General features: G+C 33.6%; 2 long non-coding RNA genes across 2 annotated transcripts; both read right to left on the bottom strand.

Annotated features, from left to right (window-relative positions):
- Positions 1-19,527: 19,527 nt before the first annotated feature.
- On the bottom strand, positions 19,528-59,519 carry LOC127843233 (uncharacterized). The gene is made up of 3 exons (XR_008032151.1): positions 59,438-59,519; positions 24,736-24,798; positions 19,528-21,632 (listed from the first exon to the last, which is right to left on the bottom strand). It is a non-coding gene; the product is annotated as an uncharacterized LOC127843233 (long non-coding RNA).
- LOC127843227 (uncharacterized) lies at positions 32,890-56,066 on the bottom strand. The gene is made up of 2 exons (XR_008032144.1): positions 55,841-56,066; positions 32,890-33,659 (listed from the first exon to the last, which is right to left on the bottom strand). It is a non-coding gene; the product is annotated as an uncharacterized LOC127843227 (long non-coding RNA).
- Positions 59,520-72,089: the final 12,570 nt, after the last annotated feature.

Here is a 72,089-nt window from a genome sequence, read left to right as displayed (position 1 = left end):
GTAAAATAAGACTGTTTAAACCAAAACAATCACCAACAGAAATAGTAGCAAACTTATTTTCAGAGGCTTGTTTGCACATATTACCACAAAACATTTATCCGCAAAATCATCCTAAGCGCAAAAAGAATCCTAAACATTCCGTTTTAAAGATAATTGTAAATGTATCTTTTGCCACCTCCTTTCCAGTGTGGGGCGTATTTTAGATGGTAGCTGATGAGCTCCTTGATTTTGTGTTCTGTGACATTCTCTGTGTTACTTTTCATGGCACTAGCTGAAATAAGAATTTTTTAACATGTATTCATTTGTCCAATGTTAAAGCTGCCTTTATTCATTATAATATATAATTTACTTATATCATAAATGTTGTCCTGGGAATGTAATATAACTTTCATTTTTATTTTACTTACAGTTCGCGCTTCAACAAAAAGGTATATTCTATGCATATCTTTATGCTTCTATATTATGCCTCAGTCACACACGCAGATATGCCACGGGATTATACTACGCCGCGGATTCGATCCGGTGTCATTCGTGGCAATCTTAGTGGTCTGTAGCTGTCAGTATTGTCTCTGTAGATATCGATAGTCATACGAAGTAGCACTTGCCTGTCCATGACAAATTTTGAATATGTTCAAAAATGAACTACCAATTAAACAGATGTAGCTCATCCCTACTTACTGTACCAGGAAGTACTGATTCGTTTAAGTCTGTGTTTAAAAGTTAAATTGTACGCATTTGTTAGACTTAATCTGCGTCAGCTCAGTATCTAATCGTGTCGTACCATAATAAATTAATTCAAAACAATATCATTAGAAGTTATGTGAAAACATATGGTCACACCGTAGTTCATGATCTGTATCTATAATATCACGGACTTGGACACTCGGTAATCCGTGAGATTTAATCCGCAGTGGAACTGACAATGGCATCCGTGAATATGTGACTGAGGCATAAGCCTGGCATGTGTTTTGTACTTATACTTTAAAGGCAAATAAACATACCAATTACAACTTTGCATTTCTGATGAATCGAACGAGAGCTTTCCTTTAACTCCCTTTGAGAAAAATTTACACCTCAGTCTTTTAGACATCAATCTGAAATAGTAAACATAAAAGTTAACATATGAATTAATTTCACTAAATAAACAATAGTAAGAAAGCAAATAGAGATTTAGGAAACACAGTAAGAGTTATTGACTATTCCAGGTGTCTGAAAGCATTCATTTAGAGAAGGTAGATAATTTAACAAAACCTTGATGGAAGTATGGTTATGACAGTGAACAAATAACACACCAAACATGGTCTTCAAACAGCTCAATGGAAATGAAAATATTATACAAGACTATTGCCACGCAATATAAGTCCCTTATCGGTGAAACTCCACCATTTTTAGCAATATGTCTAGTCTATTTTTGGCGTAGGAACAAAATGAAATGACATGCATAATCTCTATATTGCCATCTATTTGTGTTTCAAGTTTAATTAAAAAAATATGAAGAACTTTTAAAGTTATCACAGGATCGACCATTTTCAGCAATATTTCTAATCTATTTGTTACCATAGCAACCATAATTCTCGACGTAGGAACACAATGAAATGACGTGCATAATCTAAATATTGCCATCTGTCATAGTTTCATGAAAAAATATTGAGAACTTTTAAAGTTAGCGTCACACAGAGCGCAAACCAAAAAGTCCCCTCCGGTTTCACCGGTAGGGGACAATAACAAACAAGTTTTATGTGATACCTTTCTAATATGATCTGCAAAGTCTTCTTTCTATTTGATCCACCAATCAGTGAAAGATGATTAACCTGAAAGAATTATACATTTGATTAGTATGTGTTTTTAGGGCTGCATAAAACATGCTAATTAACCTGAATGACAGCATAATTTTGGTGTGGATTGATTGAAAATGCTTATTTCAAAAGTTCCTGTGTCTCTTAATTAAGGGCAATATTTCATATATATTTCATATATGGCAATCACTGTAGTTGTAAACAGCATATGACACAGAATATTAATTGCTTTTCATAGTAGGTTGTGCCTATTTCTCCGGCCAGTGCCATCTCCATCATGTACATCGGCGACTTATATATTTGTTTATCCCAAAACACATATTTGCAAAAATTATGAAGAGAATTCAGGTACGTTTCTGTCGCCTTGCATTAAATTAGTATTAAACTGACAAAAAATAAGGACCTGATGTATTGTAACTATTTGAATAACCAATACTACATGAGAATGTTTCAAATCTTGCAAAAATATATTATGCACGAAAAGCTACACAATTTTAGTGAATTAATATAGGCGTTTTAGCGAACTCTAGCGGTGTTGTTTCTAGGCCCGAATGGCTTCCACAACTCTAAAATGCGGCTTTTTTATTTGTTACTATTGTCGCTCACCTATGCAGAGTTAGGAGGAATGCCAGAATGACAACGTACCTGAATAACATCTATCATGAAAAAATGGCCTGTATATATTGAAAAACGGTTTAAACATCATGTAGCACTATTTGCAGTAGAATAATAAATATAGTCCAAATGTACAACACAAACAAGAAATTTACCAAGCGATTGACCGTTTACATTGAATTGTTTGCACACATGATATTCAAATCAGCGGGACGTCATACGTGCCAGAAATTTGTGAATGAAATTATCGATAATTTTTTTTTTGCAATGAACTAATCTAATGTTTAAGTGGCACTTGTGTAAAAAAATACTTAAATCCATTTTTCAAATTCTACGTGGTTACGTTTACAAAAAAAATTGAAACGGATCCAATTTTGAAGGCGGAGTGACGAGCTTTTGACATGACATTTCAAAACATTGCAATATTTAATTTGCGGTCATGAATGAAAAAAATTATGACCTCTTCGTAACATAAAATTATAAAGGTATTGTTTAATAAATTATCGTAATGTGCATGTTTATATTTGACAAATTGAAAATTTAATGATTAAACTATCAATAAATAAATTTTTCGCCCTGCATTACTAATGGAAAAATTAAATGCGAGTGTACCAGATGACTGGCACGATAAAAATATGTTTTCGCATAGAAATTGTCTCCAGCTCGAAAATTATAAAACACCATATAATACGTGAAAGCTGGAGTTCTGCAGCTATTGACCTTTTGCCGAACCATAAAGGGTACACTAAATGCCGGTTTCACGGGCAAAAACAAGGGAGGTCCGCGTGTATATTTACATAACAGTGGGAAATAACAAGAGCTGTCACAGGACAGCGCTTGAATATTCGAGTGCATGACAATATAACGTAAGTCATCATGGGGAAATTGTTCATATTCAATAATTGATAAGACGATCTTTCAAAAATAAAAAAATATAAAAAAAAATAAAAAATTTTAGGGGGGGGGGTTGAGAGGGGGTATAATGTGGGTGTGGTCATTTATTAGACGATCTTTCAAAAAAAAGGAAACAAAATTGGGGGGTGGGGGTAGGGGTGTTACAGGGGGTATAATGTGGGGTGTGGTAATTTATAAGATGATTTAAAAAATGGGTGGGGGTAGGTGGGGGGTAGGGGGGTGGGGAGTCAGAGGGGGGTATAATGTGGCGTGTGGTAATTTATTAAATGATGTTTGGTTTGGGGGAGGTTTGGGGAGAGGGATTCTGGGTAGGGGCGTGGGGTATTTTTGGGTGGAACCCATTGTGGTATTCAGGTAAGTATTGTTTTGTCGAAGTAATAATAAAATTTAATCATAAATAAAGAATTTATGGCAATTTAAGCAAAATGTTCAATTATCTAAGTGTAAAAGGAGCCATAATTATGTCAAAATGCTTGATAGAGTGGTCTGCTCTTGTTTATAGGTTGGGGTCATGTTAGAAAACAAGTATGCAAGATAAAAAAGCAATATGTCAAAGGATATAGAAAATATTTGGGGTAGTATGCAAAATTTAACATAGATTTATCAATAAAATGCATATTCTTAGAATAAAAGTGGCAATAATTATGACAAAATGCTTGATAAAGTTGTCTGCTCTTGTTAATAGGCTGGGGTGATGTTTGTAAACAAGTATGCAACATATGAAAGCAATATGTCAAGGGATAATGAAAATAAATGGGGTAGTACACAAACTTTAACATTTGCTGCATATTCCAAGTGGAAAAGGGGCCATAATTATGACAAAATGCTTGATAGAGTTGTCTGCTCTTGTCTATAGGTTGGGGTCATGTTGGTTAACAAGTATGCAAAATATGAAAGCAATATGTAAAGGGAAAATGAAAATAATTGGGGTAGTACGAACACTTTAACATTTGCACGCTAACGCTAACGGAACGGAACGGAACGGAAACGCCGACGCCGGGGTGAGTAGGATAGCTCCACTATATAAATTTCATATATAATAGTCGAGCTAAGAATTATGATTTATATCTGATAATAAAGTAAATTAACATAAACATATGTTCCAATTAATTTCACTCTAGATTGTTTATCAACTAAACAGACAACAGCAAATTAAAATAAATTTTGATTACAATTGATTTATTTAAGTTAGGGACAGGTGAGAATTTCCCGTAGAACAACCTCAGTTCAGTACTATACCCCACCCACTTTCAGACATTGGACTTTCATTTTAAATGACGGTCGGTATGCTGTTATTTTGGCATACTCATGCATCATGCATAAACACACATGATTACTTTGAAAACTTCTCTTTCCTGGTCAATTAAGTTCTTTCTTTTTCGTTGAATCGGAGGTTTTTCTTCAGATGATTTCTCTCATTCGGTTTTTGAAAATTCCGGTTCTCTAAGAGAATGCGCCACAGATTCGCATTTTAATTTTCATTGCTTTACATGCGTTAACCATCGTTTTTTGTTTTCTTTTTACAAAATAAGACACAATAACATATTTAAACATTGAGTTTTTCAATTTAATTAAAAAATTAATTCGAATTAAAACATAATAAATTATGTACGAAACTGTGAATTGAAATGAAGCTCCACCCATTTATATATTATGCAGGGGAGTTAATTACTAAATGTGGCACCTGAAGATTTGTAGCGATTACTGTACTAGTTATTTACCCTTTCTTTCATATATTTGGAATGGTTTAAACCACCCCGGTTGGGTGATCGTCAAGGTTAACTTTTACCAATATATAACGTTGGTACAACGTTGATTACTGACGTTGTATTGATGGTAGTTTTTTAACGTTGTATCAACCTTGGCATTTGGTTGATAACCAGCCAATCCAAATCCGACCATAACCTGACGTTGTCTTGACGACGCATGTTTGCAGGGGAGGCTGGCACTAGAGTACATAAAAAAGGCGTCCGCAGTACACAATTATAAAAACATTAAAATTCATGCTGCAAAGAAAAGCTTTAGTTCCGTACAAAAGAGAACAACAAGGCAATCATGTGGATGTTTTAAAAGTCATAATACTGTATAATCTGTGGCTGTATAGTTAAAGTTGACACACGGCATTTTGGCTGAATACGTAATGAACATTTTTTTAGATGCCTGTTATTCCCGTTCAGATGTTATATGGTTATTCTTTGGAAAAGACACAAGGCGCAATGTTGCGGCAGTTGGTTAAGCTGTTATTGAAGCAGTTCTTCCACAAGCTGTCATTGCACTACTACAAGTGGGACATGCTGTTAAAATCAATCATCTACATCGTTCGAAGGTAAGCAGCGGATTTTGTGGAACCTGATATCCTGGGCAGTGATATAAATTAGTTGGAGATGTATGTTCTCCCTGCCGCCGATAGTTTTCATCACAATACTATCACCATTGACGGAAAATGTCTTTTCTTGGGATGGGTGTTAATACATCTATTTACCCCGCATCACGGACAAATTTTCTGATTCCGCAAAATCAGGCAACAGAGCTGAACACTAGAAATAAGACAAAATTCCTATCTTGGAGTACTTTTCAGCAATGCATAAGTCGTGCATTATGTCATCATTCGACTCTGTTTGTAATTTTGCCATGAAGCAAATCCTTCCCAACATTGTAACCTTTGACAAACCCTTGTATTGGAAGTCGGTCGAAATCATCATTGATATGCCACGAAGTAGTTGCCTGAAAAGTATTGTTCTACTGTTGGGGTGCTTTCATATACTCATAAACTTGCTGGGGGCAATATAGTTCATATTGGACTGGTGTCAAAAACATACTCAAGCCAGTCAATGGAGAAGATGCCATTGTGCACGGAAAGCTGTCCAGGCGGCTTTGCGGGGCCATTTTCACGCTGACAAATGCCTACAGAGCAAGTTCATACCAGGAAGATCCCGAGATTCATATACTGTGTAACATAACGCACACAAAATGCACATGTGTGGCATTGTTGGGATTAATATGATAGTCAAGCTTGTACCAGAGTTCATGAAGTTTTTAATAGGCGGCCACCTGGATCAACATTTCCATAGCCACGGGTTATAAATTTTCAATTAGCATCGGGAACGAATATTTGATAACCTTATGTGTCAATCGTCGGTCAATTCCGTATGTGTTCGTTATGTGTCTGTTGCATTCGTCATTTATGTTGCAGATTCATGGCTTTACAAACGGCAAATCATAATAGTACACGTTCAATCAACTCTACGTTGCAGACACGTGACTTAACACGGCCAATCAGAATTGCATACGTAACAATTATCAAAGCTTTCGTTGTTTATACCTATATTAAAAAACAGTTTTACGTGAGCAGTCGAACATTGAAGGTGCATTATTGCTTGCTGTCGCGGGCGGGGCCCGTTGCGGGCTTCGCATGTATCTTGTAGTTGACAAACATTTTGAAAGAGTTCTGTTGTGTTAATAAGCAGAAATAACACGCATAGAAATCGGGAATTGGACTTTGTCTACGTTAATGTATGTGTTAATGTACAACTGCTTGATTAGGCAGAGGAGTTGAACTTCCATTCTTAGGGACGAGACGACGCAAATGCTTCATGTTCTGAAATTTATATCGAACTCGAGACGGCTATAGAGAAGAAGAGACATAAACTTGTCTAAACCACAAACACATGCCAATTATTGCTAAATTATCACCTTATGGTAAGCAAGGAAATGATGTTGATCAAGGCGGGTCGTACTGGTTGTTGGATGATGCATTTGCAGGCAATATCCAATTGTCTTTCCGTCTTTGCTGCAGCTGAATACTTCAATTCCCTGCGATCTTTGTATAACTATCTTCAGCCAATGAGCAGCCTATATGAAACGCACCCAAAAGTTTATCGAAAGTGCATAAATGGTTTTCACATTGTTCGTAGGAGCAATCAGTGCTTGGCTCGGCTAAGAAGTGATGTTGCTATTGAGCAAACATTGATGAGGTCTTTTAAGAACACAGGTTGTTTCATTCGCGGCAGTGGGTACAGCAAGTAATGTAAAACCGTTGAACCCTTTCTGGACCTGTAACATCCGAGTACAACAGTGCGATGCAGGATTTTACAGATCTGCTCTATACTACAATTCCACAACTCAAAGACTCAAATGAGTTGTGCATCAAAAGAGATGCTTCGGATCTCGAGAATATGCAAAGATTACAACCTGCTAACCCTACACTGCTGATCCTCTTTGAAAATATTGTCACTTGAATAGTGGCTGGATCAGATGTTAATGTTAATGAATTACAGAAGGTTGGGGACACAATCACAAGAGATACCATATTAAAGTCGACCTTTGATGTATAAATCTAAGAAAAAAGACAGATACAAAAATCTTGGAAATAGCTCCGCTTTTAAGATTGCTAAATACCTAGGCCATGTCCTAATAGGCGTCTCCATGCACTCCCCCGGGATTAATTTTAACCTTTACTGAACATTATTGTTTTGTATTCATTATTGATGGATTTATGTGTATCATAATAAACTTTTACTATGTCTGATGATCTTTAAGTGTTCTTTGGTCCTCGAAATCTGGGTATTCAAACAAAAAACACAAATTAGAGTATAAAGTTGCATAGTTATGGTCATAAATAGGTTTTGGCGGCCATCTTGGTGGCCATTTTGAAAAAAACAATTTTCCGGAAATCCGAATTCGGTATACTTTTGATATGTTATAAAGTACGTGCTACCCATCCAGGATCAGTGAAAATACCTTTTGTAGCAATTTTTGGGGGGTCAGAGTGTATATTGACCTGACTAGTACGGAGTTAAAAACAAATTGCACTGAACTTTCAACAAAAATGGCATCCCAGCAACATACATTTGAAACAATTTCTAAAGATTTTGACAAAATAAGGGCCGATAATAAGTCAATGTCCGATGAAGTTGTAGACCTAAAAACTCGATTAATGCGAAACAGTTTACTATTCTTCAACTTTGATGAGGAAAATACTTTTGACGATCGCAAACATGAAAATTGTACCAATAAAATCCACAAATTCTGTGAAAAGGATTTGGCAATGTCCGGTGCGAGAGATACCATACGCATCGACCGCGCATACAGAATCGGAAATTACGAAACGGGTTCTAAACGTCCACTAGTTGTTCGATTTAACTATAATAACCAGGACAAATTGACTGTTAAACATAAAGTGATGGACCCTTCATGCAAAGTCGGTACGCGCGTCATTGAACAAATTCCATGTGAAATTCAAACGTCGGAAGAAGCTCATACCATTAATTTTACAAGCACGCCGCGAAGATAAACGCTCATCTCTGATCTACGATAGGCTGTTAATCAATAACCAGTCATACACGGCCGATAATCCATCCCCAGGTCCCGTACCGGAAATGCCGACGCGCCAACCCAGAAAGCAGTCGCATAATCAGAGACGCCCACAACTCGCCGAACCACCGACGGCACCAGGAAACCGCTCCTTCCGGTCGCAGAGAACGTAGGACAATAACAAGAATCATCTCAAATTTTCACTCTGGAATGTTCAGGGTATTGTAAATAAACTGTGTGATTATGACTTTCTGAACTTATATAATGACTGTGATATTATGGCATGTTATGTTATGCTGTTATGTGAAACATGGCATTCCAAAAACGTTAATATCAATTCAGATTTTTTTTTAATTTCTCTTGCCCAAGACCTAGTTTCAGTAAGAAAGCTAAACGTTGTAGTGGAGGGCTTGTTGTATTTCATAAGAAAATATATTCGGGTCACATTGAACTTATCGAGTTTAATTAGCTAGGCTGCATTTCCATTAAGCAATCGTTAATTGGTACTGAAAATGATCTTTATTTCATCAATTGCTATATCCCATCCCGAAGATTCGAACTTGTAACTGGCGATTCAAATGCGCGAGTGGGTCAAAGGTCAGACTTAGTTGAAAATATTGATTTACAACGATTTATTAATCTGCCAGTGGAGGACTTTGATGTAAATAGTTAACCGTAACGGAGCTCCAATGATGATATTTCGAACGGGTTCGGTAACAAATTATTGAACTTGTGTAAAGAATGTTGTGTTTGTATAGTTAACGGTAGAATTGAGAATTGCATTTTCTTAAAATAAAGGAGGTATGTGATGATAGCCCAAATGTGTCAAAGAATGTAGACTTGTCAGTGTTGCCTCCCTGTTAGCAATGTCTCCTGCAACACATCCGTAGAGTGAATTATCAAGTTGGCACATAGAAAAGGTCACACATACCCGATCAAGATATACCAGTTGCAGCGGAAGGACGTGGATGGACCAAAACACTGATACAGGCCTGATTGAACCTCTTTGGATTGATGGAGATATAATCCCGCCTCAAATAGTTAATGTATTGGAGGACATGGCTAACGAACTTGAAGAAGATAAAGACACTGATTAAAGTGATAATGAAACGGAGACAGTTGGCGATGAAGCCAGTTAATCAGTATACAAAATGTATTTAAAGTAAAAGAACAAGTAAAAGCAGCAATTACAAATTAAATAACTAATAGGACGAGATTATGTTATTTTCTTTGATTTTAATGTTTACCCCACCCATTTTTCGGGTATGTTAAATCTATTAAGACTGAACAAATGTCCTATATATCGCTCTTTATGAATGTGTGCAAGTAGTGGCTTATGCTGACATTCACGTTGTTACTGAAAACAATCCGTACTTAAAATATTTCAGTCTATATAATGGTATTTGCCTATTTTTCCCCGATGTTGTTAGTTTCTCATTAATATTCATGAATATGCAAATGAGATAAATATATAATTTTGTCTTTACAATAAAGCACAATGTGAAACCTTTGTAACTATAGAAGCATCACTTTGGTAAATATATTATCTAAAATATTTTCATTAATCCTTCGTTATCGCATTAATAAATGGTGTGAAAGTGAAAAAATATTTAATGATGCTAAATTGGGATTCAGAGATAACCGTAGTACGGTTGACTGCATTTTCATACTACACTTTATAATCCAAAACATCTTAGCAAATAATATGAAACTCTATTGCGCATTTTTAAATTATGAAAACGCATTCGACACGGCCATCCATTACGCTCTGTGGGTAAAATTAGTTCAGTCGGGTGTAAGTTGTAAGATACTAAATATGATTTTTTTTTCAAAGTCAAATCTATCAAAATGTCAAATCCTGTGTTAAAGATACTGATAACAATTCATTCTCGCAATTCTTTGATATTTCATTAGGAGTTAAACAATGGGAGCCTCTTTCTCCTCTCCTATTTACTCTGTTAATAAATGATATAACTGATAGTTTAGAATTTGAGAAACTCACTTGTCAGGATATAGATAGACTATCTCTGCATATGTTATTATTTGCTGATGATATATAGTTATTTACAACAGATCCTGATAGCTTACAAGCCCAGTTGAATTGTATTTATACTCACTCTCGAAAATGGGGTCTAAAAATAAATGTTCAAAAGACTAAAGTATGTATATTTAGTAGAGTAAAACTCGATGTAAAAACGAAACTGTTACTTTTTGACAGTCTAGTTGTATCTATAATTACATTCGGTTGTGAAGTTTGGGGGAGCTAAACATAAAATGAGGTTGATAAAATACATCTTAAATTTTTTAATGCATGGTAGGTGTACGCCAACATACATCAAATGCAGCCGTCTTAGGCGAACGAGGACGTTTTCCATTATCTATTATAAATTAAATAGAAGGTCCTTAAATTCTGGTGCAAAATTATTAATTTACCTAACTCACTTATACGATCTATGTACGATAAGAATATCACAGATAACACGTTCATTAAAACTAATGAAAAACTAATGAACAAAAGCGATCAAAGACCTTATTGACAAATTAGGCTTTAGTTATTTATTGCATGAACATTTTTACATAACAGACCAGTATCCAAAACTTGGTATGATATGATAAATTCGCAAAGTTAATTATATTATTATGTAACATTTAAAAAGGATTATACATTTGAAAAATATATGGAATGTGTTGATAATAATGCCGATAGAAAAGCTCGTACAAGATTACGACTAAGCGCTCATTCTTTAGAAATTGAAACTGGTAGATACAATGACATTGCTAGAGAAAACCGGAAATGCAAACCGTGTAACAGTAACATGGTTGAAACAGAATATCACTGTTTATGCATATCTTCGCTTTATCACGATTTAAGAATTAAGTTTAATGTTAATTAATCGTTTTATACTGTCAACAAGTTCACATCTATGATGTCCAGAACTAATTCTCGCAATTAAGAATTTTTTTCAAATTTATTTACAATGCTATGTTAAAAAGAAATGACAACCTTGCTAGCTAGCTACTCTGTTGCTTCTTGTTTACGTTGAAAACCAATCATTTATTTACGTATTCATTGAATTATCCATTTATGTGATGTTATCGTTATTAAAAATTGTTCACGTATGTATGAATGTTTTATATTGATCACGGTGAGCTGTAAAATAATAAAGTGAGTACAATATCTGTTATGTTCTGCTATTCATAGAAGGGCGTTTTTGTAAAAATAATTGTAAACAATACAAAATATTACGGGCTTACCCATTCCAATTGTTTGTATTAATACACATTAAGTAGTGTTCTTATACATTTTAGTTGAAGAGATGTCATGTTTAAGTACAAATAGTGGCGTTTTGAGGCATATTAAGAGAACATATCTCGTTGCATAAAAAGTTCAGCCATGCTATTGAAAACCAGTATGTATCTAAAAGGTATCTAATGATGTAATTTAACAATTAATGCCCCAATAATATCACTGCAAAATTCAAACACTAATTATATAAACCAAGTAGTTTATAGTTTGATCAGCTTGAGAGAAACATTACAGCATGGGGTTATCCTTCATATAATGCAAGTAACTAACCGCCATGAGCACATTTCGTTTATGTTGGCTTGAACAATATTCGATAGATCAATACATCTATTGTAAATCTTACAGCACGTATGTTAAATAAGACTTGTTAACAGTATGCCAATATGACAATGTTAAACACATATACTAAACTATGAAATAATTTGTGCAGTTTTTTTATAAACAAGCAAAATTAAACTAGTGTCTAAAATAAATGCGTAAAAATATATATGTGTTCATTGGTTATCATCCATCCAAGTCTGAAAAGTAATGAAACGTTTGTTAAGTTTTCCTTTTTCATCGTTATGTTAGCAAAAATCGACACATCGTGCTAGTTGACATAAATAACCTTTAACTCAAATAGGTTCTGGGTACGAATCCCAAAACTGCCTTTGTTTCTCTTGTAATTATGATAATTTGCATCTATTCCAAAGATAACTGTTATGTTTTTTTTAATTCGTTTAATTAAATTTTATAAAAACTCCAAACTCTCTGAAGAAGTCCATTTAATGCAAAAGTGTTACTCTTGACAATCATTGAAATATAAACCTTATTATAACCGTAAGTTTATTTTTTTTAGTGTTTACCACATATACTATTATGTCTAATTTATTAAGTTACATATAATTAACATACTGCATTAGACATTGTTTTAACAGCGTTTGCATCATGTTAGTTTTTATAAGAAATGTTAAGACCTAATTAATGTGGCTATTATTTACATTTCGTTTTAAACTCGGAAGATATTGAGTTTCGCTTAGTGCAGCGTTTTTAAGAATGTACACATGTATGGATCTCTAAGATTGGAAGACATAGCATGTGAGACCCTGTACCTTAAAGTTAAGTTCTGTCTGAAATTATTTTGTTCAGAAGAACAGAATAGTGCAACATGCAAGCAAAGGATCAAGAAAGTGGTGAATTGCAAAGAAAAAATGAGGTATCGTAAATATTTCAACAATTAATAGGTAATTAATACGTATATATACCCGTTGTACCAAACAAAAACTGTCAATAGCCGTTTTTAAAATTTATTTATCAATGATTTACACAGTGCTTTTCATATTCTTAGAATTTGGAAAGCGTGACTCTAACTTTTGAGAAGGAAGCAGACGAATTTGAACAACGGATACAGGAAAATGGTAAGGAAAGCGAACGTTGTGTTACAAAAGCATCTGTGGAGTTTTAGGAATCGTTGTTGGCGTAGTCCTAAATTAGTTTTAAATTAGAAATATAAATCTGACCATATGCATGAAAAGCGTAAACAACATATGTACAACACATGTATCTAAGGCGAGTATAATATACGTTTTTATTTTACAGTGGGCACCAGTATTTCAATAGCAGTTGCTGGTGGGGCGCATGCAGGCATTAGTCTTAAAAACGCTGTAGATTTTTTGTGAGAGGCGAAAATCGCCAGAGGTCGAGCTGAAGAAAAACGGGACGAGGCTGTGAAACTTCGTGCAAATCTTTAGGTGCTGCAACAATAAAAAAAAATCTACAAGAAGGGATTTCGTTAAAACGATGAGTTGAATATTAATATATCTGTATTATAGAGATACAATACAAAATAATAACTGGCTTAATAATGGTCTTAATTAAGAAATATGTATAATTGCTAATTTATAAATAAAAATATGACAGTATTGACAGTTTTTGTTTCTTTTTTTCATTTTCCAATCAACTATTTTAGTATAAATCTTTAATTCTTGTTTGAACAAAGTGCTTGTAAAGATCAGTGTCGTGTGTAGTTTGTTTTTATAAATCAAATAATTAATTGAATAATAACAACAAAACAGTTGTAAGTGATTTTTTTAAATATAAAACAAACATTAAAAAAATTGTATTAAAATTCTACCAGGCTATTTACACTGTAGGAGAATCAATAGACCAGTTTCACAATACTACCGCTGTTGCTATTTATAGATATCACGTGACGCGTCGAATTTCAGTGAAAGACAATATTAGAGAATTATTTTATACAAGTGAAAAAAAGAACATGGAGCAAACTGAACTCTCTATGCAAGCACCTTAATTTCTCTTTTAACTTGATTATGAGTGATAAAAATATGTCACTTTATGCCATAAATTTCCCTTTTTTTGTATTTTTCGGAAACATTATTTAACCCCGTGTGGTCAACGAAAATGCTTGTTTTATTTTGTTCTTCTATACACTAACGACCACTCTTTATAAGACGACGTATTGACGGAGTTTTATTTTACCGGTACCCGCTAAATAGGTTTCGTGTTAAGCATAAACTTTTATAAATGTTCCAAATGTATAGGTATTGAGCACTTAATTATGTATCCGAACATTCTTTTACAAGGACAATCATTCCTGCGATAATTTTGAGAAGGCGGACATTCGTTCATACGTTGTTTTAACTACCCGGGCATCCATTTTCACGCTATTTTGACATCCCGGACAATCGTTCCAACCTTTTTGACAGACCGGATATTCGCTCCTACATAGTTTTCACGCCTCGATTTCTGCAAGGTTTCGCAAATTACAGATCTCAGTGCAAGTCGATATATTTTTTAACGTTATCATTCACATGATCACGCTGAAGTCTTTCAGCAGTTTAAAGTATTACACAAAATAAAAAAAAAATACATATATATATATATATATATATTTATATATATATATATATATATATATATATATATATATATATATATATATATATATTAATGCCAAGAGTATGATATTATTTTGAAAAAAATGTGATAATAATGACCGGGATAGCAATTATTCAGTAACGAATCTCCGGGCTGTCAAAATACCAAAGGAACGAATGTCCGGGCAGTCAAAACTGTGCAGGAACTGTTTTTCGCATTGTCAAAATAACGAAGCACGAGTGTTCTGGTTGTCAAAAACATAGGAGCGCGAATGTCCGCCTGTGAGAAAAATAGGCTATGACGAATTCCCAGCATTCACTGTATAATTATGATTAAACTGGCTAATATCTATACAGTATTTAGTTAGAGTATTTGGCGTTACATTAGTCTTTGAAATGACGATGTAATACTACTACCTCGATAGACAGTGGGTATCATAAATGATGTTCAATGACCAGGCATCAACCACGCATGGTTTATGACACCATGCTGTTATTTAGTATTTGTCGGCACAATATCTGATCATAACGAGATAATGGGTTTGTGCTAAACATAGGGGCTATTAAACCACAGATGTATCAATAAACAAGATATATCTATATTTAAAAAGCACGAAAAAAAATCTCGAACAAAAGTGTAAAATGTGTGCAAAAAATGAAGAAAAAAAACGTACTTTAAACAATTTTTTTTAAATGTATTGACACTTAAACTGTGAAGTACATATTAATTACTTATTCTGACAATGTAATATTGTGTTTTCTAAATCGTTTCATCGCCTAATATTCATAATATTAGTGAAAGATTGAAATGAGATACGGCGTTGCATGAGACTATAGTAAATGGTTACACAATTCAGCCTCGTTCTGGACTTCTGCGAGTCACGTGACTTTGCGCTCTTATTAATTTCGGTCTATTGTGAAAAGTTACTATTGATTTGTTTTTATATTTGGAAATTATTCGTATAAAACGGTCACATAAAACTCACATATGGTGCGATGAACATATATGTAGTAAAACCCTCAGTTGTTAATAACAGTTGTTAATGAAATGTTTGAAAAATAAAACAAAAACAAAAATTTAAAAAATAATTTTGTATTAAACTTCTACCAGGCTCTTTTTTTGTAGGAGAATCAATTGATTTGTTTTTTTTACTGTTTATATTAGAAAATATTCGTATAAAACGGTCACATATCAGTCACATATGGTGAGGTGAATATAAATGTAGTAAAACCATCAGAACTTCAAAATTGTTTAATCGTATAATAATGGTTCAATACTATCCGACTAGCCCATCTCTAATAGGCTTAACATGTTCGCTATGGAGTAGAACATATATCGTTTCATTAGATGTAAAAGACATTAAGAAATTACCAAATAAATCTTATTACTTTAATTTTTATCATTTCAATAGATGGACTTTTGTTGTAAATAGACTGAGTTTTAAACATGTAATAGAAATAATTCAAGGGGATTCATTTTTAATTGCCTGACGCAATAATTGCAAAACGAGTTATACATGGCAGTTGTTTATACATGTTTTGCGTTGAGCATTAAGTTAGAATGCATATAACCTTATACAACAATTAAATACCATCGTATTATGTGGTTTTGTATCGAATGTAGTTATTTTTCGGGACCATCACACATAACTGAAAATAATCGTGGAAAAATATGAATAAGCAGCAGCAGTAGCAATAGACGTAATAGTGGTGATAGAAGTAGTGGTTGCGGATGCGGCGGAAGCGTGGCGGCGAAGGCTGCGGCGACGGCGGAAGCGGCAGTGGTGCTGGTACAGCAGAGAAATATGAGCTAATGGTTTACAAATAACGGATCATTCACATATCTTAGAGGTTGAGAATTGTCTTAAACGCCTGCTGACATCTCGAGCTTAAAGGATATAATACAGATGATACCAAATGGAAGTGTTAATGTACAACTCTTATATAAGCAAATATTTTTTAAACATTTTACAAATATTCGCACTTGTGTGCGATTTTCTTTACCTTATTCAGTCTTCAATAAATCTCATTTAGCAATTAAGGCATTTGATGATAACATTCAGTATGTCATTTCAGTATTTTCTTGTGCAGTACCTGCATTTACATAACAGGCTGGAAGCATGGATTATTTGGCGATGGTCCATGAATTAGTCAACCATTTAGAGGAATCCGTAATTTTTCAAGAAGGTAATCGGAAACGAAGTTGGTCGAAACCTTACTTAGTAATACGTATATAATCAGATAAAGCGTTCTACGGACATCGTCTTGGTGAAGTACCATTCTTATGCAATGTTTTTATGTATTTTGCATATTTTAAGCTAAGAATATTTAATGTTGATCTTCCCAAAAGACACATAGTAATGTTTCCACTCGATAGTGTTTGATAAGCCTTACTTTTGCGATACAATCGAGCTTAAATAAATAGATTTTAACAAACTAAAAATTAGTTAATCAGCCAATTGAATCAGTGTTTATACTAAACGTCCTAATGACAGTTTTAGCATACCATATCAATAGTTCACCGCCACAGAGTTGAGGTTTAGTAAATGTGACTGAATGCAATGTCTTATGATAATTCCTGTAAAAAGGTATACATGTACATTAATATTATATGATATCTAATTTGACGTAACATGCCTCACCATCAACCAGTTACATATTTCTTTGCATTTTGTTGTATGTGAAATGATGGGCATATTTCCCCTTTTCCAGAATAAAGGATATCTATCTCTCAATATGAATATGTTTATATATGTCTGTGGTGTATGTCCTTTTGCTCAAACATTTGATGATGCGATAAAAGCAAAGTACGAGTGCAAAAAAATTGAGAAAAAAAACAAGGATGAACAGAGCTGGCTTTAGAAATATATTTAGGAACGTGTGTATGTGCAAATTTTCACATGTAACAGGTACCCGAAAATAATCGCATTCTCGGTCGCATTTACATTAACTCGAGTTCGGTTCTTTCTTTGAAAATTCGAGTGGGGTTTTAAAAAGATATTTCTTATGCTGAATGTTTATATGCAACATTATGTTGATGCTTTGATATTTTTTATAACCTGTATGATTGCAAAAAAATACAATGGCTTGAATTTCTTTGTAAATAGCTGTCAATTGGTATTAATATTTTGACAATTGTCATTGAATTGTTACAGCAAAGTGATCAATACGCACGTGGTTATGACTAATGCAAAAATCAAAATATCGCCATGCATGTTTTATATTCAAATATTTTTATTTCGTTTAGCTAAATAAATATTAATTTTATTTATTAATCTTGAGGCTTAAATATTGAACCAAGTGGCAACTTTTTACCATAACAAACACACTGCCGGACGTATTTTGTGTTTCTGGTTGGGTCATATAATAATGGACTTTTGATGATTGATTTAAGAACTCGACCTCGTAAAAGCACCACGGCACCAGTGGTCTGACTATATTCAAATCGTAATTATATTTATATTTTTACCAGCGTTCATTAATGCGATAACGATAACCACATGTCAAATTACTTTCATTATTATACGCAGAGTTTTTTCGACATGGTTTGTTCTGTTTCTTATAAAAATACTTTTCAAGCAAGAGCAATTTAATTTACTTCTACCGTATTTAGATTTTATGGTATTAAAGCTTTACTATACTCTGCATGTTTCTTTAAGTCGTACATTCAACCGTTTTTTATATTATGTCATGACACAAAACTCTTGTATCAATTTATTTTTATTTCGGTTCTTAAATTACATTTATAGATACAATATAACGCCATTTCCGCATATACCACAGCCAATTATACATGTTCAGATACGCAACGTAAATAAAATCATTATGACAAAAAAGTTTGGTGAACATAATATTTGAGGTATGCTTTGTGTGTCACAGTTTATGTTTCATATGTGATCATAACTAAATAGTTACAATTACTTCATAAGCGGTTCAAATATCTTACAAAGTCGATTGCAAGAAAAACTTGGTTGATCCCCCGACTAAGTGTTATTGTTGGAACAAGATGAAGTGACGCAAATACATTATGTCTCCGTTGAGCTTCAGCAACTGTATGAAACAAACCCCGAACTAGAATTCCTACTGAACTGACTCCCTCCTTAAAAGTTTGTGTTTTACTTCAGGTTCATCACATCAGAAGCTATCTCTTGTGTCAAAAAATATAAGAGAAAAGTTGTACAGTGTTTATTATGTTGCCAATTACAACACATTTTCTTATTAAGGTAGGGAATATGTCTTTTATTTCTGAAAAGGTACACTTTTGTAATACGTAAAATCTTGGTTGTTTCGTACTCCCCGCAAGGTATTTGGTCGAAAGTTTTTACTTCGGGCGCTTACTTGCAAACACACATGTAATTCCACCTGTCACCGTCGTACAAACGACACCAACATGGATATTCATATTAGTTAAAATATAATAAACTCCAGTGTAACACCTTAAACTCCAAGTGAGTAATGATATGGAGCTTCGACTTATGGCTCCGCATAATATATTTTTATTTTATAATATTTTATTATATTATTATATCATTATCATATAAACATATACACTTATAATAATTTTGGCATGTGTTTATTTTAACAACTTTGTTCCAAACAAGTATGGAAGGCTTTAGCAAAAACCAATATGAAGTGGCAATCCCTAATATAGGTTGTTATAAGAAATTTACAATTGTACACAAACGCTAATGGGTTCCTGTTATATTTTCAACTCACTGACCTTAGCGTCATACGCAATACAACAGCCAGTTACTAACTATACCAAGTAAAAAGGAAAAGTGCATTCTTACGTTTGATCATCATTTTTGTTTTTTTCTGTATTATTGAAAAAAAAATCACGCCCAAACAACCAAAAACAAATTCAATTTGTTTATTAAGTAATACGGATAATGATCTGACTTTTTTATTTGATTTTTTTTTTGTAAACAAATTGTAGAAACAGGTTTGCAATCGAGTCATCTATTAAAACACCGAAACTAATAGAATTAAATAAATACAATTAAGCGCGTAGATCAATTATACATATTATGATGACGCGGAATTAGACCTACGCAGATTTTGATCCGACTCATCGATAATATGATTATCGAATATAAACTAACTCGATAATGGGTACACACACGTGTTCGCCCTTTATCTCAGCAGGTAAAACAATGACATTAAATTGGCTCTCTTTTCAAGTGACAAGATCGCGTTTTAAGACATAGCCGGTTTCTACCCGGAATCTTTGACTTCCTATATTGTTCTACAGTAAAATCGATCATATCAATGATAATATTCACATCTTATTAAGTATAGATTCAGTGACCATTATTGTTGCAGATGCTCAGTTCTTATTATCAGCATATATGCCCAACAGGCGCGGTTACAGAACTTTGGGTTAGAGGGGTCGGAATATTTATAAATTGACAAACATTCAAAGGAACAACAAACTGCAAAGAACATATTAGCGTATGATCACTACTTATGGCAGACTAATATTTCCATACAACAATCAACAGCCTTCATACAAACATCACAAAAGTAACTAGTTCACATTAACATGAATTTATTTAATAAATTACATCGCTCTGACATGTGCACAATTTTTAAAGATTCTCGGTACACAAAACCTACGCCCTAACATGACCGGGCCAAGAAAACGTGTTTAAGTTATACCGTTATTTTTTGTGTGAAAAATGTTAATGTTAATCTGTAAATATGGCTCTTAAGCTATGTAATTGTATAAAATGCCATGTTTTCAATATAAGCTTATTTCTTCGCAGCACATTTATATTGTGATTGTGATTCGCAATAACGAAAGCGTTTGAAATAAATAGTTCATTAGTTCAAGTGTTCGAACTGCATTTCTTTCCATCTGTTGCAAATGACAATCGACATTCCACACATATCATCAGATCATTCTCTCAGTCTACAAAGACTGTTACGTCTAGCAACCGTACTGGTTGGAGGAATTTATTTTCATAAAATATATATATCCTGGTTTTAATAAAAGCTTTGGCGAATATAAATCGTTGTGCTTCTATACACATAATAGCGTGTGATGTTTCTGGGTTTAATATAAAGTACAATAGCTTTGTACCAATGGTACGGTAAACTATACATCCTATTCCAATAATTTCGAACATAAACAATTAAAAAGCTGTTACAAACGGGTTATTTTTTCCTGCAATAAACCATCGTTTCCTTCCTTAGGACTTATACGGTATTATTATACATTGATTTTCTTTCCGAATGTCTCTGGTCAAACAGTTGTTTCAATTCTTCCCGAAACGCCATAGTCGCTTGTTGCAAATATTTAATTTTACGTAGATCGTTATCATATGACATTTCAGGCTTATTTGCAATTTCTTCGTGTAGAACTGGTACTACGAATCGACGAAATAGATATACCGATGCTTGTGCGATTGATGTAACAGGCGCAGCAACAGCCAACCAAGCACATGCTCCAAGAGCAATGGCACTTGCTGCTTAACCGTCGTCAGTAGTTGACCGCCCAGCTCCGGCAGCAAATGATGTGTGTGTAAACGACACTCCTAAACGCGCGCCATCATCGTCAGGAGTGTAAAACGTTTCGTTCGACGACGTCATTTTTTCTTCAAAATTAGCATGCTCTTTCCGTGTTCGAATATTAACAGTGAGTTGATTCAACGTGTATGCCACATTAATCATTCGTTGCAATTTTGAAGAGTCGAAGCCTTTAAATGTATGAGTTCTGAAGCTCTCGGCCATAGGGTTTAGGTTAAACATCGCATCTTGAAACGTTCTGTTTATGTCTGTTGCAGTGACCCACAATTCGTCTGTTTTTAACTAAACAAAATCAAGAAATAAAATTACAGTATATATTAATTGTATGGCAATTGAAACCACATGGCTAATTCATACATTCACTAAAACAATAAAGACCATACATATTACAATTTTCTAATCAAAACAAAAAGTGACGTCATTTAAGAAGAATTGCATTTAAAATATATATTTGTTCAATTACGAGGTAAACTGTGTCTCATTATAAAACTAAGCAGTACTGTTCCGTGGTAGTTTGGACTTAAACAATGTATTTAAGTTTTACAGGTGCAGGTGAAGTTGTCCTCTAACAGTTTTGCAAAGACAAAACACCATTGACTGTTTTGCTAAGACAAAGCACAACTGACCAAACAATTCTAGTTAAACAGGTGCGTAATGTAGTTGTCAATAACGATTATTACATTCTTGTGGTATATCGGATGTGCGGTTTCTTGTCAATAACGTTAGTTTGCATTGACGTCGGATATTTTGGAGACGTAAAGAGGTCGTAGATAGGTAATCGTAAATTATATGAATGGTCTTTAATAGCAAGGTAATTGTGAATACAATATTCAAATGATGTCCGCTCGAATAACTGTTATGCAGTTTTTTGCTTACTTTCTGGTAAGTTAGGTTACATAACTCACACGCAGTTTTTAGCGATTATACAACTAATGCAAAGTTATAAAATTGAAGCATACCACACTTTCATAAACATCATATGATATGTGCTTATTATAGTATGCTGTGTGCTTGCCATAGTATTTGTGCGTTTGTGATGGTATGCTGTGTGTTTGTGATGATATGGTGTGTGTTTGTGATGATATGCTGTGTGTAGATCACGGTCTTTTGTGTGTATGTCATGGTATGCTACATTTGTGTTATGGTATGGTGTGTGTTTGACATGATATGATGTGTATTTGTTATGGTATGATGCGTGCTTCATTGAAATGATGTACCGTAATTACTCTATGTTTTCGGACAATCTAAGTTTTCGGACACCCCTTTTTTTAGCAAAAATAATTATTTTTCGTGACTCTTAATTTTCGGACACTCGAGTTTTCATCCATAATTAATGTCTCCAAGTTTTCGGACAGTACATTTAACAGAGCTATTTTACCGACCGAATTTCGGTCTTGTATTTGATATCTAATGACACTTCGATCATAGGGTTTTACAACCGGATGAACATCATAAAACATGGCAGGTTTATGTCTGAGGGCAACGGACCATTACATTTGCGTAATTGGGTAAATGACCTTGTAAACCGTTATTAAACAATTGTTTCGCCCGATAGCATAAGCGTAATGACAATTACCAGGGGTAGTGCAAATTAACAGTTCAATTATCTACCGCAATGGTACTACCCCTTCTCAGTAAAAAAACTTTGACAAACACTTCAAGCTTCAAAAGTGTGATGCACCCTATTGCAAGTTTTACAAACAATTAGACAACAACTATCGGATATAAACAAACAAAGAATCCATAGCTTGCTTTTTTAGTGCGTAAATTACAGGTTCATACTAGCGAGTATCGGTACATCACATGCTCATCTTTTAACTCGTTGGTCAAAGTACAACCTTGTAGTAATTTTCGTTCAAATAAATATAGCATTTAAAATTATTAAAAATGCAGTGCAAACATTTATAACTGTAATGTATACTATACGCCATGGTATTTTACAAGCGCGTCCTATTAACGGTAGTCGTTGATGCAATTGACGCTATTTTCGGACACTTCAATTTTCGACTCTAAGTTTTCGGACACTTGTTTATTGTGAATATTTTTCGTATCTAAGTTTTCGGACACGAAAAAAAAATTATTATTTTTAAGTGTCCGAAAACATAGAGTAATTACGGTACGTTTAAATCATATGACATGTATTTGCCATAGTAAGCTGTGTGTTGGTGATGGTATACTATGTGTTAATGATGGTATCCTGTGTGTCTGTGATGGTATGCTGTGTGTTTGTTATGGTATGCTGTGTGTTTGTGATGATATACTGTGTATTTGTCATGGTATGCTGTGTATTTGTCATTGTATGTTTTGCGTTTATTATGGTATGATGTGTGTTTATTCACTGTCCTGTGAGTTTTTTCACATTATGCCCTTTTTATTCGCGATGATGTAAGTTGGTGTTATTTTCATTCACTCATTTCTTGTCAAAGATACAAGATCTTGTGTGTGTCTGTCCGTCCTTTATTCTGTCTGTCCGTATATCCGATAGACAGACAGACAGGAAGACGAAAATACAGATGCACTGACAGACGGAAATAAGGATACACGGACGGACACACGGTTAAATGGGCATACGGATATACGGACGGACAAACAAACGGGCATACGAACGAACGGATTGACGGACAGACAAAGAGACAGACAGAAAACAGATAGGCAGAAAAACAGACAAGACGCACGGACGGACGAAAATAAGAACACAAGGGCATACAGAAATAGAGACACATGGGCCTACGGACATACGTATGACGTAACCATTAGATTTTTGAAAAACACCGAGTGTTTGGAATGAAAAATACGCCAACTAACATTATAGCGAATGAAAACGACGTTATGTTACATACACCCGAAAGATAGTACAACAAACACACAGCATACCATGAAAAGCACACAACATATCATGACGAACACAGCATACCATCACACAGACACACCATACCATAACAAACACACAGCATACTATGGCAAGCACACATCATACTTTAATAAGCACATATCATATGATTTACACCCACATCATTTCAATGAATAAGCTGATATATCAATAGTCTACATGAGACAGACGTGGCGTTCCATACATCGAGTTGAAGTTTTATTTATTCTAGGTCTTATACAAATTCTACTAAAAACGTGAAGACTATGTGCCGTTTGCATCTAGTTATGGGTATTTTCAGCAATGTTCCTAACACAACCTTATAAATCATAGTGCGAAACCAGTATGTCTGTGTAATCTTTATATTATTTGCATTTGTTAAGAGTAATCAACATGTGTCATAGATGGTTGCGTCTTTACCTGAAGTAATTTATGGCTTGTTTCAGTAAATTTAGAATAAGTGTTCACGTTCACTGAATTATTGAGGATGTCCACAAGGGTGTCTATAAAACATACCGTCTCATCAACAGTCATCGTCATAGTAGGAGAATGTCTCAGCTCCCTGCACGTGTCTCTAGCCTAAAAATAGTTCAATTAATTTGTTTTATTTAAAGTCACTCGACACGTTCTATGCTGCGCACAAGTATATGGTTATCCACAATATGCTATGATACATTGATACACATCGTTCTTCATAATATGAACATATAGATCACAAAAAGACCAGAATTTAACCTTTATTTTATGAACATGGGAAATGACATCGCACATATTGACAGTGAGATAACATAAAGCGTCGACAGATAGTATATGTCTATCTTAAATTATATTGCCTTTATACATATATTTGAAGATTTGCTAAGGTCGTCTTTGAAATACTTCTGGAACTTAATGCAATTAATGAATATATTCACGATGCCATTATAATCTGTTTCACTAGCCGTGTTAACTTTCTCGTACCGATCTGGAGGCATGTAACATTTGGCAATCGACCACGCGACATTGCACCATTGTGGTGCGTCCGTATTTTTCCAGGAAGGTCCATTGAAACGATGATTATCGATGATTTCTTTGCATAATCTATTGCACTTGCCGTTTATTGGACATTTCATGAAACGGAGACCGACACCGTTGTGAAATTAACAGCCGCTGTTTTTTTGCAAACTGTTCTTGTATTGCAGTTTACAACATTGGGCGTCATGCATTAATTACATACTGTGATTGGTGACTGAAACGGACTGACCTGCGCATTTTGTACTATCTAGTTGCGAAACGATTCAATCTCTGATTCGACAACATCACTAAGAACATCTTTTTGCAAGGCTTTGTGCAAAATGGCATTTCATCCAGTTTCGAAATTCTGTTCTTGTAAAAACGTCTTTAAAATTTTCCATATCAATAAATTCAAGGTTGAAAAATGTGTTGATATTAAATATGGGCTAAATACACATGAAAACAATATATTCGTTTTTACACGCTACAACTTCACGTATCCGTCAAGAATATGTAAGAAATATTTTCAAATAAAAGCTTAGAATATTCGACTTTATTTTCATCGTAAATGTATTGGATGGTCGCAACATTTTTTTCGATTCATGTTTGTATTCGTATTACAAACTTAGGTAATAATACGTCGTTATGTCACCCAATCGATTTTTAACACAATATGTATTCACCTTGAAAATTAGTTTGATGAGTTTAAACCTTTTGTAGAAAAATTTAGAGTATTTTCAAAACAGAGTAATTAATTTGAGACATTCCCGTATTAGTTAAAAGAAGGTATCGAATGCTCACACGGTATTTAACAACCAGTTAACAAAGTGAAATCTGATTATAATCTCCGAGTGCATTTTCAGGTCTTTCTGCTCTTTGGGTGTCGAGTTTGTCGTCAAACGATAATAAAATATACACAAAGTGAAACTTCAGTTGCACAATCAGAAGAGAAACATAATTATACCATTAGCTCTTTTATTTATGGAATCATTCTTGAAAGGAACCACTAGCCTGCCAGTGAGATTCATAGTAAATGTACAAAACAAGACACACAAGTACACAATAAACATAAAATAACGTAATACTGGGTTCATAGTCTTACAATGGTCAATGGAAAACATTGGTACTTAAATTCGGTTGTGTGAAACTCCAATCCACACAAAAGCGCAAGGTTATTCACTTAAAATTCACATTCACACAAAACAGTATCCAGATTAAGTTTGCAAATCCAGATTATTTGCAATTTTTTTTTTTATTTATTGAACAATTGTTATGAAATTTTGCATATTTGTAGGGGGCATTGTGTACATACATATAATTGAAAAAAAAAAAGAGTTAAAATGTTTTTAGAAAGTAGAGTTATTTGATGATAAAGTTGCTATCCCCCGTGGGATCCCAACGGGGTTTTGGTTCCCCCGTTAAGAATTGCAATTTTCCAACGGGAGATTTTTCCAGACGGGAGAATTTTACCTATATTTTACAAAAAATGTAATATAATGTTATGCTTTGTTTTCTGTTTATATGTTTACAAATACACATGCTGAAGTCATAATTGTAAGAAATAAGTACTTAAATAAGAAAATAAAGTGTTTGTAGATTTTCTTCCCCCGTTGGAGTTTTACGGGAGCTCCCGTGAAATTCCCATTTCCATTAAACATCCGTGGGAGGTTTGACGGGGGACCCCGTCAATCCCCCATTGTCAATAAAATCCAACGGGCGTTTGACGGGGGACCCCCGTCTAACTCCCATTTAAAAAGAACTCCAATGGGACTTTTACGGAGGAGGTAGGAATCACAATTCATTTAACAGTTAATACACATAGCAATATATTACATTGTATAAAGACACCAAACTTTATTAAATAATTGATGTTTCCTTTTAAGGTGTCGGAATCAAATAATAATTTTTGAGTTTTCTTAAATCAGTACCAAAATTTACGTTGAATATAATGTCCTTTTGGTAAAAGATTAGACCCCGATATTTCTGTATAGATGAATATAAAACGTTCCGACCATAATTTTGCAACACTCACTGTATATATAAAGTGACTTGTCTCGAAAATATATTGCATTTACCTTTTGATAATCCAAACGTTGCTTTTATCCATTACTGTGATGATATATACAATCCAGAAAGACAATAACATTGGAAGCATAATTATTGTCATTCGGAATTGTATTTCTTTTGCTGTTTATTCCCGTGTAACAGTTTTGGAGGTTTTTTTTCCTAGAAATTTAGCTTGCAAACATTTTCGGTGCAATGTCGTACCTTAGTGTACCGGTTACATTCCACAAGTTGTTTTTTTACACAAAATGCCTGAAAAGGGCAGTGTGTTAGGTTCATTGTTTTGTTACTGTAGTTGTTTGTTTTTTATCTTTCACAACATCGTGCACTGGTAGCGTTATTAGCAGAGACATGCGGGAGTCTTCTTGAAACATACTGTACTGGCTAGTTTCAAATATGGGACACAACACCACTTCTCCAATAGAATCGATGATGTTTAAATACATTTGAGTTATATTTGCAGTTTCAGTTATTAACTGTTTTGTTTTCTGATAAGGATATGATATCCCAGACGTTAGTTCCTGTGCTGTCTTTTTCCCTCTAAACAAACAGACATATAACACCAAGGACTTATATCACTTTTCATTATTGTGTATAAAATACAAAATACTACACACAACTGAAATATTTGATATAACCCATATAAGCAGTATAATTTCCTTTCTAAATGTAATAAAAACTTAATTTTCAATCATGAACTAGTAGTTTCAGGAAAACAGGAAACCAAGAAAAAATTTGAAACCAACAAAGGCATAGAATTGTGAAATATGCAAGCCAGAGTTCTCGACTTATGATTGTTGCACTTCTATACACCACAACCTACCTTTGTTCGAAGTTTGATGTAAATGGGTCTTATTGTAATTACGTTATGACCCGGACAATAAAAAAGTGAGATAAATAAAGTAATGAAGGGGCTATAGTTATAGTTCTTGTGCACTGAACTTCTCATCAGTGAGATCTATCCATATATGCATATATGAAGTTTCATGTGAATAGGTGATATAGTTAAAGACTAATACTCCGGACAAAGTACTGGAAGCTGCCCGACCCCAGGCATGACATAATTAATCCCTTAATATGGACTCCATTGGTCATTGTCGACTCGGGTACTACTTACGTGTACCCCGGGTACTCTTAAGTATACTTACATGTACCCCGGGTACGGTAAATATACTAAATCGTACCCGGTTGATATAAGACTGTACTCGAGTTGTATTCCCGCCTAAAATCCTATGTCGTAAAACGCGCTACCGATTATCTTAAACAAACTTCTATTTAAAAAAAACTGCCTCAACATGCTTTGTGAGTATGAGTTTCGATAATATAGAGGCCATTTTACAGAAAATTGACATAAATGTGAATATATTTAATTAAAAACAAGATGTGTTTGTGAAACACAATGTCCCACTATATGACGTTTGACCTTGAAGGATGACCTTGACCTTGTGAAAGATGACCTTGACCTTTCACCACTCAAAATGTGCAGCTCCATGAGATACACATGCATGCCAAATATCAATTTGCTATCTTCGTGAAACACAATGTCCCCCTATATGACGTTTGACCTTGAAGGATGACCTTGGCCTTGTGAAGGATGACCTTGACCTTTCACCACTCAAAATGTGAAGCTCCATGAGATACACATGCATGCCAAATATCAAGTTGCTATCTTCAATATTGCAAAAGTATTCATAAAATAAGCGATTTGGGCCACAAATATTTGACCTCTGACCTTGAAGGATGACCTTGACCTTGACCTTTCACCACTCAAAATGTGCAGCTCCATGAGATACACATGCATGCCAAATATCAAATTGCTATCTTCAATATTGCAAAAGTATTTATAAAATAAGCGATTTGGGCCTCATATATTTGACCTCTGACCTTGAAGGATGACCTTGACCTTTCACCACTCAAAATGTGCAGCTCCATGAGATACACATGCATGCCAAATACCAAGTTGCTATCTTCAATAATGCAAAAGTATTCATAAAATGAGCGATTTTGGCCACATATATTTGACCTCTGACCTTAAAGGATGACCTTGACCTTTCACCACTCAAAATGTGCAGCTTCATGAGATACACAAGCATGCCAAATATGAAGTTGCTATCTTCAATATAGCAAAAGTTATTGCAAAATGTTTAAGTTGGCGCAGACAGACAGACCAACAGACAGACCAATAGACAGGGCAAAAACAATATGTCCCCCACTACTATAGTGGGGGACATAAAAATAGCCGACAACGACCGATTCAGCTTTAAATTTCCCGCGTACGTTTTAGTATATTTACCGTACCCGGGGTACATGTAAGTATACTTAAGAGTACCCGGGGTACATGTAAGTAGTACCCGAGCCGACAATGACCAATCGAGCCTTAATATGCCCTGTATTTGACAGACATATAAAAGAGACAAATGGAAAGGATGAAAAAAACAACACAGCAGTAATTAGTTTTATCAGAGACATAGATAACAGAGATAGGCAGCTTGCCAAATATCGGCAAACTCTCGTGCATCCAGTGGTTTTGGCGAGATAGGTTTAAACGCGCAACTGTTTGACGGTTGCAACGGTAGTAAACACGCTTATCAACATTTCTAAAACTCGCTTTCGCATTCCAGTTTTTGCGATTTGAAACAAATATGTAATGTATTATTAAAATGAGAATGTATGCGGTATTATCACTCAACGGTAATGTGTCAATTAAAATAAATCACATGCCGCATTGTTTTATTAAGCGATTTTATCTGGCTCCAGTTTGAAAAAAATAACAATGCTTACCGGTATATAAAGATGGCCTTTGTAATGAGATAAAGGAGCGATAAGAATCTTACGACAAACAACTAATAATAGGTTGTTTTAATCAGGTTTTTGTTTTTCATTTTAATTGCATTTTTCAAATTTGAATAATCCGAATGCCATTTACCTGTAGTATAATTTGAATAAAGCTCTGAACAAGTTTTTCTTCTTATGGAGAGAATCTGTTCTTGGTCTGCTCTAATCTGCTGTTTGTGTTCTTTGCTCTCTTAAATTACCGCTCAATTCAATGCACAATTTTACCAATAATAAATAACATTACAACCTAGAGTATATGTATAGAAATCTTCAGACCTGTATACTGTGCCATTCTCCGATATTTAGCATATCGATCAAGTTATTAAGTGACTTTTCTGTTTTTCTTCAACATGTCTTAGGCGGATTTTGTGTCATGGGGTGACGAGGATGAACATTGTGATAATGAATTTGTTGAGGACATTAATCAGTCCGTTGTGTATGAGTGCCCAGAATGCAAAAAGTTAATGAAAAGAACATATGGATTCCATGTGTTGTTAAAAAGCACAATCAAAACTTTAAAAGTAAGTCCCCTTATGTACATAATGATAAACTAAATGAAATGTTTTCCGGCTTCTACAGAGGAGCTTATGCAACCATTTATGTGATACAGTCTCTAAGTAAACCTCTGTAGTAACAATTTTAGTCTGTGCAATAAAAGAATGCATGAACATAGTTTTTACAATTTAATGATATTTCATCAAAACTTCATCATTCATAAACACATATCAATACACCTGGCATAAAAAATAAGCAATTTATTACACGTATTAAGCAAGTTGTTGATATTACAAAATTAATAACATATCGGGAGAAAACAGCTAATATTCTGCAGAGATGCAGGCAACAAACATGTAAGCATAAGAGCCATTATCGTATGGGGCAGAAAATTCATAATCACATAAAAAAATTTCATCATGGAGATTGGACTATAAATGCGACTGAGAGTGTTAACATGTTTTTACCATAGTCATGTAAGAAAAAAAGCCCCGCCCCTTGGTGGCCATGTTTTTCATGATATCATTGAGACACTCTATAGAGTGTTAAAAAGGTTTTTCGAATCCCGGACAATCGCTCCTACGGACAATCGCTCCTACGCTAAATTTGACAAGGCGGACAGTCGCTCCTACGATGTTTTGACAGGGCGGACAGTCGCTCCTACGATGTTTTGACAGGGCGGAAAGTGGCTCCTACGATGTTTTGACAGGGCGGACAGTCGCTCCTACATTATTTTGCCAACCCGGACAATCACTCCTACATTATTTTGTCAACCCGGACAATCGCTCCTACATTATTTTGACTCCACGGCAAAACATATTATTTGCTGATCAAAGGCTTACACCTTTAATTAACCAACAATTAAAATTGCCAACCTGTTAACAGAAAGCCAATTTAACATGAGCCGATCAATTTGATTTTAATTAATTAATTTACTTACTGACAAACTATGTTACAGTTTGTCGATTCTGTAAATATAAGGTAGTTATAAGGGCACTTTGGACAATGGTTCCTACATTATTCCTATCGGCGACATTCGTTCCGATATTACATTTATTGGAATAAGTGTCATTTTGCGAATGGAATAAACATAAAAACCGCATTAAATCAATAATTGCTATAACAAAAATGGTAGTATCAATTGATAATGACCACTATGACACCTATGATGTGCAAACCCTGCATAAAGATTACAGAATGGCGTCACATTAAAGGGGCCTTTTCACAGATTTTGGCATGTTTTGAAGTTTGTCATTATATGCTTTATATTGATAAATGCAAACATTAAATTTTAAAAGCTCCAGTAAAAAATCAAAAATAAAATATAAAAAAGGAAAACAAAAGTAGCCCGCAGCAGGACTCTAAGTAAAAACGCATTAGCCAACTGAGCTATCCTGCCAAGGATACATAAGATGCGTATTTTATACCTTATATCATCGTAGTTTCACAAATTTTAACGACATCACTAGAACTTTCCAAATTATTCAATCGCTTCGCGTTGCAACGCTTAATAATTTTTAGGTTTTTAAATCGTCAAAAGATGCATATAATGACTATATTAGACCATGGCAAATGTTCAGTAATACTGTTTCCTCACAAATATCATAACTAAACCGAAAATTTGCGAATCTGAAACAACTTTTCTCAATTTTGTCAATTTACCAAACCGTCAAAAGATCCCTTTAAAGTGAATTAAGGTTAGTAAACAATTGGCTAGGTCATTGTTTTCACATTTGACCCATTGATTGATATGACACTGAACAAAATAGACAAGAACAATTATACATTGAATACAAAATTCATGAAATGCAACATGCTGGCGAATTCAAATGTACAGACATTTTCGATTTCAAATTTAAATATCTGGCTTATTTCGCATTTTTCGACACAATTTGGCAATTTTAATTGTCGGTTAATCATAGGTGTTAGCCTTTGATCGGCGTACACTACATTTTGCCGTGGAGTCAAAATAATGTAGGAGCGACTGTCCGGGTTGACAAAATAATGTAGGAGCGATTGTCCGGGTTGGCAAAATAATGTAGGAGCGACTGTCCGCCCTGTCAAAACATCGTAGGAGCGACTGTCCGCCCTGTCAAAACATCATAGGAGCGACTGTCCGCCCTGTCAAAACATCGTAGGAGCGACCGTCCGCCCTGTCAAATTTAGCGTAGGAGCGATTGTCTGTAGGAGCAATTGTCCGGATTCCAGGTTTTTCTATAGCTATATATAGACATATAAGGAAAAATGCCCCACCCCCTGGTGCCCATGTTTTTGAACCAACCGGAACCATTTTTGAACTTGCCCAAGATATCATTTTGACAAATCTTCTGACCAAGTTTCATGATGACGGACAATAAACCGGAACAATTTTTTAACTTGTCCAAGATTTCATTTGGAAAAATGTTCTGACCAAATTTCATGAAGTTTGGACAATTAATGTGGCCTCAAGATTGTTTACAAGGCAAATGTTGACGCCACACAACACGCACTCCACGACTGCCAAAAGGTGATCAAAAAAGCTCACCATTAGCACATTGTGCTCAGGTGAGCTAAAGGGCAAAAAGATAATCACTAGAAATTTGTTCCCACAAAAAATGGTTCTGGGCAACTTCCTAACCATGAACATGTTCAGTAGTGTGTCCTGCTTCATTAACACATACTTTCATCCTTAAATATGTTTTGCCATGCTTTGATCTGAATGTAAAAAGCGAATGTCCAGGTCTCTAGCGTGCGTATTGACAATAAATTGCTTTGGATCACTTCGTTCAGTATGTAACACTCAACCCTGATAGGCACAGTGATCTCAACTTGACAGTCTCCAACGTCAGCTTAGTCTGGTTCTGTTGTTGACGATGACTAACCACACTGAGTTGCTTTGTCTTCATACAATGCAGTGTTGAGAGAAGTATCATCCTCAGTTCTCAGTTATGGATTCATCCTCATTGAGCAGGAAACCATCCTCAAGCGCTGTTGGGGATGATTCATCATGTCGAGATGGCTTGTGCTTCTTCTGCACCCCATAACTCAGTCACTCCCTCCTGGGCATGGCCAAACTGAAAATACAAATGAGCATATCAGATGAACACCAAATAATATAAAATGTATCATATGCTATTCTCAATTTAGATAAAACAAGAGATGTGTTCATCAGAAACACAATGCCCCCTACTGCGCCGCAATTTGACCTTTGACCTTGAAGAATGACCTTGACCTTGAACTTCCACCACTCAAATGTGCGGATTCATGAGATACACATGCATGCCAAATATCAAGTTGCTATCTTCAATATTGCAAAAGTTATGGCCAACGTTAATTTTTTTTTCGGACGAACGGACAGACTGACATACTGACAGTTCAACTGCTATATGCCACCCTACCGGGGGCATAAAATATAAAGGCCTCATGGAATTTATAAAGAAGGCACATAAGCATGCAATTTATAATGTTTCATATGTGAATTCTTTTTCTTTCTATCAGCATTTTAACCATTTTAACCCAACAACATTCAGGCTGTTTAGTTGACTTGTTACTGCATAATGTAATAATGGCAATTTCTCCATAAGATATAACAGACTACTGCAGTTGACGGCCAGTTACCTTTAAAATAGGATTTATGTGTGTTACATGAATATTGTAACTTAAAAACTCTTCCATTATACAAAATTCCTTTTCTTGTAATAGAATGAGCTTGATTTTTATAAATTCATTGTCATATTTCAGCAAATGAACACAGAAAGACAATAAACAACCAATCCACCATTTACACCACACAATAACTGGTAATAAGACAAAATGCTGTCTTATTTCCAGGTATTGTGTGGTATTTAATATTACCTGAGCTAAGACACCTTATTAAATTATCTTCCTGTATTATAAATTGATCAACAAGCTCCTGTTTTAAATTAAATTCTTAGATTTAATATTCCTTGATCAATGGATTAAAATTAAATTATTAATTAAATTCTTATCTTAATTATTAAATGACTCTTGTTTCAAAACTAAATTTATAAATTAAATCATATATTAAATGATCAATTTATTAAAACTTTCCTTAACTTATAAAACTGAAGCACTTTTTTAATTAAGCACATTCTTCGATGATTTTAACTACACAAAATAAACAAACCATTATTTATACTAATTTACACAAAGTAAGATTGTGAATGAGAATGAAGTCAAATTATAAATGTTTAAATTATTATAAAAAGTTGATTTAATTGGGGAGGGCTAATCTCTTATCTGGCACCATACTGTGTCTGCCATTATAACTTTGATATACATCAAATGATATACATCACCATTCGGTGGACGGACGGACTGACCGACATGTACAAAAAATCTACCCCCTCTTCTTTGAAGGGGGCATTAATATGGGAAACCATAAAACTATTGAAATCAGACATTTGCTTATATATAAATGCATAATATATTATAGATTGATTATTAAATGAGGCATGTATTGATACGTCTTGCTAATTACAGCATTTAAACTTAGAGCAGATAATATAAAGATTTTTTAGAGAGTAAATTTTCCCCCCACAACTAAAATTTTGTACATAACATCTAACTGTATTTTTTTCTTTATCAATTGCGGATTTTAAAAATTCACTTAACTTTGTTAAAACAGAAAGAGCTTTCTCTTACATCATACATTCTCACAAGTCATATATTTGTACAAAATGCATAAACATATTTTTGGTGTTATTTTGATGCATTTGTATTGTGTATTTATTATTATGGTAGTTTGATGTTTAGCTGTATATGCTTATGTCACAAATAAACTCGCTGTTCTGTTCTGTTAATTTTATAATATTGGGATTTATTGTGCTCGAATCAAAGTCAGGGGAAGTCTACACTGTGTATTAGCAACCTGCTGTGTTGATCACTATCTTATTAGCTCAATACACAGGCACCTGGCTACTGTACTGGAAAAATTGGATTTACTGCCAAAATAACTGATTTCATTTATTGCTAAATTGTTGTGTACCTTAAAAAAACTTCAATAAATAGTAAACGCTCTACCATTGTCTTATATTTATACCGTTTGAAAAAGTTAATGACAATTATTGCAAGCGTCCGTTTTATTTACCATTATTATTTTAAATACGCGTTCAATGGCAAATAATACAGGTAAAATCATTATTTGATGTGGATATCAGTACAGTTAATAAATGTTAATAAATGTCTATATATTCTAAGCATAGCATACGCAACTGTATAATTCCGAACTAATATTATTTACTTAAATATGATCTAGCTAGAATCAACATCAACATGGATCAACATCACCGTTGTACTTTTTATTTAGTTTTCAGTAATCTGTCCTTGAAATAGAGGTAGCCTTATTAAAGACAGCGCTAAGTGTGAAAGTGGAGATTAAGAAATAAGATCTATTGCATCGCACTGGCGGTATAGCATGTAGTCTTAAATAAGACACATTTAAGACATGGATAAAATACAAATATGACACATATGAATCTTTCATTTCTTCAAAAAATAAGCACGTAGTCACATATAAATAAGACACATTTAAGACACAGAAACAATATGAATAAGACACATTTGAATCTTTCATTTCTTAAAAAAAGCATGTGAATCTTTAGAATACAATATAAAATAACATGTATTACTGACACATTATTCTCAAACAACATGTTTAATTAAAAAAATGTATCCGTACAATACTCAATATCCTTTTACAATGAATTTAACAAGTTTTCTTTAATGACCGATTCATCAAAGAAACACAAATTCCCAACCATTAACAACATGTTCAATTAAAAAAAAAATGTTTCCGTACAATACTCAATATCCTTAAAAAATATTGCTCAAAAATCTGTTTTACTATATAACGTCTGGCATTTTTACCTATGGCATTTTTACCTGTGGCATTTTTACCAATTTACCTCTGGCATTTTTAATGCTGGCATTTTTACCTCTGGCATTTTTACCGCACACCATATAAATGGGTATCAAAAAGTAAATTTCAGTAGCGGGAAAGATATAATAGCAAATTCAATAAGTATACTGTATTGATATGACAGAAATTAAAATTCAAGTATGAAATGTGTCCACTTTATCAAATTCTAGTATTTAAATGGGTCCAGTTAATAAAACTTCTTGTATTGAAATGGGTCCACATTCTCAATGTTGTCGTATACAAATGGGTATGCTTTAAAAAAAATCTTGTATCAAAATGGGTCTACTTTATCAGAGTTCCAGTATAAAAATGGGTCACATTTCGCAAGTCTCAGCGGAACACCCCCCCCCACCGGGTTTAATGTCTAGGTGTTTGTTACCCCTCACAGCAATTGCTAGGGAGGGGGGGGGGGGCTACATCTTGTTCGGATTACAATAATTTTAATGTATAAGTGGTCATTATTATCCCCACGCTTTTTGAAAAAAAGGTGGGGATATTGTGGTTATCTCCGCCGTCCGTCCGTCCGTCCGTCTGTCCGTCCGTCCTGGCCACTATCTCCTCCTACACTAAAAGCACTAGAACCTTGAAACTTACACACATGGTAGCTATGAGCATATGTGCGACCCTGCACTATTTGGAATTTTGATCTGACCCCTGGGTCAAAAGTTATAGCGGTTGGGGTGGGGCAGCGTCAGAAATTATCACTCATTTTTTTAGGTTATTTTACATTTACTTCTTTATTTCTACACCGATTCACTTCAAATTGATACTGGACCTCTCTTATGACAATACGGTCAATCTCAACCATGCATGGCCCCATTCCCAACCCTGGGGCGCCCCGCCCACATAGGCCACACCCACCAAAAATTTCCATTTACTATAATTTTTTAATTTCTACACGGATTCACTTCAAATTGATACTGAACTTTTGTTATGACATTAGGGTCAATCTCAACTATGCATGGCCCCAATCCCAACCCTGGGGCGCCCGCCCACATAGGCCACACCCACCAAAAAATTTCATTTACTATATTTTTTTCATTTCTACACGGATTCACTTCAAATTGATACTGAACTTCTCTTATGACATTAGGGTCAATCTCAACTATGCATGGCCCCATAACCAACCCTGGGGCCCCACCCACATAGACCACACCCACCCAAAATTGCCTTTACTATAATTTCTTCATTTCTACACCGATTCACTTCAAATTGATATTGAACTTCTCTTATGACAATACAGTCAATCTCAACTATGCATGGCCCCATTACCAACCCTGGGGCGCCCGCCCACATAGACCACACCCACCCAAAATTGCCTTTTACTATAATTTCTTCATTTCTACACCGATTCACATCAAATTGATACTGAACCTCTCCTATGACAATACGGTCAATCTCAACTATGCATGGCCCCATTACCAACCCTGGGGCCCCGCCCACATAGACCACACCCACCCAAAATTGCCTTTTACTATAACTTCTTCATTTCTTCACCAATTCACTTCTAATTGATACTGAACTTCTCTTATGACAATACGGTCAATCTCAGCTATGCATGGCCCCATTACCAACCATGGGGCACACCCTTGTCAAAAAAGTGAGCAAAATACGGTTATAACCCAGTTTTAAACTGGGTTTAACCCTGCGGTATTGGCACCGAGCTAAAAGCGAGTCTTTTAAACACACTTTTTGATTACCGACTTGGTTTTATCTGAGTTGAATCTTGGTTTAACTCGCTTAAAGCCAACATAGTGGTTTTTTTAACCGTCTTAAGTGGGTTTAAAGTGAGTTTTTTTCAGGCATCTGTGTTTAACTCTGCGGTATTTGCACTGTGCTAAAAGCGGGTTTTTCAGACACGCTTTTAGCTTACCGACTGGGTTTTTTAGCTTACCGACTTGGTTTTTTCTGAGTTAAATCTTGGTTTAACTCGCTTTAAACCAACATAGTGGGTTTTTTAACCATCTTAAGTGGGTTTAAATTGAGTATGATTTTCTACAAGTTGCTTTTGTGAGGTTTTTTAAACATGCTTAGACCAACATCTGTCTGTGGAGTTGGTTTTAAGTGGGTAAAAAGTGTGTTTTTTATGTGAGCTATAAGCAGGCTAAACACGGTTTTTAAGTGAGCGAAAAGTGAGCTGAAAGCACGCCTTTGTTAGATTTTTTCACAGTGAAAACATGCTTTTAACTCGCTTTAAACCTAGTTATTAACAGTATTTTATCTGTGAAAAAAACAAAAGCAATTTGTGGGTTTGGGTAAGTTGATTTTTGTGGGTTTTAACAGTGTTTTAGTGAGTTTTTTTAAGAAAGTAGGTTTTTTGTGGGATTTTGCAGTGTGAAAAAAAATAATTTTGGACTGATATGTTCTAGAAAAAATGGTTTTTGTGAAGCAATTACAACAGTTCATTATAAGCCCCATGTGGTTAAAAGGGAAAAAAACACAATGTGTACGAAAATTATGTTTATATGACAAAAATAGTACACCGCAAATTAATAAAAACAGATTATTTTTACAATACATTATACAATAATAGACATTTATGGAAGATTTTGAAGCAAAAGGTTGACCGCAATGGACCACTGCGGGTGGAGTATTTAGACCGCAGCTGCTGCAGAGACCTGGATCTCAGCTGTTGGAGGTACCTGAATCGCAGTGGAATGAGGAACCTGGATTTCAGCTTATGGAGGGACCTTGACGGCATACAGTGTTGGGACCTGCACAGCAGCGACTGGAGAGACCTTGACTGCTAGGGGACCTGGAAAGCAGCCAGTGCAGGGACCTAGACCTGATCTTGGCGGGTGGAGGGACCTGGAAAGCGGGCGCTGGAGCGACATGTAGTTGTACCATTGATGCTGCTTGTGTCCTTCTCCTCTTGAGCATCTCTTATGCCAGTTGATCTGCAAAGGATTAATACCATATCACTTTCAAAAGGGCAAGGCATTCTTCAAACATGTTGATTGGTTATGTTTTCGTTCCACTTAACTATGAAATATTGCTGTTATGGTAATCTTGTTGCTTTAATAATAATAAATTTAAGTTATTTGCTTGTTGTTTTTGTTTGTTTATTTTTGAAATTTTAATCCCGTGATCACATGTGACTTAGCACTTTTCATCAATTATTAAAAGAAATTGGGTTTGGTAGAAAATGCAGTTTGAAAATGTACCAAGATGCGTGGTCTCATTTGGCTGTGTGGTCTGGTGGCATTGTAAATGCAATAACCTGTATAGTTTACCTCTCAACAAATCGAGCTTTCTTGGTCAAGGACAGGGCGAGGTTTTCCCACTCTTGTTCCCCTCAAGTTTGCCAGCTTGTGCAGGGTAAAAACCAGGTTTAAAAGTCCATATATCAGGCAGGCGATGATGCACATTCTTTCCAAAGGATCTTCCCATCGATGTCAATTTTGCCTTGTGGCAAGAGTTTAACCTTCAAAATTAAAATATATAAGTTCTAATTAAGTATGAGGGAAAGAAATCCGTTCAGTAATAACCAGAAATAGATATAAATAAAATTTTAGATGACAATAACCATGAAACACAACCATAATTATTCACTGTACACAACATTTACACTATTTCATGAGTAAGTTTATCTATTTTTGCTTCAAAATGTGTTGTTTATCCTTTAAATTGCAATACAATAACTTATCCATTTACATTTCCCAGTGACAATACATAAATATGATAATGATCATAATTAATTCAATAAACTAAATAAAAAAGGGGTGAAGAAATGACAATACAAACCTGTTAAAACTGTTCTTCAGTATTCCAAAAACAACAACAGGCAGTTCAACCCCTTTCCAACCAACTTATTATTGATTTCCACATTGCAGTAAAAAACACATTGTTTTCATCACACAATACTTCATGCTGACAGAATTTCAAGACATTTTACACTACCATTATAAGTCTTTCACTTCTTTATATTAATGTTGCTGAATTAAATTTAGCTCAATATTCAATTGCTGACACCAGCTTGTTTTTCAAAAGTTGTTTTTTTTCAAAAAGATAACTTCCTCAGTGCAATAGCCAATCAAAAGCCTTATATCTTATTCCACACAGCCTTATCTCTAGGCAAACCCCATCAGTAGCCTTATCTGCCCCTTAATCAGTACCCTGTTTAGCTCTGAATGCCTGACAGATTGTTATCTGTTTATTGTTAGTGGTGTGAAATAAGGGTGTTTTTAGGTATTGTCTTGTTATTTTGTTGACAGTTTATGTAACACAGGTCATGTTTGGCATTTTATTATTTTATTGCAAATTAAGAAAATGGATATGATGGTATCATATGCAAATATCAAAATCTTGCATAACTTATGTACAAAAATAAATAGATTATTTCCAAAATAATGTTTCCAATACCATAATTATTTAAATATGCAGATTTAACAAGTAAATACTGTTTTAAACAAATATAAACAATCATATGAGATTTATTTTTAAAAATAAAAAATTAAGACATAAAACAATCATAAGATATTGTTAATAAAAACAAACATAAAGATAAAAATTCAAAGTGAAACACAAACTCTTTCATTTTCATGTATAAAACTAAGCTTGACCATTGTTATAGTTTTTGTCAGTGAAACTTGTTGTCCATCTGTGAACCTGTGATGTTCTGAAAGAGCCATTTTCATCCAATATTCCCTAAAAATTATGGGGAGCACACAAATGTACAATAGGGACAATGGCAAACAAGCTGTAAAAAAAGCCCCTTTACAATTGACTTGTTTTATTTATGGCTAAAAACATCAAACAAAGACCCAGTTGAAGAATTATTGTTTCATTGATGAGTTATATTAATAAACAAAAGACCAACTTGTTGAAAAGTGTGTTAAAGTGAGTCTTTAAGCCTCGTTGCAGCTCTCAACTTTTTTACAAAAAGACCAAGTTAAACTCGCTTAAACCCACTTCTGTTTATAAAAAGACCAACTTCTGTTGTAAAAGACTCGCTTATAAAACAAAAAGACACACTTAAACACACATAAACCAACTCATAAATAAAAAGGCTCACTTTTGACACACAAAAAACCGACTTCTTACAGAAAAAAACTCGCTTAAACACACATCTTCTTAAAATAACTAACTTTAAACTCAGTTAAGCACAGTTTAGCGCACATAAAACTCACTTTTATTAGCAAAAACCAACTTCTGCTAAGAAAAACTCAGAAAAAACACAGTTTTATGTTGGTTTAAGTGTGTTTTGGTATGAAAGTGGGTTATTTTTTGACAAGGGCACCTAGGTCAAACATTCGGCGTGGGGATACGCGTCGGCCTCTGCCGCGCCATTTCTAGTTTTATGTTATTTTCTATTGATGCAAAGAAATACTTAAATTACTTCCCAAAATGTATAATATATTATAACATTATTATTTTTTTGCAAGCATTCCCCACACATTTGGCAATGTCAATATGGTGAAATAATCAAAAATAATATTTTCATGATATTGTTGAAAACACAATAAGAATCTTTTATTGACATACCATATATATATATCGCTCAAATCAGCCAATGAAATAAATGAAGTGTCTTTATTTGTGTCTAGCCGCAGTAAATTTGATTGGACAGTCTGTCTTACAAAGGTCAGGTAAGGTGAAAAGCTGGCTTAGACAGCTTCCACAAGAAAGTACAATTGAAACATATACATGTAACTGTTAAGCATGTGCTAATTATAGCAAAAAACAAAACCTGCATATTTAATTGGCTCTGGAGATAATCTGTCTACTGGGGTCGGTTATGTCCCCCAATAGCTTATCTTATCAGTTAATTTATAAACTGCAGTGTGATAGCTCTTATAATGAGGTGAAGCAAAATGTCTATGTCACAAAAGAATGTTACTCTCAGTTGCAACTGGGCAGACATGTGGTCAATTACTCGAAAAAAAATCAATGAAATTAATGATTTTAACTTATTTTTTAACATGATTAATGTTTTTTTTCATTGATATATTATTAATTGGTAATCTCAACCAAAGTGATCAAATTGATTACAGATGTATTAATTCATGCATTTAAAAATATTTAGGCTTCTAGACCCTTTATCAACCACTGTTCATCTATAAAAAAAAATCCTATTCTTATTACGGGTGTCACGATACGCTCCCCTTCATTACTATACGTATCGCGGTACAGTGTGTACGATACAATATGTACCGGGATACGTATTGTCAGATGGAAACAACATACAAACCATTTTAAACCATTTTTTCAATTTTATTTAAAGACCTCTACATACATTCATTTCTTTAATTTGTAAAAAATGTAATTTTATTTTAAATTCATGATTACAAAATTTGTCATTTAAAATGTGATATGAGATGATATTGGGAGAATTTCCGTTAACATTGATCCAATTACTGTGCCACATATTTTATTGATTGCGCCAATGGAATCTTTCTTGCCGCGTATTGTAACAACATCCAAACATTAAAAGTTTACTTGGCGCGTTGGCGCATATGAAAAATGCTGTACCGTACCATACGCACTCGAAGGCGTATCATGCACTGTACTGAGAGGAGACTATTACGATATACCGTCCCACACAGTACCGTGACACCCTTAATTCTTATCCTATTAACTTGCACAAAAAAGAAAGATGCATAGTACTGCACGATTATTGCATTTGATGTTCATGGGCATTTGAAAAGTGCGGTCACTCATTCAACTTCTATCAGAAAGGAAAGAAAATGCCAGAGTCTCTCCACTGGTGCAGAAGTTGCATGAATTGCTTTTTCAAAATGTAACTTGTATACATTGGTTAACATGGTTCACTAAAATTGTCATGAAATCAATTATTTGACTGATTACTTAACTGTTCCCACACCTAATTAAGCTCCAACACTTATTTTTTTGCATAAATGCAGATCATCAATGCAATAGACTGTATTCGGAACTCCACTAATCGTTAGGTACAATAAACTTTTTACCATTATGACCCTAGTGTCACATGAATATTCTGGTACCGTACTTGCTTAGTTTGAACAAGACTATTTCCAAGCAATATAAGTCCAATACCGATGAAACTCCACCATTTTCAGCAATATTTCTAGTCTATTTGTTGCCATACCAATCAGAATTATTGACATTGGAACACAATGAATTTACATGCATAATCTCCATGTTGCCTTCTATCCATGTTTCAAGTTTCATGAAAAAATATGTAGAACTTTTAAAATTATCGCAGGATCCACTATTTTCAGCAATATTTCTAATCTATTTGTTGCCATAGCAACCAGAATTTTTGACGTAGGAACAAAATGAAATGACGTGCATAATCTCCATATTGCCATCTATCCATAATTTCAAGTTTCATGAAAAAATATGAAGAACTTTTAAAGTTATCACAGGATCCAGAAAAGTGTGACTGACTCAGACTGACAGACAGAGCAAAAACCATAAGTCCCCTCCATTTTCACCTGTAGGGGGAATAACAATACGCATTCCCGTGGATCTAGGTCAATTTTATTTGTAACTCATGTAAATTAGCCAAAAAACCAGTTGTAGGCAAGTTCCAAATAAGAACTATTGTTCAGACTTAATCCCTTGAAATACCCCTTGGACCGAGAGCTATCAGAGATCTACACCACTTGAGTAATTAACTACGTGATAAGTTGGCAAGTATCTGATGTTGTTAATGTGTCATTTGTCTTCATGAATTGAAATTGATTCTGCTTTTTGGTCAAAAGTAATCATAATCATAAAATAATAATGAGTAATGACCTCTTGTAGTGGTAATCTATAAAATTATTATTTAAGTAAAACAAAAGCTATAATTAATGATCAATCCATGAGTAATGAAAAAAGTAATCAATTAATAATCATGATGATAACAGATTAACAATTATGATTACCCCATGTCTGCTACTGGCAACTTATTGAAAATATAACCCCATTTCTCAGGTAAAAAGTTTTATCAACTCATCAAATAATTATGAAATGGTATTTGTACTAAATACTTCAGGTAAAAATGAAAGTTAGATTTAAAATTTGAGATTTGCACAACAGTAGATAGCAGCTTGTGCTTCAGTGATGTGAGAAACAAAGAAACTATTATCAAGCATGTGCAATACCCTTAATGTTTTGAAGCATATTTAATTTGCATGAAATGTACAACTCTTTTATCTTGAAATAATTAATGAGAAAATCAGAGCTTCCCTTGACATACTTTTTTGTATCTTCATCACACCCTAGGGTGAATTAAAAAGAGACAAAACAAAAACACAATTTCTGATAGAATATTGGAAATAGTGTCACAAAGCATTTGGAGATTCTCAGAATGTTCAAAAGAAATTGTAAATACATTTTAAATGTTTATTTATGGATTATGATGAACAATTTAATGATCAATATAAAAAGTGCTTATGAAATGCTGGGAACAAATTAAAATGAATGTTGCCTGATTGAAATCCCATTGTGTTTTTTCCAGAGACTATTTATCATCTTTGATGTGAGGTGTGAGCATTTAGAAGCCCTTAAATCAATTGAAAGTCTGTCACATTGAATCTTAAATTATGAGTCTGAATATTGAATTGTGTAAAAGGTCCCTTTTTGGGCTGGACTAAATGACTGCCAACTTATGACATTGAACAACAAGTTTTACTGTAAAGTGTCAAATGAGCAGTACAACAATTGGCCCAGTGACACCCCATTTGCACAAATATTTGTTTGGTACTTTTTCAATCATTTTTGACCCTAGCATTATAACTCCTTAGTAAACTCCTAACAACAAGTATCGTTGAAAACGATGGATGCTCCCCGATGATGCGCTTTGTCAATCTATGTGTTAATAACCACCTAAAAAAAATCTATTATTAGCCTCGGTGACCTTGACCTCAAATGACATCAAGCGTCATCAAAAGGTAGGTCTATATATGTAAGGTACCTGCATGCCAAATATGTAAGAGATCAGTAAAATATTGAAGGCGCTAAGAACAACTGTAACAAAAGTGTGACAGAAAAATATATAATTAGCCTCGGTGACCTTGACATTTACCCCAGTGACCTAAAAACTCATCAAAAGGTAGAGGTCCATGCAAGGTACCTACATGCCAAATATGAAAGAGATCGGTAAAGTAGTTAAGGCGGATGGCCCTATGAGAAACTGTAACAAAAGCGTGACGGAAAATCTATTATAAGCCTCGGTGACCTTGACCTTGAACCCAGTGACCTCAAACCTCATCAAAAGGTAGAGGTCCATGCAAGGTACCTACATGCCAAATATGAAAGAGATCAGTAAAGTAGTGAAGGCCCTATAAGAAACTGTAACAAAAGCGTGACAGAAAATCTATTATTAGGCCTCTGTGACCTTGACCTTGAACCCAGTGACCTAAAACCACATCAAAAGGTAGAGGTCCATGCAAGGTACCTTAGACATGCCAAATATGAAAGAGATCCGTAAAGTAGTGAAGGCCCTATGAGAAACTGTAACAAAAGCGTGACAGAAAATCTATTATTAGCCTCGGTGACCTTGACCTTGAACCCAGTGACCTCAAACCTCATCAAAAGGTAGAGGTCCATGCAAGGTACCTACATGCCAAATATGAAAGAGATCGGTAAAGTGTTGAAGGCGCTATGAGAAACCGTAACAAAAGTGTGACGGAAAGAAGTAAGGAAGGAAGGAAGGAAGGACAAACTGGCCACTATATGCTCCGCCAAAATTTTATTTCGGGCAGCATAAAAATATAACACTTGTTTAACCCTTTCCCACACAAAAGCAAAGTGGAAGTGGCTATGTGCAAACAGTATAACTTCAGAACAGCCTGTGAATAAAACGCAGGCTGTTCAGGTTTTATGCTGTTTGCTGCTCATCAGTATCTAAGGGTTGGAAATGAAGCCTTTAAAACTTGGATCTAGTAATAAAGGTCTTGAATTAAATATAACTTTCTAAGTGACTACAAATGCGTCAAAATACTACTTAGTATCTAAGGGGTAAAGGGATAAACAAAAAGTAAGGATTTGTAGTAAAAAACTAAGAAGATTGCCAGTAATATTACAAACAAATAAAACTATGTATTTAAAACTGATAATATTGTCTTTGTGAAATTAAGGCTTCCCAAGACATTCTTTATTTCGTTTTATAACAAGTATTATGAAGTCTAGCCAGTATGATGTTACATACATTGACAAATAAGCATAATCAATTGATAAACAAAAACCAACAATGTAGACACTTGTGTGCCTTTACACAAACAAATTGCTTTTTATATGTTGCCGATTCACAGTATGATATTTTGAACAAATGTTGTCAGCATTGAGTGATTTTTTCGGATTAATGAAAGCAACATTGTGTGAAGCAAATACATTTGTCGGCGTTTAATTGCTTTTAATTGATTCTGTAATAAAACTACATTGTACTTAAAAACTAAAAGAAGTTGCAGATTCACAGTTTGCTATTTTGAGTAAATTTTGCGGATTATGAATGCAACAATGTGTGAAGCAATTACATCTGTCGGTGTTTAATTGCTTTCACGGGAGGGTTTTTGTCCGCAGTTGCAGATTCACAGTTTGCTATTTTGATACATATTATTGTATGCCATTAACTAGTTAATTGTAATGATTAGCTGATTATTGGGCCTAAATTACCGAATCATTGACATATTTGACAATACAGTATGATTTATATATTGTCTGCAAAAATGCAATTGAAAACGTTACAGTCAAAGCTAAATTAAATAAGTAATTAATACAAATTATTTACATGCTAACGAATTGTTAGTTGTTAACAGAATTTTACTTTCATTTTCGCAAAGTTTTCAGAAACTTCCCGGAAAGCACGTTTTTTGCATGAATGAGCACTGTATCGTATTGCATTCAATCTTAATTTAAATTCACTTTTTTATAAATGGCCTCATTTTATGTGTTAATTGATGTTGTTATTATATTGGATTATCGGACATATATGCACATTAGAAAGCGGTATGTTTACATTTAATGGATACACATATCCTTTCAATATCACACCCCTGAAAACACAATACACAATACACACAATGGGTAATTTTATCGGATTAATGAATGCAACACTAAGTGTTTGTTTTACGGGAGGGTTTTTGTCTGGTCCCGTTTTTTCATGGGAGGGTTTTTGTCCTCCCCCGTTTTTTTCATGGGAGGGTTTTTGTCCGCCCATGTTTATTCATGGGAGGGTTTTCGTCCGCCCCCTATGAAAAAGACGGGAGGGTTTTTATCCGGGAGGGGTTTTGTCCGTATTCCAGATTTACCATGCCAACACATTGTTTAAATCAATTATTATAATACTTGTTTTCCTCAATAAAAAAACAACTTATTTCGTATTCATTTAAAATTAATAAAAAACCCTCAAATCTCAAGATTGTTTGACCTGGAGATAATAAGATATTTGTGTGGAGTGTGTCCTTCAGCTTATCAGTTACTGTGTTACTGATTGTAATCTAATAAACCGTGGGTGACTGTGCTCTCTAGGGGTCTAAGGTGACAAAATAAGATAAGACTGGATGCATGTATTTAAGAGGGCATAAGGCACTATTTGGATTTTTTATATTAATAAATGACTTAAATAAAAATGGAAACTAACAAACTAACAGCTCATAGATTATGGGCATTCAATAGTGGTGATATTATATTGTTAGTAAAAAACAACTGCATTAATTTATCAAAAAGAAACTTAACACATAAAATTGTCTATTTGGTATCTGAAAAATCTTTTCTTGCTGAAATTGTGATGTACACACCATCAATGCATTTGGTTACGTAATATCCCATATTTCTACGAATTCACTGATGGTATTGACACAACTTACATGTAACCGTAACAATAATAAATATTAATAATAATTATACTGCGAAAAAGTTTCCACCGTAGATTTTCATTTTCAAGTAATTGATCGCCTGATAATAAAGGCCAATTTGGTGCAGTCACACCAGCAACCAGTATTCGATTTCCATTCTGAGACCAGGGTCCATGTAAATTGTTTCGGTGGTGACAATACAATATAGGTGGAGCTTAAATTAGGTACTCTGGTTGATCCACATGGCACATGACCATGTCAACTTTAAAATATGTTTTTCAGTGAGTCAGAGATTAATGCATAGAATTAAGCTCTTAATATTGAAAATTCTTCCCACATTTTGAGTCTTAACTGCAGGAGCTCCAGGTCAACACATTGTCATAAACATGATAATACATATTCATCATCACACACTGTCATGTAATTATTCAGGTGAGGAAGGAACTAAGAAATAAAATATATGCACACATGCAGACATTTGTTCACAACCTGTGGCTTTCAAGCCTAAAAGATGCAGCAGACGTAAACATCCTCAGGTGTGAAAAATGATGTTCAATAAATTTAAAATAATCTACAGTAGATACACTTGATTAACCACACAGACGAAATCTACAGTACTGTAACGACACTGAATTGCACTTAAGTATGTGAATAATTTCATCATTGTTCAATTAATGGATTTTTTTCAACATTTGACCAACAAAATTTTTGTTGTAGTAAATACATTCAATACCAACAACAAAAAATCAATTATAAAAGTGGATAACATTCATTAACCCTTTCAGTGCAGGAACCGAATTTTAAAGGCCTATGCAAAACGTGGTGTCTCATCAGGATCCAAACTGTTTGCTATTCTGATAGTATTCTTTGAAAAAAATCAAAGAAAATGCTAATTTTAGAAATTCAGCAGACAACATTTTAGCAGACGACAAATTTCCCAGCATGCAAAGGGTTAAGGGGGAAGGGGATATATTTTTGCCCAAATTTCAAGTTCCGAAAGGCAGCAAACAGTCAAATCCATTTCATCAAAACAGAAAGTGACACAAGAACGCCTATTTGTGTCAGTGTCATAACATAGCGCTAAGGCAACATGCATTGAAAATAAAACCAAAGACAAGGCCAGCTTCTTCACTTGTGAAACTATTGCCCTTGATCTTCCCCCCGGAAGCGAGACAATTCACCCCCAAGACAATTCACCCCGAGGAGACAATTCACCCCCTAGACAATTCACCCCTGCTCCCTAGACAATTTTTTTGGATCTTTTGCTGTTTGTTTAGGATTTAGTAATTACAAATATCTGTTTTCTAAGGATAGTTATTTGTATTCTTTTTTATTTTTATGAAGTTCTAATAAAAGCATATTAAGATGTTCTCAGAATTTCTTTCTTTTTTTCATAAAATTACTTGCAATTGAAACATAACTGTGCTTTTAATCTATTGATGTTTGTTTTTGTTATTAACAATATCTTATTATAACACTCTATTATGTGAATTGGGAATAAGACATCAAACTGGGAATCATGGACATCATTTTGGTGATTTTCTCAAACAAAACTATTCATTTCATGATCTACATATATTTTTGTAATACATTATCTATAATTTAAGCTTAATAAGAAATTTTCCATGACTTTTTCATTAACAGTGATTGAATTTGTTTCATTTAAAGTGTATTTTGAAACCGTGTCCATGCGCGGCATGGACACAGTTTCATTTCATGAGGATTTTTTGTTTAAATTAATAAAAAATCAAGTTTTGAAGTAAAATCAATTTAAATGATGCTATTATATATGCAAGTATATGTTTTAATTATAATTTGTAAAACTAGATAAATGCAACATATAAAACTGCATATTATGCACTTTTGATAAAACACAATTTAATCCCAAATTGATGTCTTATTCCCAATTCACATAATACGGTGTTTTATTAACAATATCTTATTATTGTTTTTATGTCATTAAATAATTTATTATGTGTTTATGTTTTATTTAAGATTGATTTTATTCATTAAAACAGTTTATATTTGTAAAAAGTGTATAAATAAATAATAATGGTATTGGATACATTATTTGGAAATAATCTAATTGTTTTATTTGATAAGTTATGCAAGATTTCGAAATTTTTATAAAATTACTATATTTATTTTTAAATGGGAAATATAATAATAAAATATTTGTCACATAATCAGTCAACAAAGTAACAACACCTAAAAAACAACCTTTTTTACACCCATAAAGGTATCAATAAACAGATAATCTGTCAGGCATTTAGAGCTGATGAGGGTACTGATTATCTAATGGTAGATAAGGCTATTACTGATTGGGGTTGCTTAGAGATAAGGCTGTAGTATGGAATGAGTTAACATACTGTATGATTGAAGTGGACTTGAATTGAGTACAATTTCTGTAAAAAGTACATTACATTTCAAAACATTTTTAAGAGGAGCATACTAGTGGTATTATAGTAGATTTAATAAATCATGAGGTATTCGTGTATAAGTAGCATTTAAAAAAATTATAACATAAAATGGTGTGAATTTTATACTGGCTTTGAAATGAATACTGATAATTGCAGACTAAAATATGTTTCAATACACAACATTACAAAACACAACTTCTATCACTAATCCTTCAATGAGAGAAAATCCAACAACTTAATGGATAATAAGAATAAAAATAATAATTCTTTTAATGAAACACTTTTGTTTATAGGCAGTTAAATAAAAATAATAATCAAAATATCAGGTGAACAACAATGGAATTTTTTAATACAATACCAGGTCTTAGAATTGCCCAGCCCAACATAATTATTTGTCAATGTGTGTAACTGAAGTCTTTGTTTATCTGTGTTGACACTTTGATAAAGCCTTGTCAGGTGTGTGAATGCTTATCATGTACCATCATGTAACTCTAATGGAACTCAAAACTCCCCATTTTTCTCATGTAACTGCGGCGTGCGTCAGGGAGAAAATTTATCGCCCATCCTCTTTTCCCTTTTCCTAAATGACCTTGGGAATTACTTTGAATCTAAAGGCCACCATGGTACAGAACTTACAAATCCAGAAAACGATATTGCTACTTTTCTCAAAATAATTGTACTATTATATGCAGACGACACAGTCTTAATTGCTGAAAATGCCCAAACACTACAAAACTGTCTGAATGACTTTGCTGATTACTGTAAAACATGGAAGTTAAATATAAATAAGGATAAAACAAAAGTAATTATTTTCGGATCAAGGCAAAATAGAAACTTCTCTTTTAAAATAGACAACACGTCTCTAGAAATTGTTAACTCATACAAATATCTAGGTGTTTTTTTAGCAAAATCTGGTAGCTTCCTAACTGCAAAGAAACATCTTGCACAACAAGCAAGGAAAGCAATGCACCTACTCTATTCAAGAATTAATAACCTTAATTTACCAATATATCTGATATTAAAACTTTTTGATAACACTATCCTGCCAATATTAACATATTCAGCAGAGGTTTGGGGCTATGAAAGCATTGATTTACTAGAGAAAATACACAATGAATTTCTGAGAAAAATTTTCAATCTAAGAAAAAGCTCCCCACTTTATATGATATACGCAGAATTCGGAAGATACCTCATAGATCTCACTATAAAATGCAGAATGATTGCATACTGGAATATATTAATAACTGGGAAACCGGATAAATTAGCATATCTCATATATAAATACATGTTAAACCTTCCTAACTTTGAATCTAAATGGATAAATTATGTAAAAAAAATCTTCACACAAACTGGCAGAAATTACATATGGCTAAATCAAGATCAAATCCAAAATAAAAATATAAAGTACACTATAAAGGGCATATTACTTAATCAATACCAGCAAACCTGGCATACCTCACTTCAAAACTCAACAAAAGGCTTAAACTATTCAATATTTAAGGATAAGATTGAATTAGAGAAATATTTAATCACACTAACTAAATATGAATCATCTTTATTTATTAAACTTAAAACTGGTAATCACTTTTTCCCAAATGAGACAGGTAGATGGACCAATCAAGACATAAATGAGAGAACATGCCCTCATTGTACATGCAGAGATGTGGCGGATGAATTTCACTACATGCTTATATGTCCCTTTTTTAATGAACATAGAAGGAAGTTTATAAAAAATACTACTACTGTAGAACAAATACGCTAAAATTTAAAGAATTGTTGACAACAAGGTCCTTAAAGGATTTAAAAAAATTATGTAAATTCATATAAGTATTATTTCAAACATTAACCCGCTGATAAGTTTAACTTGGTGTATATGTTAAATTATGTTTGTTATCTTTTATGTATTTCAACAATTAAACCTCATAAGACTAATTCATATCCACAAAAAATATTACTTTAAACGCTAACACGTTGATAAATTTATTTATATAGAGAACAAAATCATGTCTAATGCAGTACTTTTTGCATTTCGTCTCAATCAATCAATTAATATTTTATAAGATGAATTAATCATCTTACATATTGGTATTACTACATCATAGTTCATGTTGAATACCTAACTTCATTCACTACGCATGTTTAAAATATTTTTACGCATGTTTTTTCAATCTGGCAACAAATATCAATGTCACAAATTTGAAATTACTGATTTACTCATAAATGTTGTTAGCAAATTGTGATTTATATTTTAAACCTTGCACTAGCCAAATTATATGCAATGTACATGTATGTTTGTATCTCAAGCTTATTGTTAACCTTGCTGGAATATGTTTTTTAATCAATGACACTTGACACTTATTACTTATTGCAGCACTTCTACTCATCCCCCCTCTCCATCACCCATCCATGCCTTTCACCATTGATTTCATGTGCCATGTGTAAACTTACACAACTTCACAAATACATGTACAGTAAAGTACTTTTTGTCATGCAATCTCACTACTGCAGGTCAAATCGACACAATTTAGTACATGATTATATAAAGCTACTTGCTGAAACAATAACATAAAGTCCTTTACTTACGAATCACATGGTCACTAACACAGGACAAACATGGGCATGGTTAATCTGGCCTGACACAACATCTGTCATTCATATGTCACGTGAATGGGTCACTTCACATTTGATCATTACTTAATTTAAACACACCAATTAATCCTAAGTAGAATTACATTAACAGACAATTTCGGTCTACAAAATGTAAATCTATACGTCACTTTTGAAAGTTTAGTTAATATGCGATCTATAAATGAAACACTCTCCACGATTATTCTACAGAGGAAACAGTGAAAACACAAACAATACGCACATTTCTGACCTAATTCCAGGGTTTACAAACAGATCAGCGAAGCGCTGCAGACAAAAATAAATTAACCAATCAAATTCACCGGGTTTTAAATAGAACCGAATGGAAAAACCATAACTATAGTCTGCATCAGTAATCCATGTAAACAAACAGGTTATTCAGGCCAAAGGAATAAAAAATGTTTATTTCTCAGGTCAACATCATCATTCCCCCACTCAATTCAAATGTATGTCTCATATCTTTTTTCATCTCCACTTCTCTTTCTCTTTTCTATTTTCTATGTAAAGTTTAACACCATGTCACAATTGTTAATAACTCTTTGTAAAAGATGCATTGTCACTGTATACTCATGTGTCACAATATTTGTGATTTGAGCTTAATAAAGGTTATGTTGTTGTTGTTGCTTGATTGTAATACCCATTAATAGCACGCTTCCAACTAGATTAACTTTCCTTTCTTTAATTAAGGTTTTCTTATCAATTAAACCATAATATTTTATTAAATTAATTATCCCATCTAACATGAATAAATAAGTAATTGTCATAATGTAAAATTCTAAAAATTAAATGAAACTAATTAATCAACTTCAATATTTGACAAAGTTCTCAAATAATAAAATAGCAGTTAACCTAATAATATTATTTCAGTCTTCACGATAGTTCATTTTATCCACTAGCCATTCGGGCTACTGGAATGGTAAAGACAAGTAGCCCAGCAGCAAAATTACTAGCCCAAAGTAAATTTGTTAAAATATACACCCTGATAAAGGGTTTCATCTTTCAATAGCAGTTAATCTATTAAAAGTAAAATTGTATCCAGGGTATGTTAACTGTAAAGCCTATTGCAAAAACAATTGCAACACAATATAACAAGTCAATGTAATTATGTCCTTTATTAATTATAAGTATTTAACATGTGATAAACAACTTCTTCGTTCATCTAATCATCACTGCAATCCTGGAGATCCTCTTAGTCAGAAACCATATCCTGTAAAACAAGCAACCTGATAGTTATTTTCCAGAAGTTTACTTGACAAGTGAAGGCATAGATGGCATACTTTTATCATACATGTTGACTTTTTTCTTATGCTGTGTTTTTAAGCGTAGCTTATTAAACTCTGTCTTACAGAAGTAGTTTCTTCTTCATCACTGATTTTTTACCACTTTTCTTGAAATTCACGTTTCCGTGATTTTTCATAGTCATTTGTTGACTACGATCAGAAGTGGGCAGTTTCTTGCCAGGCTTCACTCCAGCTACGTATTTAAGCATTATGCAGCCTTATGCACGTAGGGACTTACAACTTTGGAAATAAACACACAAACAAGGTTACAAAGTAAAACGATGTTTATTCGGGAAATGCAAGCCGCGTACGTCGATAAGTTTACTTCAGCAGAAAAACACATCAGCATGACGTGTGCCACTAGTAAATAACCAGTCTAAATTGTTCACCACGTGGCCTGTGTTACGCCTCGAAAATGACCGTTGAATGTATGGACCAATCGGAACGCGTTTAAATCTCGTATTTTAGGCGAAGTTGAACGAAGTTCTGTCGGAAATCTTCGAGAAGTACTCACAAAATAATGACTTTTATCACACTTAAAAATGAAACAATATTGATACACGGAATTTCTACTGGCCCGACGGGCGTACAATATGGCAATTTTAATAGGCCCGAGCTATAATTTACACGCCCAGGCCAACGGGCGTGCGCTTATTTCGCAGACTGTTATTTAAATCCAATGCACAAATATTATAAATACAAAATACTTAATTTGTTTCAATTTTAATTGTTGTAACACAGTTTATAGAAAAATAACATTGGTTGGATTGCATTTGACAAAAAACACTATTTCATCTTTCATTTACATACTACATTTATTATCTTCACATCAAAATTGTGCTACAAAGTCAAAATTATAACCCCAAACATCTGTTCACAACTTATTTTTAAATATGACAAAAGCAAATGACAATACAATATGATATAAAAAATATGGCAGTGAATTGTCTTGGGGGTGTATTGTCCAAGGAAATCAAATTCTGGAGTGAATTGTCCAGGGGATGAATTGTCTTGGGGGTGAATTGTCTGACACCCTTTCCCCCACCCACCTACTTTTTAATGAAAAATTGAGAAATTTTACCCATTTCATGGTATGCAAAGTACATTCAAACAGAATGCAATTCTAGTTTTGGCTACATTACTCATTAATTTCAACCATGTGCTGTGCTTATTTACCTACAAGTCTTTAGATTTTTCACAATTTACCTTTAAAGTTCTGTTCTGTTTCTGCAGCGTGAAATATTGACCTTCGCAAAAACCTCCTTTTTGGAGATCCAAAATATCCTTGCAAGGGAGCTGTCGCTAGTTTCAATGTTTTTTTTTAAACAATATTTTGAGACATTCTTTCTTAAACCTAACACAAGAAATACCTTTTATAAATTCCTAATCGATTTTTAAAGACCATAGGTTACCCATACCCTAAAGATATGTAATTTTTCCCCCTTCACTGATATGTGCTCGGTACGACTAAAGAGCGTATATGTCTATGTAGTGTCTATCGCAACCGTTGTTTATTTTTGGTGTTTTCACTTCATATACACTTATATTTGTTAATGCAGCATCAACATACTACAACAATATCCCGGAAAGAGAAAAATAATGCATTTGAATATCAACCGTAGTTTCGTTTTGACAACTGACGACATACAAGATTCGATTTACGAAGTGAATCTAAATCTAGTTTTAGTGCAGATTCGTTCATACGACACAAATACACTTTTTTGTTTTACGGATCATTTCGGATTAGAGGACTGGGTGAGTCATGTAAAATATCGATTATAATATATACTTTTTATAAACAACTGGCAGCAAGATAAGTTGCAGATAATTCGTCAGTAACCACATTTAAACTAACTCTTTTGACCTGTTAATTATGTTCAGCTCAATTCAACAGTGAAACATGCCCATAATATCACTTTAATTGTTAATTTGGAATTGTAATAATAAACCATATGTCACCTAATCAGTCAAGAAAGTAACAATACCTGAAAACACCATATCCTATTTCCCACCCCTAAAATTACAATAAACAGCTAATCTGTCAGTCATTCAGAGCTGATGAGGGTACTGATAATCGAGGGGTAGATAAGGCTATTACTGATAGGGGTTGCCTAGAAATAAGGCTGTAGAATGGAATACTTAAATAAATATTTTAATTTGTCATGCTTTACAATTTAATATTTAATTAATTAATGTAGAACTGTAACTCATGTTCAAATTTTAATAATGCTGGGCAATTTTATTAAATTATTAATTAAATACACATTTGATTCTGTAAAATTGTATTATGACTGATTATTATTGTAAAATTAATAATCTTTGCGTACAAAAATGTTTCAATACATGTAGGTATGATAATCATATATACTCGGTTTATATGATACTAAGCTATACGTATTTGTACTCACGTTAACATTATTGTTATACGTTTTTTACTTATAATTGTGTGCGCAATAAGTTTTCCATAGGTAACGGGATCTTCATTAATAGTTTTATGACAAATATTAAATTCTTAATAATTCATAGTTCTATCAGTCTTTATGTCCTATTCATTAAATTACAATATTAGTGTACATATTGTAAATCTTTGATAATGTGTGTAAATATTGAAATAAATATTAAAATAAAAGTATATAGATGTATGTCTACTTGTGTACATATTGTACAGCTTTGATACTGTATGTAAATATTGAAATAAATATTAAAATAAAAGTATATAGATGAATGTCTACTTGTGTACATGATAAAGCTTTGACAATGTGTGTTTCAAATATTTTAATAAAAATAATAGTTTAAAAAATATATTTTAAAAAGTACTTTTACTGTCTGTTATAATGTGCCGATAATTTAACCTGGTGTAAACACAATTTGTTAAAAAAAATGTGTTATTTTGTGAAAATATTGCAATAAAAAGTATTGAACTAAACTCTGAAAGTATTTCTCATTTGTGTTTATGCATAAATAACTCATTCAGAACCCATCAACACATCAAAAGTTTCACTACCGTGCGAGTTGACTTTTAGGTACGAGTTGACTTCCGTGCGAGTTGACCAAACAACGTGCGAGTTGACTACCGTGCGAGTTGACTAAGGTACGAGTTGACTGTAAACCTTGTATTGTGGAGTCGTCGTGGTTATTGTTGGTTGTGTGTAGCCTAAAAACAATGTTCATATTCGCGAACATGACTTTAGAGTTCGAAACATGATAATGGCTAGAGAATTGATCTATTTATGTTAACAGTCTTAATTATATTTTACATTAAACTGTAATTTGTTGATAAAAACATTGCAGAAAAAGCATCAATATTGCAAATATTCGATCATATTCGCTCGTTTCGTTCATATTCGCGAAAATGAGTCATATACGCATTATAGACGGACCCAAAATTTCGAGCAAAAAACTTCAAAAACTGTTAAACGGGAATAAACAACACACTAATACAATTCCGAATGACAATAAGTATGTTTCCAATGTTATTGTCTTTCTGGATTGTATTTATCATCACAAAAATGGATAAAAGCAACGTTTGGATTATCAAAAGGTAAATGTAATATATTTTCGAGATAAGTCACTTTATTATTTATACAGTCTTTCAAAATTATAGAACGTTTTAAATTCATCTTTCCAGAAATAGCAATATGTGGGTCTAATCTCTTTCAAAAAGATATTTTATTCAACGTAACGTACCGAGTTAAGAAAATTCAAAAATTATAAATTGATTCTGACACCTTAAAATTAAAACATCAATTATTTAATAAAGTTTGGTGTCTTTTACTCTTTATACAATAGAATGTATTGCAATGGGTATCAACTGTTTATTGAAGTCAGATCCCCCCTCCCTTCTCTGGTCAAACACCCATTGGAGTTCTTTATAAATTGGAGTTAGACGGGGATCCCCCGTCAAACTCCCATTGGAGTTTAATTTAAATGGGAGTTTGCCGGGGTCCCCCGTGAAAACCCCGTTGGAGTTTAATGGATATGGGAGTTTCACGGGATCCCCCGTCAAAACCCCACGGGGGAAGAAAATCTACAAACACTTTATTTTCTTATTAAAGTACATATTTCTTACAATTATAACTTAAACATGTGTATTTGTAAACATTGAAACAGAAAACAAAGCATAATATTTAAATTACATTTTTTGTAAAATATAGGTAAAATTCTCCCGTCTGGAAAAATCTCCCGTTGGAAAATTGCAATTCTTAACGGGGGAGCCAAAACCCCGTTGGGATCCAACGGGGGATGGCAACTTTATCATCAAATAACTCTACTTTCCAAAAACATTTTTACTCTTTTTTTTCAATTATATGTATGTACTCAATGCCCCCTACAAATATGCAAAATTTCATAACAATTGTTCAATAAATAAAAAAAATAAGTTTGCAAATAATCTGGATTTGCAAACTTAATCTGGATACTGTTACAATTGGAAATACGGAAAATGTAAAACACGATAACCACAGAAAATACATGAATCTGGGGCTACGACATTGACCCTGTCAATGCAAAAGTACTTTGTTTAATTTAGCTCCTATAATAGTACTACACCTTTAAGTGAGTCAGTATTTCTACATTTACTTTCATCTTTGAAAATCAATCGGAAAACTTTGCGATATTGAATGTTTGCAAACACAAGAACCTTTTTCCTTTCAGGTATGCCTATTCCAGATATGGTATGCGATTACAAATGTAAATACTAATCGATCATCATTAAGTTCTTACAATTATTTAATGATCATAAAAAAACTCTTTAGAATGTAATATTTTTAATGTATTTCAATTTAATATTGTTAACTCACTTACCTAAGGCGATGAAAAACGAGGACATCAATATTGATAACACATGGTCGTCTACATTCAAATAACACTTTATTAGTAACCCAATCTGCCGTTCCAAATGAACATGCATATTTGTGATAACGTTTTCACAATGTTCTGGGTCAAATCTCGTCGCACAGTCGTGATAAAATGGTAATCTAATCAATTAATCGGAATAAAGTTTTCGTTTGTATGCAGTGTATGTTAGAAAACGTTTATTTAAAAGTTATCTCCGTTTTTTATCAACAACAGAACACAATCCAATCATCCCGATTACAAAACGTAATATACATATAAACATTCACTTTAATTTATATATAACACATATTCATTTACATTTATTTGGTAAAATGGTACAGAATGATCTCTTTTTCTCTTCTAAACATTAAAAAAAACTTCAGATAAATGCTAACTTGTTTTTGTTTATGATAGTAAATACCATCATATAAAGTGGCATTATGAACTCGTGTATTGCGATTATATAAATGTCTTCTATATTTAAACTTTTTTCCTGTCCTTCTCAAACGGGTACAATGTTTAATGATTTACTTTAGAACATACAGGGTCCATTATCTTAACTTTGTTATTGGAAAACGGGGCTTAATGCATATCCGTTAACTATTGTCGAAGATTATCATATGTAGTCCGCACAGACTTAAAAGGGACGACAATTTCCTCATAAACTAGGATTTCGTATACTTCTAGAAGAGAATTCTTTCAAACATAAAATTCCATAAAAGCGGAAAGTGTCGTTTCTTATTGTACGTGTTGACGTGCACGTGTTGAAGTCCACGTGTACGTGATGGCCTTTACATTTACGTGTTAGTTTGTACGTGTACGTGTTGGCGTATACGTGTATGATATAGAGTGTACCCGTCCACGTATTGCCGTCTACGTGTTGGCATCTACGTGTTGGTGTGAACGTTTACTTTTTGGCGTGAACGTATTGGCGTGGATGTGTAAGTGTTGACGTGTTCAAGCACGTGTAGACGTTTACATGTACGTGTTTGCCTGAACGTGTTCGTGTTGAAGTGTATGGGTTCGTGTTAGTGTGTATGTATCAATGTTGTCGTGTACGTGTTGGCGTGTACGTGTACATATAAATGTTTTCATGCACTGGTATGTGTAAGCGTGTACGTGTCGACTTGTCGGCGTGTACATGTACGTCGTGGCTTGTTCGTGCTGACATGTATTTGTGAGTGTGATGTGCTCATGTTGGCGTGTTCTCGTTGGCGTGTACGTGTGGGCGTAAACGTGTGCATGTACGTGTTGGCGTATTATTTGCAAATAGCACATATGCTCCTATTTCTGAACATCAATCATAATTAGAAAAGCTTGAGTATACAACAATAATACACCAATTTCAAGTGTGTATTTCGTGACAGCTACTGCGCCTACAATAAGAAACATTTACGCTAATCAATTGACACAATATCATTTGTTGTTATGGGTTTTATCATGTGACCGGGGAATATTATGTTTAAAATATATAAAAGTATATTCAATATATAAAATATTCAATATACGCATGTTCAGTTTGCATTCCTGTGTTAACCACGTACGATGATGATCAATTCACTTGCGTTATTTATAGTTCATTGGTAGTTATCTGGTAGACATACACAGTAAAATTGTATTACCGAATATACTGAAAATATGACAAATTAACAACATTTTTCAAGTAATATAATAAACTGGCCGTGACATTTTAATCAATATAAAATAATAATTGTAAAAAACACGGTATTTTAGAACTTTCATTTTTTTCGTCAATCTGGTTGGAGGTCCCTTTAATACATTAATGGAGATCATCAATGCCATTTATTGTTAATGTTTACCGCGTAAGCTACTTGAATTTCGAATTTTTAAGTAAACATATGTATGATTATGCATTTTAATAATGAGTGGAGTTTTAGAACATCGTTTTCAACCCATAAATTGAATGAAGCTAGTGGAGATACATGAGCTTCTGTTTCTCATCGTTTATCTATATATATGTACACAATCGATTGTATAAGATAGTTCGCTAGATTTGTGTGCCTGATATAAACGTAGCAGTTATGACTACAGAACAATGACTACAACAAAATGCTCAACGTACTTTTGATACTAGGTGGTTATTTCAGTGTTTAAGGTAAAGAAGGGCGACAAGTCGCTGTAGTCATATGTAACTATTTAAGTGGTGTTGACAAATACAATTCTTTTAAAGTTGACATAGTATTCCGTACTGCGAATATTCATTCTCTTCTCGCAATGAAACAAAACACATAATTATGTGCAATACTCTTAGAAATAAACTATAATGTGATAAAATACCAACACGGATTTCGTAATAAAATAAACAAAGAACATTATTAGTCCTGAAAAATAAACTTTGGATTATGTAAAATGCGTCGCGAAGCGGATGTTATTCGTGCCTTTTGATTGACTGATCTTGTTTATAAGTAAAATAAGTCACGCACATCATGAAGTGCAAAAATATGTTGGTTATAAACTGTGTGGTGTTTTTAATTTTATCCAGAAACTGGTATCGATCGGATTTGGGTTGTATAAAACATATTCGCATTTACTGATTGGATACAAAACTGTTAAACTCTAACCAATGCTACAACGTGTGCTTATTCTGTGTCCTTGTCAATAACGTATAAATGCAAAGCGTGTACACATACACCAGACAGGATAAAGTTGAAGAACATTCAAAGTAAGTAAATTTGTTGTTTATTGCTGAAATAAAAATATCATACATAGCTTATCGAAGATAATCATAATTCGCATACTGCTAAAATAAGTTGAGACAAATATTTTACTTTGTCTTTGAAAATTTCAAAGCAGCGTGTTTGAATAAGTTCTCATTTCACTAGACGCCTCCTGTAAAGGAGTATTCATTAGTTTTGTCGAAATATTGTTTCAACACAAGTTTATTTTTAAGTATAAGCTACGGAAGGTTGTGCATTTTTCTTTATTTAAAAGTCTTGCTCGTTCGATTTCTATTTAATTGATTAACTAAATAAATGGTACATTTTTTCTCAAACACAAGCGAGCAAGGATAGTATCAAGATAATACATTTCATTATTGTTCTCAAATAAACGGCTTAAATAAAAACACAATAATAAAGTGGACACCAATAAAAAAGTCTGATAGGAAAAGCTCTTTCGACTTTATTTGAGGTACATCACCAAATAATATTTGTTATATTTTCGTATTATTTGTATGATACCGATCTTACAAGGTTGTGTGATCTGATCTGGCAATTGTTAAACCAGTGTGCGTCACATGATAAGTTTTAGTTGTTTTTGTAACTTTTAATTCGGTTCTTCTAGCTCGTTCGTTGTACCTTATTTCATAATGTGAACAATATCAAAATTCAAATTCCTTCGATTTTTTGCAATCCTTATAACATGTTTGTGCGCGGTATGCATATTAAAAATACAATTTATTGTATTGGTTTCAACTCAATATACATAATTCAGCAACTACACACGTTTGCGACGTAATGTTTGTTACATATATATTGGGACAATAGATTTTAATACTACATAAGGGTTAACATAAAGCGTTATTTCATAGGCACACTATGCTTCGAGTAAGCATACACGTTGCAGTAGCGTTTCTTCTTGCATACCGGTTATTTGAGCAATCCGAAGCTCAGTTTAGTAAGTTCCATTGTATACGCATTGTAAAATCATTTCGCATAAACTTTCGTGTTTAGGATTTGTTATTTTAAGATGTGTTTGTTTTTAAATGGCGGACCGGTCAACCATGTAATCAAGGAAAATTAATGTCCCACGAGTTATAATAATCTTAAGTTTTGTTTCGAGACACTCGTACACTCTCAACGTTGGTGAATGCAGATTGTATAATTATTATTATTCATTATTCATTGACAATTATGGTTGTAAAAAGTTGTCGTCTTATTAAGTATTAGTTTCTATTAATGCACTTATAATAATACACTTGACTAACCGTATTGTGTAGCGTGAATGTATTGTATAATTTAATGAAACATTTATTTAATGCATACACAGTCATGTATATACAACTGCTTTTTTCCCAATTAACCGATTTTTTTATTTATTATCCAGTCCAAGCCATCTAATCATTGAACATCGTAGAATTGTGTGATAACATATACAAAATAAAATGTGTTCTTTCAGAACAGTCCTTTTTAAAAAGCGACCCAGTAAATGAAGTAATCAAATGCCCGACAATAGTGCACTGTGTACATTGATTACAGGCGGATGCTTCAAAGCCTGGTCACGATGTTACAAATGGAGCAGTGGAGCCACGGGTTGGTTATAGAAATCCTGCACTGACCGATGCAAGGAAGTAAAGTCCAAATGTCCGCTATCCAGAAATGCCCTACAGTGCCAATGCTTTTAATTAAATTCATTTCCAGTATATACACCTTACTAAGTATAAATGCTGCATAACATAAACCTGTGCTTATTTAAGATTTTTTTTAATGAATATCTACCAATGTAAAAAATATTGTGTTTATAGTAGCAGCAGCATTTTTTTATTTAATTTTTTTTATTTAATTTTCATTAAATAAATTAACCTGTAATATAATGTTGTTGTTTTTTTCCCCGACATTATTATACTGACGTTTAGAACAATAATGAATAACATCAACATACTTTTCAAGGGACCAAATTTAGGGCATTACGAATTAATAAACGTCGAAGACATCTTCATTATGTCGTATCCGAAAACTTCTGCATCACATAACAGTAGTGCCTTTTACACATAACGGGTAAAAACGTGATAATCAATATGGCGACGTCTATGCCGAGATATATATGTTTCGCCGTTGTATACCTTTATAACCTTTATTTTTTTATGCCACTCACTTTCCAGCAAAATCAGCAAGAAAGTGATAAGCGTTTATTTTGTAATAATATTCGCTGTTTATCCCATTTTCATACCGACATTGACGGTATAACACCTCATGAACTAAACTAGCCTGTATCCCACCTTGTTCAATATACCTGTCTCGTGCACGGACTACTTTTTATTCTACCTCTGAATGAATTTTCATAACAAATCTAGATTCGAGAAAACATTAGCTTAAACATTATACGACCTTCAACATTTAGATCGAGTCAATGGACATCATTTTTCACCATCCGTTTAATGAATCAGCTGATTGATGGCGTCAGAAAAAAATATACTTATTGCGTCATTTTCCAAAAATATGTGATGTCATCGTGTGGTGTACACGAAACTAGTATGCGATGTCTGGGAATAGAACATTTAAGAAGCGCATTTTTTTCGAGTAAATTTGTCCTGGTTGTAATTATGAAAAAGTGTATATTCTATGGAATACTTACTTTGGATGGAACCGGTGAGACGAAGGATTCAGATTTAGCTTATTCATGTTATTGATTTTCAGAATGTGCGTGCCTATTTGGATGTGAAATTGTGTGTGTAGTACATATTGATGGGTGTGTATTTTGGTGCAGTAGTCTATTAGAATTGTTTTGGGTGTAAGTAAGGGTATTTTCTTTGATTAATACACTTTGTCTGTGTTATTTTATCAAAGAAAATATATTCAGTAAGAATAACCCGTTTGCAAGGAGTGTTTCAAAGTTGATAGAATAATGACGGATTATCTTGTGTTGGGTCACAAACTACAGGATGTGAAGGATAAATCTAGACGCCATCAAAATCTGCAGCGTCCATTCAACAAATAAGGCGAGTATAGTTTTTCGTGGATAATTTATGTTTAGAACGACTCTGTGTGTAAATCTACATGTACATGTATGTTGACATCGACGAAATCACGGTTATCGATCATGCTATCAGCTTAATCAAATTTTCCAATATGGTGCCGCGATTTCGACCACTGGCCTCGTTGAAAATTCCCCAACACGTGGTTTTTAATGATAAATGCGAATTACTTATTATCGTTTTCGATTTATAATTATGGTACCAAATGAAAGATCAGAGCTTATATTTTGTGATTTTATGAAAGATCAGAGCTTATATTTTGTGATTTTTATGCGAAATAAAAAAATAACAATACGTTTTAAAGAAATGTTCATAGACGTTTTGACTACTTTTCGTCGCGTAGACTTAACATAGCACAATTTCGCGAATATCATCGGAACCGTTTTTTGTTGGCGAACATAAATATATCAACATCATTTATATTCAAATAACCTTGTCAGGTCGCAAATGTGTGGTAAACAATCAGGGGTCAGCGCAGATACTCGAAAATGCAGTAAACAAAGGAAATGGGACACAGACGTTGTACTTTACTCATACCAAGTTTCAATGAAATCCGCCAAAGCACTTCCTAGATATGGCTCCGGACACAAAAGTGCCGGACGGACAGACGGGCGGAGTAAAGACGGACGGAAAGACGGACGGACGGAGAACGCCAAAACAATAACAATAACAATAATGATATTGTCAATGTCTCGAGCGAATTTTTTTTTTTTAACTTATAAAGTTAAGTCATAATAATTATTTGTGAATCGTTTGTTTAATCTCCCTGTGTTACTACTTTCAATTACGACTCCAGACTTTATAGAGGTTTACATTATAAATACAATTCTATGACAGCTATTTATGAAGGCTGGGAAAAATCAATTTTTATATTAAAATATTGAACATTTCACTATGGATTGATAGCGGAAAATGGATATTGTATAACAAAGAAAAGAATCATTGACTCACTTGGTATACACTGGTCATAATTGCTAAATTTGCACTCTGGATAAACAGACTTGTTTGAAGTGCAAACTAATCCATGAGTGGCACATTGGCTTACAGGTTCTGTGCAACCACTTTCACTTTCAACAAGCTCTGCAATACAAACAATAACATTGCTATTTTGCGTACCAGAACAAATACATTATATATCATTATATTAAATTACTGACCATGTATCACACCGTACAGGGTCAGTATAAAGCCAGGTAACTAAAAATTAAATTAAATAAAAAACACGTAGTGGATATTTTTTTATTATCCGATCATCAAATTGAACGAACGGAAAAAAACAATGATACAAATATTAATTAAAAATTTCCAAATATTCGTCATAGTAGGAGAATGTCTCAGCTCTCTGCACGTGTCTCTAGCCTAAAAATAGTTTTTTTTTAAACTTATAAAGTAAAGTCATAATAATTATTTGTGAATCGTTTGTTTAATCTCCCTGTGTTACTACTTTCAATTACGACTCCAGACTTTATAGAGGTTTACATTATAAATACAATTCTATGACAGCTATTTATGAAGGCTGGGAAAAATTAATTTTTATATTAAAATATTGAACATTTCACTATGGATTGATAGCGGAAAATGGATATTGTATAACAAAGAAAAGAATCATTGACTCACTTGGTATACACTGGTCATAATTGCTAAATTTGCACTCTGGATAAACAGACTTGTTTGAAGTGCAAACTAATCCATGAGTGGCACATTGGCTCACAGGTTCTGTGCAACCACTTTCACTTTCAACAAGCTCTGCAATACAAACAATAACATTGCTATTTTGCGTACCAGAACAAATACATTATATATCATTATATTAAATTACTGACCATGTATCACACCGTACAGGGTCAGTATAAAGCCAGGTAACTAAAAATTAAATTAAATAAAAAACACGTAGTGGATATTTTTTTATTATCAGATCATCAAATTGAACGAACGGAATAAAACAATGATACAAATATTAATTAAAAATTTCCAAATATTCGTCATAGTAGGAGAATGTCTCAGCTCTCTGCACGTGTCTCTAGCCTTAAAATAGTTCAATTAATTTGTTTTATTTAAAGTCACTCGACACGTTCTGTGCTGCGCACAAGTATATGGTTATGCACAATATGCTTTGATACAATGATACACATCGTTCTTCATAATATGAACATATAGATCACAAAAAAGACCATAATTTAACCTTTATTTTATGAACATGGGAAATGCCATCGCACATATTGACAGTGAGATAACATTAAGCGTCGCCAGATAGTATATGTCTATCTTAAATCATATTGCCTTTATACATATATTTGAAGATTTGCTAAGGTCGTCTTTGAAATACTTCTGGAACTTAATGCAATTAATGAATATATTCACGATGCCGTTAAAATCTGTTTCACTAGCCGTGTTCACTTTCTCGTACCCATCTGGAGGCATGTAACATTTGGCAATCGACCACGCGACATTGCACCATTGTGGTTCGTCCGTATTTTTCCAGGAAGGTCCATTGAAACGATGATTATCGATGATTTCTTTGCATAATCTATTGAACATGCCGTTTATTGGACATTTCATGAAACGGAGACCGACACCGTTGTGAAATTAACAGCCGCTCTGTTTTTTTTGCAAACTGTTCTTGTAGTGCAGTTTACAACATTGGGCGTCATGCATTGATTACATACTGTGATTGGTGACTGACGCGGACTGACCTGCGCATTTTGTACTATCTGGTTGCGAAACGATTCAATCTCTGATTCGACAACATCACTAAGAACATCTTTTGCAAGGCTTTGTGCAAAATGGCATTTTATCCAGTTTCGATATTCTGTTCTTGTAAAAACGTCTTTAAAATTTTCCATATCAATACATTCAAGTTTGGATTGCTTGCGTCTGAAATAACCAACTTTAATCAATTGCAAAGTTTGTTGAGATAAAATATGGGCTAAATACACATGAAAACAATATATTCGTTTCACACGCTACAACTTCACGTATCCGTCAAGAATATGTAAGAAATAGTTTCAAATAAACGCTTAAAATATTCGACTTTATTTTCATCGTGAATGTATTGGATGGTCGCAACATATTTTTCGATTCATGTTTGTATTCGTATTACAAACTTAGGTAATAATACGTCGTTATGTCATCCAATCGATTTTAAACACAATATGTATTCACCTTGAAAATTAGTTTGATGAGTTTGAATCTTTTGTAGAAAAATTTAGAGTATTTTTAAAACAGAGTAATTAATTTGAGACATTCCCGTATTAGTTAAAGGAAGGTATCGAATGCTCACAAGGTATTTAACAACCAGTTAACAAAGTGAAATCTGATTATAATCTCCGAGTGCATTTTCAGGTCTTTCTGCTCTTTGGGTGTCGAGTTTGTCGCCAAACGATAATAAAATATACACAAAGTGAAACTTCAGTTGCACAATCAGAAGAGAAACATAATTATACCATACGCTCTTTTATTTATGGAATCATTCTTGAAAGGAACCACTAGCCTGCCAGTGAGATTCATAGTAAATGTACAAAACAAGACACACCAGTACACAATAAACATAAAATAACGTAATACAGGGTTTAAAGTCTTACAATGATCAATGGAAAACATTGGGACTTAAATTCGGTTGTGTGGAAATCCAATCCACACAAAAGCGCAAGGTTATTCACTTAAATTTCACATTCGCACAATTGGAAATACGGAAAATGTAAAACACGATAACCACAGAAAATGCATGAATCTGGGGCTACGACATTGACCCTGTCAATGCAAAAGTACTTTGTTTAATTTAGCTCCTATTATAGTACTACACCTTTAAGTGAGTCAGTATTTAATAACCTTTTTCCTTTCAGGTATGCCTATTCCAGATAGGGTATGCGATTACAAATGTAAATACTAATCGATAATCATTAAGTTCTTACAATTATTTATTTGTATTTAATGATCATAAAAAACTCTTTAGAATGTAATATTTTTAATGTATTTCAATTTAATATTGTTAACTCACTTACCTAATACGATGAAAAGCGAGGACATCAATATTGATTATCAATATTGATAACACATGGTCGTCTACATTCAAAAAACACTTTATTAGTAACACAATCTGCCGTTCCAAATGTACATAAATATTTGTGATAACGTTTTCACAATGTTCTGGGTCAAATTTCGTTGCACAGTCGTGATAAAATGGTAATCTAATCAATTAATCGGAATAAAGTTTTCGTTTGTATGCAGTGTATGTTAGAAAACGTTTATTTAAAAGTTATCTCCGTTTTTTATCAACAACAGAACACAATCCATTCATCCCGATTACAAAACGTAATATACATATAAACATTTACTTTAATTTATATATAACACATATTCATTTACATTTATTTGGTAAAAGGCTACAGAATGATCTCTATTTCTCTTCTAAACATTAAAAAAACTTCAGATAAATGCTAACTTGTTTTTGTTTATGATAGTAAATACCATCATATAAAGTGGCATTATGAACTCGTGTATTGCGATTATATAAATGTCTTCTATATTTAAACTTTGTTTCCTGTCCTTCTCAAACGGGTACAATGTTTAATGATTTACTTTAGAACATACAGGGTCCATTATCTTAACTTCGTTATTGGAAAACGGGGCTTAATGCATATGCGTTAACTATTGTCGAAGATTATCATATGTAGTCCGCACAGGCTTAAAAGGGACGACAATTTCCTCATAATCTAGGATTTCGTATACTTCTAGAAGAGAATTCTTTCAAACATAAAATTCCATAAAAGCGGAAAGTGTCGTTTCTTATTGTACGTGTTGACGTGCACGTGTTGGAGTCCACGTGTACGTGATGGCCTTTACATGTACGTGTTAGTTTGTACGTGTACGTGTTGGCGTATACGTGTGTGATATCGAGTGTACCCGTACACGTATTGCCGTCTACGTGTTGGCATCTACGTGTTGGTGTGAACGTTTACTTTTTGGCGTGAACGTATTGGCGTGGATGTGTAAGTGTTGACGTGTTCAAGCACGTGTAGACGTTTACATGTACGTGTTTGCCTGAACGTGTTCGTGTTGACGTGTACGGGTTCGTGTTGGTGTACATCTACATGTTTTCATGCACTTGTATGTGTAAGCGTGTACGTGTCGACTTGTCGGCGTGTACATGTACGTCGTGGCTTGTTCGTGCTGACATGTATTTGTGAGTGTGATGTTGGCGTGTTCTCGTTGGCGTGTTCGTGTTGGCGTAAACGTGTGCATGTACGTGTTGGCGTATTATTTGCAAATAGCACATATGCTTCTATTTCTGAACATCAATCATAATATGAAAAGCTTGAGTATACAACAATAATACCCCAATTTCAAGTGTGTATTTCGTGACAGCTACTGCGCCTACAATAAGAAACATTTACGTTAATCAATTGACACAATATCATTTGTTGTTATGGGTTTTATCATGTTACCGGGGAATATTATGTTTAAAATATATAAAAGTATATACAATATATAAAATATTCAATATACGCATGTTCAATTTGCATTCCTGGGTTAACCACGTAACGATGATGATCAATTCACTTGCGTTATTCATAGTTCATTGGTAGTTATCTGGTAGACATACTCAGTAAAATTGTATTACCGAATATACTGAAAATATGACAAATTAATAACATTTTTCAAGTAATATAATAAACTAGCCGTGACATTTTAATCAATATAAAATAATAATTGTAAAAAAACACGGTATTTTAGAACTTTCATTTTTTTCGTCAATCTGGTTGAAGGTCCCTTTAATACATTAGTGGAGATCATCAATGCCATTTATTGTTAATGTTTACCGCGTAAGCTACTTAAATTTCGAATTTTTAAGTAAACATATGTATGATTATGCATTTTAATAATGAGTGGAGTTTTAGAACATCGTTTTCAACCCAAAAATTGAATGAAGCTTGTGGAGATACATGAGCTTCTGTTTCTCATCGTTTATCTATATATATGTACACAATCGATTGTATAAGATAGTTCGCTAGATTTGTGTGCCTGATATAAACGTAGCAGTTATGACTACAGTACAATGACTACAACAAAATGCTCAACGTACTTCTGATTTATACTAGGTGGTTATTTCAGTGTTTAAGGAAAAGAAGGGCGACAAGTCGCTGTAGTCATATGAAACAATTTAAGTGGTGTTGCAAAAAATTCTTTTAAAGTTGACATAGTATTCCGTACTGCGAATATTCATTCTCTTCTCGCAATGAAACAAAACACATAATTATGTGCAATACTCTTAGAAATAAACTATAATGTGATAAAATACCAACACGGATTTCGTAATAAAATAAACAAAGTACATTATTAGTCCTGAAAAATAAACTTTGGATTATGTAAAATGCGTCGCGAAGCGGATGTTTTTCGTGCCTTTTGATAGACTGTTCTTGTTTATGAACATACAAGTCAAATAAGTCACGCACATCATGAAGTGCAAACATATGTTGGTTATAAACTGTGTGGTGTTTTTAATTTTATCCAGAAACTGGTATCGATCGGTTTTGGGTTGTATAAAACATATTCGCATTTACGGATTGGATACAAAACTGTAAAACTCTAACCAATGCTACAACGTGTGCTTATTATGTGTCCTTGTCAATAACGTATAAATGCAAAGCGTGTACACATACACCAGACAGGATAAAGTTGAAGAACATTCAAAGTAAGTAAATTTGTTGTTTATTGCTGAAATAAAAATATCATACATAGCTTATCGAAGATAATCATAATTCGCATACTGCTAAAATAAGTTGAGATAAATGTTTTCAAAGCAGCGTGTTTGAATAAGTTCTCATTTCATTAGACGCCTCCTGTAAAGGAGTATTCATTTGTTTTGTCGAAATATTGTTTCAACACAAGTTTATTTTTAAGTATAAG

This window comes from Dreissena polymorpha, chromosome 8, assembly GCF_020536995.1.
Source record: "Dreissena polymorpha isolate Duluth1 chromosome 8, UMN_Dpol_1.0, whole genome shotgun sequence".
Lineage (NCBI taxonomy): Eukaryota > Metazoa > Mollusca > Bivalvia > Myida > Dreissenidae > Dreissena > Dreissena polymorpha.
This window is presented reverse-complemented; position numbering and strand designations above follow the sequence as displayed.